At 43.9% G+C, this 71460-nt stretch overlaps 2 protein-coding genes across 2 annotated transcripts; one reads left to right on the forward strand and one right to left on the reverse strand.

Moving 5' to 3' along the window:
• The first annotated feature begins 5055 nt into the window (after positions 1 to 5055).
• Positions 5056 to 38369, forward strand: FBXL3 (F-box and leucine rich repeat protein 3). Its single transcript, XM_090024089.1, has 5 exons — positions 5056 to 7526; positions 12975 to 13341; positions 22138 to 22260; positions 26574 to 26745; positions 31065 to 38369. Exons 2-5 carry the CDS (start codon positions 12976 to 12978, stop codon positions 31706 to 31708), a joined length of 1305 nt encoding a protein of 434 aa, XP_089880215.1. The 5' UTR covers positions 5056 to 7526; position 12975; the 3' UTR covers positions 31709 to 38369.
• Positions 38370 to 43899: 5530 nt separating this feature from the next.
• On the reverse strand, positions 43900 to 56138 carry CLN5 (CLN5 lysosomal BMP synthase). Its single transcript, XM_090024102.1, has 4 exons — positions 55885 to 56138; positions 51470 to 51635; positions 50030 to 50255; positions 43900 to 48351 (listed from the first exon to the last, which is right to left on the reverse strand). The coding sequence occupies exons 1-4, from the start codon at positions 55986 to 55988 to the stop codon at positions 47840 to 47842; spliced, it is 1008 nt and encodes a 335-aa protein (XP_089880228.1). The 5' UTR covers positions 55989 to 56138; the 3' UTR covers positions 43900 to 47839.
• Positions 56139 to 71460: the final 15322 nt, after the last annotated feature.

The following is a 71460-nucleotide window of genomic DNA, read 5'->3' on the forward strand; positions in this document are numbered from 1 at the left end:
TACTTTAGCCTGTGCACAGAGAATGAAGGGTTAAGTGCCAAATCTAGCCTTCCTTCCTTTTTCGTGTCCTTGTGATAAGGTTTCACAGATTCATTGGAATGTGGCAGGGCCATTCTGTGAGTGCTTTTGCAAACCTGAAACTTGCAACCTTGTAGCTGTGTGCCTTAGCATCCACACCATCCCAGTCCCCACCCTGTATGGTTATGTGCAGTTTTGAATGGCTTTGTTGTCATGTCAACAACAGTGAGATGCCTAAGGGAAGATAAACTTGACAATTGGAAAGCTAGCTGGCCACTCCTGGGCAGAAGTGTGTGGGGACTGAGATAAGCAGAAAAGCTTTGGGGAGCTGGAGAGACTGAAATGGAAACAGCTGAGTATCCTTGGGTGTTCAGGATTGTTCAGATGGGATTGGGACAGAGGGACTACTTAATGCCAATGGAGGAGACCAAGAATGTCTGGCGGGCTGGCTTTTGCCCTAGCAAATGCCTTTACTGAAGACAGTCTTCTGTGCTGCTTAGAACTGTGCATTCCACTGGGTCACCCCAACAGCAGGAGAAGTCCACCTCTTGGGCAGAATTGGATGTTTGCTTCTGGAGTCAGGGACATGGAGAGCCAGGGAAGGTGAGAAACCAAAAGGCCAAAACCTCTGAATCTCCATCCTTGGAGGTTTTTAATAACTGGCTAGACAAAGCCTTGGCTGGGATGACCTAATTAGGGATGGTCCTGCTTTGAGCAGGGGGTTCAGCTAGATGACCTCCTGAGGTCCCTTCCAACCCTAATTTTCTATGGGTGCCTATAAATGACCCGGGATTGTAATTATAGCAATCAGAGCAGACTTGATTGATCAAGATTTGATTAATCAAGTCTGCTGGACCATAATAATTACCATGCTCCAGCTAGCCTCTGCATCTCATGTATCTACATCCCCACACTTAAAAATGGCGGTAGGGGTGCTTGAACTAAAAATCGTTGAACAAGCTTTAGTTCAAGTGCCCTCACTACCATTTTGAAGTGCAGGGATGCTGATACAGGAGATGCTGCAGAGCTTTAATTAGAGCAGCTCTCAGAGCTGCTCTAATTAAAGCGCCACCCTCCTCCACCCCCAGAGCACAGGTACAAATACAGGCAGTCCTCGACTTGCAATGTTTCAAGTTACAATGTTTTGCACTTACAACGTTTCTAAATTGACACCCTGTTTCAACTTTAGTATGTCAGTTTCAACTTACAATGCTTGATCTGATGCGATGCCACGCCAGCGAACAAGTTCACTGCACCGCCCATCTCCCTGGAGAACATCTGTCCAAACTTGCTTGGACACTTCCTTTGAGAAAGCAGACAAGAGTCCGAAAAAACCTGCAGCCAAGACTCCTGAGAAGACTCCAGCCGAGAACTCTGCAAAAAGTCCAATCAAGAGCCCTTCAAAAAGTCCAGCAAAGTCACCTCAACAAAGCCCTTCCAAATCCATATGATTGCTATTTACAATATAAATACATTAATGTAGCTATATTACTCATCTATAACTGATTGAGTACAAAATTCTTGGGTATTTTTGGTGAAAATAGGGCATCAGGCCTTGGTTCAGGAACCAATCCCCCATTTATAACATTGTTTCTTATGAGAAAATTGGTTCCGAGTTGCAACGTTTCAACTTACAACGGGGTTTTCAGGAACCAATTGTGTCGTAAGTCCAAGGACTGCCTGTATATGATTATATGATTTGGAGTGAGAAAAAGATCAAGTTACCCCCTTGCTGTAGATGCCAAGCCTGGACTGGCTTCAAGGGGTACTCGGACACCAGACAAGGGGGCCGTAGGCTCAAGCAGGCACCTTCTGGAGGCTACCCTGTGACAGCAAGGCAGAGCTGAAAGGAAGAGAAACATCTATAGAATCCCAGAGTTACAGCACTGTGTGGCTTAAAGCATGCGTTTATCTGAAATAAGATTCCCTTTAGCAACGTCATGTTTGTTCAAATTACCTTGGTTTCTGGGCTATGTTTTTCAGTTTCATTGGGAAACATGTTAAATAAAGCAGGCATTGTGGTAATCTGACATTTTACTATATCCCCCTACGTATATTTCTGATTCAGCTCCTTTGGTAACATGCCATTATTTTAAAATTAATTTTAAAGCACTCAAAATGCATAAAGCAATTAATCTGAAAATGTTACATAATTCATTTATACAAACTGGTGGCTTGTCTAACCATTTGGGGTTGATTTAATGAAAACTGCCATATTACAAATATCTAACATTTGTTCTAGTATTCAGATATCTAAAGTATTTAATATTCCCTAAAATCTGTTTGTAGTTGATTGAATACTAGTAATATTCTAATAATTCCAAATTAAGAAAGGACTGAGCTCTATAAAGATTATAAAATTTTAACAGTGGGTATTTTTTATTGCTTTCCTTCCTTGGAATAGAATATGTCGTGGAAAAAATAACTCAGATTTTACCAAATCTTAAATCCACAGAAAATCCAGTCCCCTGAAAAACACAGCAAAGTTTGCTTAGAAAAAAATATAGAATTAGATATGATTCATCTTATTCACAGAATAGCTCAAAGCATAGGATGCTGCAAAGTGCCCTAAAAAGCCAATTAAGATGCATACAATTTTTTTATCATCCTTCTATGCTTTTTACAAATCCTTTCTATAATTTCTTTTCTCTACTTTTCTAAAGAGCAGCTCTTTAACTTTATATACAGGTGTATTTTAGTTTTTATTTATTCATGTAAATGTGATGCACATTCTTAACACAAATTAAAGCAGCCATTTCTGTACTGTACACGATTGAATACTTCTGGTTTTGGTGGCATAATGTTTATCAATATCATTCATACTTTATTCATTTCCATAATCTGTGCTGGCTGTTGGTGGCTCCTATCTTTTGTCATTTTCTGTAGCACATCCGATAGCTCCCAAGCTTTTACTGCCCTGGTCTGAGAAGAGTAAAAGTTGCATTTCCAAGTCCTATATTTTTAATCAACTTTCAGTACCTCATATTTATGAAAGGGGAACAAATAGATAAGAGTAAGGCAGCCTGGTCACCAAATGTTTAGGGGAACTATTTGACAGATTTGCCAAATACTTTCAACTGGACCCACTGAGATTTCATAGACTTTCATAGATTTCATAGACATTAGGGCTGGAAGGGACCTCGGGAGATCATCGAGTCCAGCCCCCTGCCCAAAGGGCAGGAAGTCAGCTGGGGTCATAGGATCCCAGCAAGATAAGCATCCAATTTACTCTTGAAGGTGTTCAATGTAGGTGCTTGAACCACCTCCGCTGGCAGACTGTTCCAGACCTTGGGGGCTCGGACAGTAAAGAAATTCTTCCTTATGTCCAGCCTGAAACGGTCTTGTAGGAGTTTGTGACTGTTAGACCTCGTCATCCCTTGGGGCGCTCTGGTGAACAGACATTCCCCCAGATCCTGGTGGTCACCCCTGATAAACTTATAGGTGGCCATCAGATCACCCCTCAGCCTGCGCTTTTCCAGGCTAAAGAGTCCCATGTCTCTCAGCCTGTCATCGTAAGATCTGTTTTCCTGACCTCTGATCATGCGCGTGGCTCTCCCCTGGACTCTCTCAAGCTTTTCCACATCCTTTTTGAATTGTGGAGCCCAAAACTGGATGCAGTACTCCAGCTGCGGCCTCACCAAGGCCGAGTACAAGGGGAGAATGACGTCCCGGGATTTGCTCGAGAAGCATCTATGGATGCACGCCAGCATTTTGGTCGCTTTACTAGCCGCAGCATCGCATTGCAGGCTCATGTTCATCTTGTGGTCAATGATGACCCCCAAGTCTTTTTCTTCTGTAGTGCTATCCAATGTAGCACTGCCGAGCCTATAAGAATGCTGCAGGTTTTTCCTCCCAAGGTGGAGAACCTTGCATTTATCGGTGTTAAACACCATGAGGTTCTCGTCTGCCCATTTGCTGAGCTTGTCCAGGTCAGCCTGGATCACCCGCCTATCTTCTGGCGTGGATGCTTTGCCCCAAAGTTTGGTGTCATCAGCAAACTTGGCCAGTCCCCCCAGCTATCCCTTGTTCCACAAATGCAGGCTAACTGACTCATTTTCTGTAAGCAAAGAAGATATTCAATATCCACCAATAACAAGGCTTCTTATTTCACACAGAACAGGACAGACAAGATCAATTTTTTTCCTTTCCAGCTGTATTTTCCATTGCTTGTAACTTTCGCAGGCTTCATTGCTTCTCTCTCCTGCCCTAGTTTCTCTGCTCCTCTCCCTTGACTCCAAATGGGTGCACTGTCTACTACGAAAAAACAGTGAATGTGTACTTGTTCTACCCCTTCACCAAGGATATAGGTTGATCAGCTGTGCCAGGACATATCCCACCATAGTTAATCTGTTTCATTGGGCAAAATGCATGTCATCTGTCGTCCCACCCATTGATCCTGTGGAACAACAGGTAATGTGTTCCCCACTTACACAGACATGCCCCTGGGAATCTCCAGGGCATGTCTCTGCAAGTGGGGAAAGCCAAGCAAACACTTCAGGAGTTTGAGGGGCCCAATCTTGTGCAGGAATACCTGGGACATGCATGACCTGGCCTCTCAAGCCCTGAAAGTTTCTGCCCAGGGCAGCTGGAGAGTGTGGGCAGCTCCAGACTACCCAGGGTCTCCTGCCTCAAAGCCAAGAGACATCTGCTGCAAACAAAAGCATAAACTATTACTTCTTTTTATTGTGGCCAAAAATGCGGGCGTTTGGCATGACAAAGAACATGGATGTCTGTTTGCTTCCATAAAATTGTAGCAGCACAAAGGTGATGTGTGTTTTGCACCTCAAGATTACCAGTGACAGTAATACTATGGAGCTATAAGCCTGTTTTGGTAATATAAGTAAGTCTACGGACATATGTACACTGCCAAACCAGGGAGCATTGCTCTACAACACACCCATTCCCATCCATATTCTCTCACTCCTGATCTATACCCACTAAACTCTGGAAATAAGGCAATGTGTCCTTACATCAGTGCTGCACATGTACATGGGAGTTTTTGAACCACAACCTCAGACCTGTCAAGTATGATGTGTTTAATAGTGATGAAATAGACAATGGGGAAATTATACACAGTTTGTTTCCTCAAAGGGTAGTTTTACAAATCAATAGATCTTGCTACGCCTATTCATGGTCACATAGTATAGGTTTATTCTTTAACTTAGACTTCCCATAATCAGTAAAGAAGTAACCCAAAAAAAGATGGGTTATTTATTAATTTTTTAATGGTCAACACTTGTTATTTATTACATTGTTGGTCAGAAGTGTGATTTTTCTCATTGATCATCCAAGCTTTGGGGCTGTAATTGGAATACAGTTACCTCTGCAAAACTAGGCACACACCTGGTACCAGCACAGTATGTTAGACTGGTAAAAGCACAGCTTTGCTAGTGTGGTTGCATGTACACTGGTCACGTCTACAAGTGCATTAATGGACCATTGCTATGCATTAAGTTTAGTACCTCTGAGGTACTACACAAATCTACAGTAGCCGGAGCTAAAGTGTACTAGCAACAGTGCACGCTCTTTCTGTGACACTTAATGTGCAGCAGACTAATTCCTCTGTGCATTAGCATGGTTTTTGTTATGATGCTCTATTGTGCAGTAGAATTAGCCTACTGCTCATTAAGCATCTTGTGCAGACACACCAACTACAAGCTGTAGTCAGCACAGTGATATCAATCGGGGGGATCAGATCTCTTTGCTTAGCATACCTCAGCTGTGTCTGCATCTCGCTTGTATTGGCATGCCTAGGTGCCAGTAGCAAAAACCTTTGCTGGTGGTGGCAAATGAGCTCCAAAGGATTAGCATCACTTATACATTTCACACGGCATTTGTAGAAAACAGGATGATGAAAAAAGTGCATCATCTTTCCTTGTAAACATTTGTGGTTAGAAGTCACTGAAGGGCAATAAATGTGGGAATTTTGTCTACCCCAGTGCACTGAAAGAAGTTAAGATACATGTGAAGTACTTTAAATTACTGTGTTGCCTGAGCCAGGAACATCCATATCCAAAACATCCTAGACACAGCCATTATCTAATTTCTCTTTCTTGAGTTTCTACGACATTTGACTGTTTTGTTACACATGCTTGTGCTTATTTATTGTACATGTGCCTTTGAGCAGCAGGTGTTGCAAAGTCCCAGGCTCTATGCCGCAGTTGCAGGTGGTTGAACCAGTGATATAGTCCTACTCCCTCATTAGTTCCTTGGAGTGTCCAACTCGGGTGCGTAGGCAGTTGAAACATCGCCACCTTTGCTGTGTTTCGTCAGCTCCTGGTGCTAAGGATTTGGCTGCTGGAATGTACATTATGTCTAATCTCTTAGCCAGACTACACGGGCTACCCTGGCGCAAACACAGGACAGAGCGCTGTAATCTGCCACAGGTAAAGCACGGGGATGTGGTGGCCAGTGTCCTAATGTGGCAGAAGAGGTTACAAAGCCCTTGAAAGATCCCAGGAACCGAGTCCCAGCCCTGCTACGGAGGAAGGCAAGACCAGCCCACAATCCACACCAATCTGAACGTGGGGTAAAATTCCTTCCTGACCTCAAGCGGCCACGGGTCTCACCCAAAGCAGTGGCAAGACACTGCTGCCAGAAATCAGCAGTTTGCTCCTTGTCCTGAAGTCTCAGTAAGGACTGAACCGCAGCAAGGAAAACACCCATACTGTTGTTTCCATCGAATCACTTTCTGGGGCTGATGCAGGCATTCAACCAGTCCTCTGAAGCTGTATTTTTGGCTTTCAGCTCTTTTTTTTCCAGCTTAATTTTAGCAACTCGCTGCCATCAAATGGGAAGGATTGGGGCTGTGCTATTCTCTTCACGCCTGAGCAAGGCTGCAGAAGGGCTCCTTCGTCTTTATGTGGCTTCTTTCACCCACGCACCTCTCATGGTCTGGGGTATGAATAGGGGTGCAATTAGTCCCTCTTTACCGACAAAGCAGAGTAGGTAGGCAATTACGAGTCCCTTTAAAAAAAAGGGTGGGGGGGGGGGGCTTGGCCAGGTTTATTTCGCTCCTGGCTGCTGCTCTGCTGGGAGAACTGGCGCGTCTCGGGCGCCTGCTGCCTTCAGCGAGCGCACTGGGGAGGGGCCACCAACCGCCCTGGGACGTTCACTCTGAAACCTAGCGACGGCCCTCGCGCCTGCTGACCAATAGCCGCGGCCCGAACCAGGTGACGTGACGGGGCGGGGAGGGACAAGGCGGCCGCCGCCCCAGCACTTATGTAAGCACCGGCCCGCCGCACAGGGGTAGAAACCGAGGCACCGCCCTCTCCTGCTCTGGGCGCGGCGTCGGGGGAAAGCCGCTGCCGCCGCCATTTTGGCCGCGGTGTGTAGCTTCCTTTGCCGTGAAGTAAACAGGGGGGCGGCGCGCGGAAAAGGCGCGAGGCCTACGCGGGAAGGCGGGGCTGCGGTCCGTTGTTACTGATGCAGCTGGAGCGGAGGAGCCGCTGCCGTGGCCCGGGCCCAGGTTAAAGGAAAGCGCAGTAGGGAGCCGCTGCCGCCGCCAGGTACCGGGGCTGGGGGTGGTTGTGAGTGGGGTCTTGGGGCCCCTCCCGGCGGCTGCTCCTGGGGAAGGGCGCGGGGGCTTGTCTCCTTCTGGCACCTTCTCTAGCCCCGCCCGCGGGGAGCCTCGCGCTGTGTAAACAGTGTCACGCTGGAGCTTTCTTTGCGCCGCGGCTGCGCGAACTGGGGCTGTGGCGCTGCACCCCTTCCCCCCCCCCCCCAATGCTGGGGGGGCGGGGCGGGAATCAATAGCACCGCCCCGCCCTGGGCCCGGGCCGCGATGCCTGTAAAGTAGCCAGGGCGTGCCTCCTTCCCTGCCACCGTCCGGCCTCCAGTTTTTGGGGCGTTGCACAGTCTGGCCCCAAGCAGTGCTCCCCTCTCTGCCGGCAGACGCCTCTTGGTGGTGTCTTTGAGAACCTTCAGCTGCTGTCATGGCTGGAAGATGGCAGCACAGGTGCAGCCTGTAGCCCAGTGATCACTAACCAGTGGATCCCAAGCCACCAGTAGATCTCTGAGCCTCTTGAGTCGATCCAAGGCTGGGGTGGGGGGCTGAGTACTGGTGTGGTGCTTACCCCACCCCAGCAGTCAGTCTGTAGGGGAGGGAATGGGCGAGGGCTAGATCAAGGCCCTTGCAGTGAGGGGCAGTGTCACAAAGGTAGGAGCAGGGGGTTAAATTAGGTGGAGCACCAGCTGGGCGGTATTTACCTGCTGGGGACGTGTGCCCCCAAATCATTTTTTCTCCCTCTGGCTTGATCTTCCCCTCCCCACAGATCTAGCTGCTGGGTGGGGGGTGACGCATGGTAGATGTTGGGTTGCTTTTACATGCCAAAGGGGATTTCCTACTTAAAGGTTGGAGACCACTGTTATAGACCCATAGAATAAAGTGTAAGGAGAGAGGCCACGCACTGTTGAAAGAAGGCAGCCTAGAGATGCAGCATATAGACTCACTGCATCAAGTACATAGGGATAAGGCAAGTTTTCAGGAGCTCTTGAGTTTGCATGCTCAGAAGCTGTGAAAGGAGGGCACACAAAGGGCATGGAGGGGAGTGAGTAATTGGAATACAAAAGGTGGGCAAAGAGCGGGGAGCGGAGCATTGCAACCTTTCATAACCAAAAATAGCAGGTCTATCCTGACATGTTAATGCATAACCATTAACATCTGCAAAGGTGTTTGTGCCAGAAAGCTTGCAAAGAACATTTTTTCTATTTAGTAGGTCTAATAAAAAGTATCACATCTGCCCAAAGAACCTTGTCTGCAAAGATGTGGTGTTTACATGCAGGTAGGGACATATGCAAGAGAGAGGATGTTGTCACTTCTGAGGAAGTTGACATTTGAGAGCTAAAAGCTTCCAGCCTCTGTTCCTTCTGCAGCCTGGTAGGGTGGCTCTTTCTTTGCTTGGTGACAGGTGCAGCAGAGAGCATAAGTTTTTAGAAATGACTTTTCTCTCTATCTGTTACCTGTCATCTGTACTCTGGAGACTCAAGGTTGCCACAGATTTTGGAAAATGATCCAGAATTCACTATTGGTGCTGCTGCAGTAGTAGCCTTATTGGTACTTCTCTATCTGGGCTGTATGGAGATTTAAGGCAGTCAGCTGGAGTACCTGGTAGGTCATCGGAGGCAGTTAATTTAGCTCCAGTTAGATTTGAATTTCAGTTTAACCTGCCTTGACCACAGCAGAATATGAGATTTTTTTTTCCCCCCCTCCCATTCCTAGTGCTTACATGTTGGATCCTGCTTACTGTTTCCTTGCTATCTTCTGTATGAGTAAATAAAAAACAAAAACCTGTCACTTGCCTATAACACTCAAATGAATAGGCTTTTGTGGCACAGGTATAATAAATTGTAGGTTTATGTTTATGAGTGTGTGGATTGCTGTGGGTAAGTCAGAGAAGACAGCTTTCTGTCATAGGGGTGTGGTCCTCTCTCTGGGATCTCTTGAGCATATATTAACTTTCTTTTACAGGAGCAGAATGTTGGCTGCTGTGGTTCCCTTGCTTTACCTTTGTCTTTATGCTGCTTCAGGTTTGACTTAGTTCAGGGTGGGCAATTATTTGGGCTGGAGGGTCACTTAAGGAGTTTTGGAAAGCTCTTGCAGGGGAGAAAGGGGGAAATTCATATCGTCTGGCACCCACTGCCAGGGTCACCAGACAGAGCAGGGAGGTGGGTGAGGTCTTCATGGAGACTAGTCCTAGACCCACATGGGCAGGTTGCACTTGGCCAGGTGGATGGGATGAGGCTGCAGGCAGGAATTAGTGCCTGGGATCACAAGGTGGAAACAAGGGGTTGGGGCCCCGGGCAAAGCCACAATCTGCTCCCTGCCCCTCCCTGTGACAGGCATCAGCTCCATGGGTGGGGACATGCGGTGGGGGAGCAAATTGCAGGAATTCCCCCTGCCTTGGCCCTGTACGGTCACTGCCCAGCAGTCCCAGCCCTGCCTGCTTGGCTGTGGCTGTGGTGCCTTGGCAGTGAAGCCTGGGTCTGGAGCTGGAGACACTGGCGGCAGCAGCTGGAAAGAGTGAGTCACCACAACAGAGGCTACTGGGAGGCTGAGTCCTCCTGCTGCCCCTGCCATGTGCACGAGGGTGGCAGGACCAGCTGGATGCACCGTGGCCCTGGCTGTCCCCTGTGTCTAGGCTGACTGGGGCCAAGAGACCTGCCCCTGGCTGGATAGAATCCCTTGGTGGGCCAGATCTGGCCTCAGGGCAACATTTTCCTCACCCTAGGTTAGATTATGGGTTTGTAGGATATGGTTTGAATAGGGATGATCTGGCCTCAGGTTGGGGATCAGACTGAACTTTTGGAGGTCCCTTCCAGCCCTGCCTCTCTGACTTTGTGCTTTTTCATGGCATTTCTGAAGAACAGTCTAGTCTTGCAGTCACTGGCAATTGTCTGATAAAATAGGGAGGTTGAAAGGAGGAAGAACCACTGTTTGTCAGTATTTTTCAAATCAGTAGTTGGGTATATTTGCATCATACTGCAAAGAAGACCAATCCATACTTGCAAATTTTAACTCTTTGACTTGTATCGTGTCCAAAAAAATGTGTTAACAGAAGGGTTTGATGGGGGGCACAGAAGGTAGGAGTTGTGGTTAAGCATTGATGGATATTTTGTGACACAACTGATATTAGGTAAACACTGATATCTTGTTCTAGAGATGCGTTGTATTATTTGTTGGCTCTAATGCTGTGAGCTTGTTTATAAAGCATGGGGAACTGCCCAGCTTCAAAATGAAAATATACTGTTCTTTATGATAGTTCTTGAGTATCTTGCTTCCTTCTCTGCCACTATGTGATGGTTGTGTTGTGAGAGAGGGGTTCAGTTAAAATTATGAAGTTCTGAATTCTTCCTACTTCTCCACAAAAAAATTAATATTCTTAAATTATTACATTTTAAAATGTATTTTAATATTTTAATTAAATATTTAAATATTATTAAATCTGTGCACACAGATTTATTTGTTTGTTTAATTCTATATTCTTGGTTTATACATGGCAAGTAAGTGAGGAGCATAATTAAAATGTTGTTCCAGTTTTTAGTTTTTTTCCAAAATGCCTTAAAGGTTACATACCATATTTTTTTTTTCACATTTGCCATTCCCCCATACCTTCTTTATAAGAGGCAGTGTGATGAAAATATAATCTTCCTAAAAGAAACTAGCAGAAAAACAAAAACATTGGGCTCAGGGAGTTGAGCCTGCTGCTAGCCTTGTGGACAGATGGTATGTGGGGTCCAGAGCACTTTGTATCCTGTTCCATGCCAGGGCCATGCATTCCCCTACTCCAGTGTGTAGGACCAGGTCATCTGGCTGAGAGGCTCCTCTCTGGTCCAGAAATGGGGAAGCAATGGCAATATTAATTGTTCTGGCTCCTAGCAACCTTTTAGGATAAGGTTTTCTCACGTAGTGTGCACCGTCATTTTTCACAAAATAGATATTTATAAAAATCCATTAAGAGAAAACATAACTAAAATTTGGGACTTTTTGAAGATTTTTTTAAAATTCTTTTCCTTTTATAATAGGCAATACAAGGTACAGTTTGACTAAGAATGTTTTGGAGAAACTATGTACTGTTGAGAACTAGCTACCTGTTTGCCTTATTGTTAGTCAAATAAAATTTGAATGCTTAATTAGGGTGTGAATCATGTCCATCCCTATGTTTAGCCCTGTGGTTGTACATCTTTTTAGGTACATGGTACTTCTCATTAGGCTTAAGGTATCCCCAGGAAAATGCTAGCTCACTTGGTTGGTTGGTTTGTTTTGGGGTTTTTTTGACAGAGAAAAATAAGAGCGATTCTCTTGTTGCAAAATGCTGAAAGACCACAGCAGGTCAGAATGTTTTTGACACTAAGGATTCCTATTTGAAATCTTTGGGTTTATCATGTGAATCCTTTGTAGGTGTTTGCATACCTAAGAGTGCTGCATCCCAGAGTGCTGCAACACCCTAGTTGGGAGTCACTGATTTGGCCTAACAATTTAACTATATAGTATTTATGAAAAGCAGTTGTTAAGCAGATTTAAAAAGCTGGTGTTTGATTGTTACCCTTCTTAGCAGTCTTAAATAAGGCAGGAATAAATGGGCCTGGAACAGTACTGTTGTTCATTCTGGAAGCTGGCAAAGTCTTATTTGAAGCAAATAGATGAGCTTGATGATGGATGCTCTTGCTATCTATTTCATTGTCTGTTTTTTGGATTTATAGTTGTGGGGCTGTTCTATCAGGAGTAATTCATAAGTACTAAAAGTGATACTATAATATTTTGTTTTAAAGTAACTAAAAGCTGTCCCTTCATAGAGTGCCTGTTAAATACATAGTCTGAGTTTTTAATTTTTTTTTTAATATTAATTCAGTCAAGGTTTTCTGTATCCTTATTGATCCAGACTATCTGGTTGGGGAGATAAGAATGGCCAACAACACAACCACCAAATATGCTTGGGCCATTCTTCCCCTTTTCTTTCCAGGCATACATCTGGTTGCTGCCTCTGGTGATATTCCTGCTTACAAGAGTAAGGCTTTAAGAACAGTGCTCATGTGAGCCAGCTGTAAGGTGGTTCATAAAAATGTTTTCATTCTAATAATGAGAGGAAGTGCAAATGACTATTAAGAAGGCAGTGAAACTGACTGGATACATAGTGCCCTTAAATCGGAAATAAAATCACTTAAAGCAATTTTATTTTCTAATCTTTCTGTTGTATTTATTGTAATTTGTGAAGGGTACAAAGCATTTGGAGGGTAATGTGACTCCCACCATTTCCTTTACAGCTCTAAAAACAAAAAAATGTATTTGCAGGTTCAGAAAAAATTCTTTTTCACTTCAGTATTTTCCATGTTTATCAATGTTGCTGCTCCATCATGTAAAGAAAATACTTACCTTGTGGACACTTCATTCTGTTGAAATACTTAATATTTTTATATATTGGAGATGTATGTGGACTGATGCTGTCTCACTTTGATAGAATGAAGCGAGGAAGGAAAAACAGTGAGGCCAACCGTAGTTCTTCAGAAGATGAGATTGGAAAAGAATCTAAGAAACAGAAGACTACAAGCGAAGAACCCACTGAAATATCTCGAAGTCCTGATTGGGCTAACTTGCTTCAAGACATTATTTTGCAGGTGTTTCAATACCTTCCTCTTCTTGATCGTGCTCATGCAGCACAGGTTTGCCGAAGCTGGAATCAAGTGTTTCATATGCCTGATCTCTGGAGATGCTTTGAATTTGAACTGAATCAGCCAGCTACATCTTACTTGAGGGCTACACATCCTGAGCTCATCAAGCAAATTATTAAAAGGCATTCCAATCATCTACAGTATGTTAGCTTCAAGGTAACATCTTTTTTTAATATTGTTTGAAAATAAGTAATTTGTTTTGAAAATCATATTTTGAATTGGGTTTAAAATGGAACAGGTTAACTAATATTGTGTCTAATTTAAAGTAGGTATGGTTTAAGACAATATTTCCTTAACATCCTAAGAGAGTTTTCATGAATTAAATGAATACAAAAACTAATCTGCAAGTATGGCATTATGGGATGTAATGTTTTGCTGTCAATTGAGTAATAATTGGAATGAATAAATAATTGAGTTTTTACTCTGTTGGTGAATAGTGAGAATATGCAGGTGTGAACAAAGCATTTGAACGCAATGATATGTTCCTTAATTCAGAAAGAAATTGCTATTTGAAATGAACTGCTAATAAATGTAAATTAAAAAAATCTGACAACTCATTGGACTGGACTAATTATGAAAATTGTCACTGGAAACTAGGGGTGTCAGACATCTGGCTTGTAGGGCTTTGTGCTGCAGTAGGGACAGGACTGGCTGTGGGGGTGGTTTATCCTCTCGGAGAGGCCATCAGGACGGGCTGTCTTGGACTTCTGTATGAGGAGAGCCAGTTTTCAGGTGCAGAGTTCTCCAGAACTTGAATTGGTTGATGGGCCATATTCCCTTTCAGCAGGCAAGGGGTTAATACCTTGCTCTTCCCCCTCCTTTCCCACTGCTGAATTAATTTTTTTGATCTGCTGGGGATGTAAAATTGTAGCAGTCAGCAATGGCAGACTGCTAATAGGGAGTATGGCCTGTCAAAATCAAAAAAAGTTCAAAACAAGCACAAACATTTATTTAAAAAAAATGATACAGGAAACTTTCTTGGCTGGTGCCTAAGCTGGAAGTTGCCAAACTCTGTAGGTGTCTGGGGAAGTTTTTAAGTTTAGATTCAGAAGGTGGGGTGCTTTAAGGCCTGCTTCTGTGAGCATCCAGAAGCATCTTAGTATTTGCAGTGCTGTACAGCTTAACATTTATCTTAGGCCCAAGCACAAACAGGATCCCCAAACTATGCGTTTCCCCAACAAAGTCCATTAGGGTCAGCAGGTGTGCTTTGAGAACACCTGACGCACAATGCAGTGGTAATTTATGCTTTCTTTTCTTTTAATACTGCACAGGAGCAGGTGTTGGTCAAAGTGATCCCCTTATTTATATAATAGGTTCATGGCCAGAATGTTTCTTCAGGGTGTAAAAGACTTGTGAATAGGTACACCTACAAGTTTACTATCTCCTTTAGGGGTGCCCTGACAGTCACACTGAGTTAGTTTTAAGGTGGTTTGAACTAAATCAGCCAGTAATGATCTGCTTGATTAGCACAGCCTTCAAGTAAAGCATTAAGTCATCTACAGTGTACTGGCTACAAGATAATCATGTTTGAATATAAAAAGAGATCTGCCCAACTTAAGGAGGCAGCTGGCCAATTCTAGGAGGAGATCATGGAGGCAACCACCACTTTGCAGGCTGATTGCAGCCGTCCTGGTTCCCTTGTACTGTGGCAGAGCAAGCCTCACTCAGTGTGATACTGGCTCATGCTGCATGAGGTGCATAGGGCTGGGCTGGCCATGCATGCTGCACATGGCACTGGGGCAGCACAGGGTGTACGCTGCATGTAGTGCATTGCTGGACTAGCTCTGCGCCGCCTCTGGCATAGTCAAATGTAGACCAGCCACAGAGCCAGCACGCAGGGTTAGTCTGACACAGACACCACATGGTGTGCATCCCAGACTGATTCCTGTGCTGTGTGCAGAGACTGATGTTGGGTGCAGCCACATATCACGTGGGCTGGATCATAGGGCTCTACAGCCTGAATTTGGCCCGGGGGTCATATGTTTGACTTCCCTTCCAGGTAGAGCTAGGATCCAGAATGACCTGAATAAACTAGGTCTGAAATCAGTCAGATGAAACTCTAGTGAAACCAGAACAAGTGTTAAACAAGTGTTAAAGTCCATAGGCTGCATGTGGCCTGTGAATAGTTAGGTTGTGGTCTCCAGCCCATCTGCTTTTACTCAGTCTTTTGGCTTTGGTTTCTTGCCCCTTGAGGAGCTGAATGTGGGTGTGGGGCTGCACAGGCATGCAGTGCAGGAGTGAGGGCATGGGCACATGGCACAGTAGCGAGAGCAGAGCCTATGAGCTGCAGCAGGGGAGGGGGCATCCTAGGGGCCCATGGCTTGCGGTGATGCGGCCTGTGCAACACGCAGCTCCTTCTAGTATGGCCACAGGGTATGTGGCCTCTGGATGCTTAGAAATTGGATGGGCCTAGTTTATGAGGTTTGGGGGGGGGCGGGGTTTGCAGGCGGAAAATAATTTGTAGTTGAAAGTGATATTAAAAAATTAGCAAAAACATGTCAGTATTCAGAATATGATTTCATTTAATTTAATTTTTCTCCTAAACTCTTTCCAGCAATGAAAAATCATGGCTAAGTTCTTATCTGGGCTGCCTGGAGTGAAAATAGTATGACAGGTAGTGAGTGAGTGGTAGGCAGAGGGGAAGGATGGGGGGGGAGGGAAAAAGGAATCAAGCTAAAATGAAAAAAGTATTGGTGAAATGCAGAAGTGTGTGGCAAAGACTAACAAGAAAAACTCAAAGAAAGGGAAATATGTGGTAAAGAAAGCTGAAGAAGAACAGAGGTATCAGTTGGCAAATTTAAGTCCAGATACTAAGTTTTTTCTGTAGCTATACCAACTGTAGTGTTGGTAGCTAGAAACTCATTTTTGATCCCCAGTTGGAAAAAAAAAAAAATCTCTTCATTCCATTTTTGGAAGTGCACATCTATTACATTTGTGTTCATCTCCCTTCTCTCCTCACAAGTAAAACTAAAATTTTAACTTGTAATAGATACTTATGTAGGTTGCATGTTTTGGCTCCTCTCTTGCTAACTGCATGATTCAGGCCAGCTTGATGCAATTGGCTGTTTCTGTGAATGTGAAAAATGGAATTCCAGGTCAAGATGCAGTCTGTTAGTAGAATTCCAGGCCAAGCTTCTTCCCAGCAGCCTTTCTGTAATCAACACAAGAGCTTCTTCATGTAGGATAGAAAGGAGTGTTTCAAGGTCCTGAGTGCCAAAAAACGCTTCTGCTAAAAATTCTTAAACTTATAGTCTAGAGAAAAAAGAAATAGTAAAATAAATATTAATAGTTTCTTTTATGTGCCCCTTTGCACACTCTTAGGTGCCTCAAGGGACATATGATTAAAGGCAGTCGAAGAAATGATAATTATTAACTTTAGAGGACAAAAAACTAGAGTGTTTTTAAAATCAAGGCTGAAGTATCTGTCCAAAATTACTCTGGAATCCTGTACTAGTTCATTGGAATATATGAAATGGCCTATAATGGAGAAATTCCTGTGGGGGTAGGCAAGTTGTTTGGTTTTTCATGGATGGCTTCTACAAGTTTTTCTGAGTAGACAAGGATTGAAAAAGTCTTAACTTTCTATGTTTTTATAAAGTAAAATAGTTAACTTCTTACTTATAGAGAAGCCATTCAAGAAGTTGTTTTGAGATACGCTCATTACATTCAAAGTTAAAATGAATATCTATTAATACAAATATTAAGTATTTACATATTTATGTAACTTTTACCCAAAATATGGCATTTTTTCTATTCAAGAGTTTATAATCAATTTTGGAATTTTATGAGGTGAAACTAGTACCATCTTATATTACAATAGTCTTTCAGTGTTGCATTAAATCGGATCAGCCCACAGAGCACTGTCATCCAGTCCCTTGTGCTGCACACAGCACAGGGCCAGTTTGGATCAAGCCCACAGACTGGCCCCACATATCAGACAAGTACAGCAAGCAGTCTGTAACATCCCAGCATTGCAAAAATAAAATAATTTTAACAAATCATTTTTGTATTGTTATAAAGCTGTGTACTGTGGACTCACTAAGTATTTGTTCTTTTATGTACCTAAAATAATTTAAGAATTTAAATAATTTGTAGCTTTGGGGGTTTTTTTGTACTTGAGTTTAAGTGGAGGAGAAGGAAGGTGAAAGAGAGGCAACTGCAGAAGGCATTAATATATTCCCATTGCTTTACCTCAAGAGTATAAATTTGTTAATCTGAAGGAGATGTGTTTCCTGTTGGCCAGCATTCCTTTCAATTAAGGGGAATGGTTAAGGACTTGTCTGCCATGGCAGTGGCCAGTCCCAGGAGGATCAAATTAGATTGCTGCACCCTTCCAGATCCACAAATATGCTGCAAATGGCGAAGTTTGCCAACAAAACTAATCTGGGCTCCTTCTGTATGTCTGCCTTTGCATTACCTGCCTCCAGTGGGCCTGAGTGTTCACTGGGGACAGATGCAGAGCAGCTTTGCTGGCAAACTGAGTCTGGAGCATCACCAGATTCTGGGGGGGGCAGAGAGCTTTGTCTCATCATCTCTGGGCATTGCAGCTGTATGAACAAATATATAATAGAACATCTTTGGATGATAAAATGATGATTTAGCCAAAGAAACAGCATACCTTTCTGGGATTTTTTTAAGCTTGCTTATGTTTCTTGGCAAAGACAGCTGGGGTAGACCCTGTTGCAGGGGTGGCCGTGATGCCCCTGGAGCCCCCCTCAGGCCTCGTCACCTCTTTTCTTTAGACAATCTCCCCTTCAACTCACCTGCCACACTTGATGTAATTATGCTTTTAGGAACAGAGAGGCTGTCCCAGAGCTCCCCACGTGAGATCTCATACTGATAAACACGGGTGTCACTGCTTATCAGGGCTGCCTCATCTCCCCTTTTAGTCATAGCCAAGCCTCACAGATATTACTAAGCATTGGGCATTAAGCCCCATTGTCCAGTCCAGTCCAGTTAGTCTCTTGTCCATTGGCCTTCAATCTCGGTATCAACTCCAGGCAGTGCAGGCCTCTAAACCTAGAAGTCTCCATCACTGGGGCCTCCTTTAACAATCCCAGCCCCTCCTAGGTTTGGGCCTCTGTACCTTGCACAGTCTCAGCCCCTCCTGGGCTTAGGTCTGCATTTTCTGTCCCTCCTGGCCTCAGGCCTCTGTCTCTTTCACTACTTCCAACTATTTCCCAGCCTCTCCAGGGCTTAGGCCTCTGTCCTCTGCCTCTCCTAGGCTCAGGTCTCATTACCTCCCAATAGATTTCTCCCTTCATGGGGTACAGCCCCTGGTCTTTGCTTGTTCTTGCCCCTTGCGGGCTGTGGGCCCCCCTTCTCAGGCCCTGGTCCTACTTTTCAGGCCAATTGAGACTTCTGTCCCTAAGCCACTGGTCTTGCCCAGCCCTTGCTGCAGCTCTTCTGCTCAAGAGTTCTTTTCTCCATGGCTTCCAGGTCAGACTGCCTGCCAGTCAGGCCCTGGGCTTATCCTGCAAGCCCAGCCCATTTTGGGTCATTTGGCTCCCTTGATTGGTCTTTGCTCCTCCTGCAGTAAAGCTCCCTGCTACACCACAAATAATCAAACAGTGGCTCCATAAGTTAGATGGGTCATGTAAGAGATATTGCTAGGACAAAAATCTTAATAATGTCTCTTGCTACAATATTCTTAATTAGGAACTTTTAAAAAGCTTCCTATGTTAATAAAGACATTCTGGCGAGCTGAGTAGTTGCCAGAAACGTATAGGCCTGTCTGGCCTCTGTTTATTTGCTACTGTTTTGTCAAGTATCAGTTTCAAATTAACTAGTAAACACGCTTTTACATAGTCTGGGAAAGATCATATATGGGAGCTATGATGGGAGATGTCTTGAAAAGGAAATGTAGCTAACCTTCAGTATGAAAAATAAGCTGAAATAATGAAACATCCCTCCCCCCCCCCCCCTTTTTTACTTAACTTTGGGGGTTTTTAGGCTTTTTAAGTGATCAGTAACTGACTTTGAATTTTGTTTTCAGATTTTGCAGAAACATTTTTTTGCTTTGAGAGTAACTCAAGCAATTTTTAGGCCAAAGGAATATTAAGAGACCTAAAAAAAAAATAATAATATCAATTTAATAATTAAATTGGAAAGAATCTCCTAGATTAGTGGTGCTCAACTTCTTTTTGTATCAGGACCCATTTGTTGACCCATAGTGGCCAGTCCTAACCCAGTAAATAGTTTAAGTAGAAAACAGCCCCCCCGGCCCTGTTGGCGTTCCCCACTCCTGACCCACTGCCCACAGACATATAGTGTGTGGGGCAGGAGGATGGGTATGTGAGGCAGGGGGCCCCCAAAGCAGCCCCTGGCAGGCTGGAATTCTGCCTGCCTGTAACGGAAAACCCAGGGTTTCGGGGGTTTTTTCTCCTTTTTAAAGGAGAATTCAGTTTGTTTGTGAACCTTTCGTTTATTCTTGTAACCCACATTTTGAGAAATGCCGTCCTAGATGAACTGTTTAAAATAAAATTGTGAGCTTGTGAGCTGAGATAACTACTGTCAGGAGGTGCAGTGAAAGAGCACAACATAGGTGACAATTCCTTTAATGGTCTGTTCCTTTTCTTCCTAGTCTTTCTGCACAGAATGCTTCCCTCCACAACCACCGACAAACTGTGTAATATAAATTTTCACCCTAGTAATTGCTAGGTAACTGTGGGCCAAGCAATATGACTTGAAAATGCATGAGCTTGTGAGAGATACCTGTTGCTGCTTTAACCAAGAGCATAGGGTATCTCTGTGTAAACCTAACTTGGTCTATTATCCTCTCTAACTTTTTACCTTCTGAAGCTGTACCTTGCAAATATCTACAAGTGAAGTGTATCCCAGACAGGTCAGGCTTGTAGTGACTAGCATGTTTCCAAGTCTGTCTGCCAGTGAAATTTGTAAATTAACATGTAAGCTGTCTCTAAAGAGACACGAATAAGATTTCATGTTCTTAATCTACAGGTTTGCTTCTCTGTGCGTTTAGCTTTAAACTGGTTAGTTTGGGTACCACTAGTAGTCTGGCTGCAGCATATATAAATATAGTGGTGGTGTTTCATTTTAATCATGGAAAGATGTGGATTTTAGGCTACTTTTTTTTAATCTGAAAATTGGGGATTTTTTTTATTAGGGAAAACCAGGACCCCTGTTGATAAGACACCAGTATTTTTCACGACTGCCAATTGCCAGTTGGCTTTTGAATAGTATTTAAGATGTGGGCTTTCAGTGTACAGTCCTCAATCCTGGCAAGTGTCTAGTTGAAGGGAGTGTACTTGGTAGCAAAAGACACTCTCATGGACCCAGAGGGAGACAGCTTTCCATCTTCAGCTCCCTCTGTGCAAAAATGAAGTTTATTTCCTACCTATGGGGACTCTTTACCATCTTGTACCATCTATACTTTTCCCAGAGCCTGATGAAGGGACTTTGATCCTGCAAGGTTGCAGAAAAAGACAGTTTTCTTGCAATTTACCAGTTGGTCTAATAAAAGGTATCATTTTGGAACCAATAGTTCTATTTCTTTGTATGTCTAGTTGAAGGGAAGCATTTCCCCTCAGTGTGTTGTTTACCAGTTGAGATCAGCAGAGTTGCATAAGTTGACTATTCTCTGGTATTTATGGGTAGGGGTCTACTGAACTCAAGGCGGCTGGCCAGTTTCGCAGGCAGATCTTGGGGTGGGGTGCCATATATACAGGATGAGTGTAGCAAACAGATAACTCATCAAAAAAACACACCCCCTCACCCCCCTGCCTCTGGCTGAGGGGCCACAGCAGTCCCACCCCTCCCCACACATAGCTTGAAAAATGTGTTTTAATTACCCTGATTAAGCCCAGGGAAGCCATTAATTTAGCCATGGTTTCGGGCTATCCCCAAGCAGCTCACTCACTGCAAAATAATGAAAAACAAAGAGCTTACTGGCAAGGAGAAGGGTGTGTGGGAAGCCCTGCAATCCTGAAGCATGGGAAGGGAAGGTGGAGGGGGAGAGGAGGTTGGGAAGAGGGGGCTGGAGTGGAGGTGTCTGTACAAGAGGTGGGATATTGCCTCCCTCCTTCCTCATTCCAGTATTTGCCAAGTGAGTCCCAAAGAGAGAAGGAGGGGGTGGATAGAACGCAGGCAGATTTATACAAGTGATGGAATGAGAGGTGGAAAGGAGTGGGAGAGTAGGATTGGAGGTGGGGATATGCGGATGAAGGATTGGAGCTATGGAAAGGAGGTAGGATTATGCAAAATGACAAAATGAAAAGGAGGTTGGGGGCAAGCTTGCCTCTGTTCACTGTCCCACCTGCCATGCTCCAAAACTGTAAGGCTTCCCACACACTTTTTTTCTTTGTTGGTTTGCTTTTTTTTGCAGCAAGGCCACCAGAAGCATGGAGCTTGCACTTCTTTGCAGAGGCTGCCCAGAATTGTAGTTTCCACAAAAATCACACAATTGCAATTTTGATAGGCCTCTCTTTATGGGAAAGAACTGCCAGAGTATGCCTGATGAAGGATCCTCTTCTTCCTGTTTTGTCCTGTATCTACAGAATTGCATGCCAGGATGTAAGGAACAACTATTTCCCTGGCATTCAGTAAGGAGAGGAATATAGAGGGAAAAATGGGATTGGATCTGAGGCTAAGTAAGATTTGGGTAGTTTGTAACCTGGTGTTGGTTGGGTATCTTAGGAGGTTGAGCTAATCAGGATGCTTTACTGACTAACATTTTTTTCAAATGGTGGCAAAGCATCTTGAGGTCTTTTGTGTTTTGTGTTTTTTTTTATTAATATCTGTTTGCATTGAGTACATTCAGTTTGTTTCATTAGCAAGGTATGCAGATAGAAGCCACAGTGGAAATACAGTTGCTTTTCAAAGAACCACTATTATTAAAATATAGCTATGCTATTTGACCTCTTCTTTGCAAAGCTTGTTGTTTTTAATGTAGGTTTTTTCTGAATTAATAAGTGTTCCTTTTTTTTTTTTAAGGTGGACAGCAGCAAGGAATCAGCAGAAGCAGCTTGTGATATTTTATCACAACTTGTGAATTGCTCTCTCAAAACACTTGGACTAATTTCAACTGCTCGACCAAGCTTTTTGGATTTACCAAAGGTGGATCTGACATGTTTAATTTATATGTATAACTACTGCAGTGATTGGTATGGACTGATATCATTTAAGACAAAATTTGGAGATGAGAAATCAGTGGTTTGCAAGTAGCAAGTTCTTTGTAACCTTTGTCTTTTACTAGGAACTTAAAATTGCAGAATCTAAACTTGCTACTGGGCTATTTTAAGTAGAACTCTCCTGACTCTGTATTTCAAATACTGACCAACTCTTCTGATTATTTGACAAATATATATTGGCTTCAGTGTAAACCTTAGAGAGAGTATATGGGGCCATAGTGCTAGTCAAGAGTCTGGAGGAACTATGCACACTGAATTACACATCTCATTTTAGACTCTGCTTGTTAAATATAAGTAGAGGCTATTATAATCATTAGGGATCCTGTTTTTTTTTTTTCTGATTTAAAAAAAAAAAAAAAATCCCCAATTTTCAGATTAAAAAAAGTAACCCATTTTTACACGATTGAAATGAAATCTCTCTCTCTGTATTAGTGGTGTTTCATTTTAATCATAAAAGAATGCAGATTTTGGGTAACCTTTTTAAATCTGAAAATTCTGGAGTTTTTTGTCAGAGAAAACCAGGGTCCCTGATAATCATTTACTCTGATCATCTGCAGAATGTATGCAGTGAATTAATTCAGTAATGCAGTGATCCATCAAGCGCATAAAATAATGAGGAAACTCTCATATCCAATGGCTAATTACTCTCCCTTTTTAAAATTTTACATCTTTATTTTTAGGGTGAATTTGTGTGGTTTCACCTTGTAGTGGTCGTATTTTGCGGTGTCTTAGTGCAGGGCTGTTTGCAAGATGATCTGAAATCTCATTATATTGGTACTTACAGATAGTGAATAGAGTCACATCATGTGTTCATTTGAAGAATTCTTTAGTCCTTCAGTATAAGAGATTTTTCCCATACCTAAACTATATTTTGTAGTTCTCTTGGACCATTCCAGTCTTCCAGTATGGACACCATTGCAGTAGTGGTGTCACTAAAGCAGTATATACATGTTAGTACTTTGTCCCTGTAGATGTACTCTTTTTCTTCTGTAGCTAGCACATTAAAGGATTGTGGCAGCTCTTGGACCTGGTGTTTTCTCCTGGGAACTTATGTTTACCTAAAAATCCATTATACACCCCAGTCAGTAAATATGCTCAATCTTCTTTTTTCGTAACCTAAGCTGGCTGCATTAAAACACATGTTCAAATGAGCCTGGCTTACCAAATATTTTGGACTGTTCCCTTGATGTGACTTTTTCACCTGCTTAATTTTTGTCATCTGCAAACTACTAGGAATTTTACTCCATATAGTTTTCATACTGTTGGTAAAAACTTTGGAACAGCATTTGGTCACAAATAGATCCTTGTAGGAAACAGAAGTTAGCTCTATTGAATGAAGAAGACGCACTTATTTCTCAATTTAACAGCTGACCATTTTTAATTCAATTATTACACAATTTTCATCAGAATGTGTTAAGTAAAAAAAAAAAAAAAAAAAAAGAGATGCGAGTTAGATGACTTTACAGAACTAAGTTTTTAATGTCAACATAGTTGCTGTTTGGCTAAACTTCTAATATGAAATTATATCAGGTTGTGCAAAAGTAATGTCCAAATGCTTTCTAAAACATTACATATGTACAGTTCCTTAATTTTTCACTAAATACATTTTATTTTCTCCATGACTTCATCTGGGATTAGTTAAGCTGACTAGTCTGTATTTGCCCAAGCAGTTGTATTATTCCTCTATATTTGCATATTAACTCTTACCAATCCTTCTTTTCTAGTATTTTAAAACTTGTTAAATTCCAATATCGGTTTTCTTAATCAGCTAATTATTTTAAAACTTAGGCTTGTATTATTTATTCTTATAGATTAAAATGTTTTACTTGGAGCTACTTTTTAACTGTCTCCTTGATAAGTAGAAAGTATTTTGCTCTTACTGTTGCACTCCTTTCTAGATGTCTAGCAGAAATAATTGTTAAAGACCCCTGCTTCTTTTGCATGTATATATTGTTCAGTAACGTTAAAGCCTATAACTTAAAGCTGCCTGACTTTTATTTTAATCTTCTATTATCATTTACTTATAACTTCCCTTACAGTTTGAGCTGAAAATAGCCATTCTTTTAGAATTTTTTTTTTTTTTTTTTTTAAACTTCAAATTAAAAAAGTGCTCAACAAAAAACTGGTTGGTGGGAAAGCTTATTTGGGTTGGGGGAGAGTTAAGAAAAATGGAAAACCATGTCAAGACACCTCTTTTAAAAAAAAAAAAAAAAATTCTAGTACCTCACAGGCTGGTTGATGGTTGGGGTTTTAGTTAATCATACCAGGTCTCTTGTTGGTTTTTCTCCTCAGTAAATACCTCTAGTTTCTGGCTCTCTTGTTCATGGTGTTGTAACAGCATAGTCCAGTTGCCCTGAATCTTGTTTTTCACAGCTGCTCCTAGGGCTCTGAGTAGTAGAAATGAAACTGAAGACTGATTGGTTTTCATTCTGCTGTAGCCTGAGAAATAGATGCTGAAACTGTCCTTGCTGGGGATAGATTTAAGAGTATACAGCTGCCTGCACAATTGTATGGGTTAGGGTATTTTTGTATTTAAATAAAAGTTTGAATTGTACAGCAGTTAATTAACTATGAAAGCTTTCTACTTGACACAGGAATAATTATGTAATTGTATTCAGGACTCCTCTCTACACTTTGTTTTAGATTGACTTGATTTAAGGTACTGAACTAATTAGAAAACAGGGGGGGAAGAGATTTGTGTGTGTGGCTGATACCACTTTTGATGGGACGAATTTTCCAAACTAGAGAGTTGATGGAAGGAGACTGTTTGTTTGTGAAGTATAATTGTTAACAAAAAGGGGTTGATAAATGAGAGTAGCAGATATTCGTAATCTTTACCAAAACAAAATAAATGGCGCAATAGACTGTGTTTTAGGTCCACTACTTAAGACTGTGTTTTAGGTCCACTACTTACTTAATAATTGTTAAAAGCAGAACAAAGAAAAGTTAATTTCACCTGATGCATGTAGTCCAGTGTTTCTCAGCTGTGTTAGACTTGGGGCACCTCTTGGAAAATGTAGGCTGTTAGGCTGCATACAGACATTACTTTTCTATGAGGAAACAGGCCAGTTTTTAACACTATGGATTTCTGATTGAAATCTCTGGGTTTATCTTGTGAGTCATGTTAGGTTGCACACCTAACAGTGCCAATATTGTGCATCATCTTTAAAAGGAACATGAGGCAGGGTGTTGGCAACACCCTGGTTGAGGATTACTGATCTAGGCTAATACAAGTTTATATTCCAGTGCTGTTGTCAACTATACTTTTAAAATTAGTTTAGTTTAATGAATGAATTTTCTATCTTTATTATAAGTAATACCTGTTTTTCTTGAGGAGTTCTTAGAGTACTAACACTTCATTTATGTTTTTCAAAACTTTTGGGCTTCATTCTACTTCCTGGGGAGTGCTAGCACCTTGTATTATTTATTGGGTATTTTAGAGCCTATTCAAGTACTGAATTATTAAGTAGAATAAAATAAAACTGAAGATTTTATTTGATAGATGTTTTTGATAAATGTTTGCTAATTAATGTTTTACATGTGTACATTTACTTGTTGCTAAATAAGAAAGACAATTTTTTTAATACTTTCGAAGACACTGAAAAAGTATTTTTAAAGAGGATACAGTTTTTCTCAGAAGATGGTCATGAACCAAGTTGTGTTAAGAAAATTTAAATCCTATTTGGAATAAAACTAGATAGACCAGGGTGGTTGTTTTAATGGAAACTAAATTTCCCCATTCCTAAACATCTAAAATCGCATCTACCTGTTTATTGCAGAAGTAAAACTTAACCTTCTTATTAAAATAGATATATTTATTGTATTAGTTTCCTTTCACATATGAAGCTTTAAAGATTGTTGCCTTGAAAGCACACTTTACAAGTAATCCTCAGAGCTTATTAGAGCTTTTAAATTTACCATTTCAGTTTTGCCACTTGTACAAGATGTTTTCCTTTAGTGTGGTGCATGTTCTATGTCCCAGTTATCAATAATACCTACATATATAGCTGATGGCAAAAACAATGTTCATGGTAAAACAACAACAATCCCTACAGTATCCAGTTCTAGTCTTTATCTTTTGAATTAAAATAGGCAAAATTTAAGTTGAATGTTGTAGTAGGAGTTGCATACAACTAAAGGAAGAAGTATTCATTCTGTGAAGGTCTAAAAATCCCAGTCTTTGGAAAATGAATTTAGAATGAATCATGTTTCACTAACTGTTTTTCTCCTTTTTTACAGTCACACTTTATTTCTGCACTGACAGTGGTGTTTGTAAACTCCAAATCTCTCTCCTCACTTAAGATAGATGATACACCTGTAGATGACCCATCCCTTAAAGTATTGGTGGCTAACAACAGCGATACACTAAGATTGTTAAAAATGAGCAGCTGTCCTCATGTTTCTCCTGCAGGTGAGCTGTCATGTGTTAGTGTAAGTCTGACTAATATAGCAAGTTTCTGAATACTTGTGTTGCAGATTTTTTTGGTGGGGTCTTGTTGTAAAAGGAAGAGATAACCAGTAAGTATTTGAAGGCTCTACCACTTCATAAGTTCCTGTTCAGCCTTTGTTCCATAAAAGTATCAAAACCTGTCTATTGCTAAAAAAACGCATGATTAGGGACCTACCAAATTACCAATTTTGTGATTTGCGGTAACCACAAATTTGGTAGATTCCCCCATGAAAGAGCCCAGTCCCCACAAAAAATGCAGGGGAAAGAGGGGTGCAAGCAGAGGAGGGAAGTCTTGCTGTCCTGATGCACTGGGAGTGGGGAGGGGGCATGCTTCTGGCCAAAGGGCCCCAGAAGTCCTGCCCCTCCCCAGAGAGTGTCAGGTGGCCACCTGTCAACCTCTGGGGAGGGGCAGAACTTCTGGGACCCCTTGGCCATTTAGGTCGGGGGAGGAGAGAGCTCCGCACTCCGTTGTGAAAAAGGCATCAGGCACAATGCTGGGACTGCAGGATTCTGAGGCAGCCTTCATGAATTCGGTAGGTCCCCATCACAACAGTTCGTTATGACCATGCCTTGAATTATGGAGTGGAATAGATTATGATGTGGCTGACTTCCTTGCTCCTTAAAAAGAACAACTTTATCTTTTAGCATGAAAACAAGTGTAGATACAGGCCATGGCCACTCAAGTGGTTCTTGTGGAAGAGAACTTCAATAACTAGAAATTTAGTTGTTATGTATATAATAGAAATACATATTTGAAAATTAGGAGGAGAAATTATAATCCAATAAAGGATTATTGGAAGTCACAGTGCAAAAAGTATTAGAAATTATCTAAATTCACATCTTTCACAAAAACCTTGCATTTAGTTTTAATGTCAACAAATTCTCAAATTGCAAATCTGTTACTGAATCCAACAAAAAGATTTAACATTTTATCAGCATGGTAACTGCAGTGTCTTTTAAAACTTTTTTAACCGCAGTTAACTTACCCAAGATGATCTCTTTTAAACAGTAACATCATAGGCACTAAAATAAATGTTTCGTCTTTTTTTGTATTGTTTCTTAAATATAGAAAATTTATAGTGTCATGATTTTTGCTTTTGTGACTTTACAAAACCATCCTAAGTTGATCTTTTTTTAACATCGTGGTCTTGACTAAATATTAAGAAGATAGTAGAAATTTGACATTACCCGATTAAGAAGCAAAGAATACAACTGCCATTTCCCTTTTAAGTGCTGAGGTGGATGGAGTGGAGTCAGATAAAAAAAGTGAAAAAACCTTGGAATGCTAAGCAACTGGAAAGAGAATTTGGCTGGGGTATAATTGAGGTCTGGGTATGCCTGGATAGAGAACATACTGGAAATTAATTAGCATATAGATATTCAGTTATGTAGCATATTTAAGCAGAGCAGGCAGGGTAGCAAAGAAGTAAGACTGTCTAAACAAAAAGAAGGAAACTTTGATATTCAGACTCGGAACATTTTCAGGGAAGAGACCCAATTAGAGGATTACTATAAACTGCTAAACAATTTCAATCCTTTTATTGAACTGAAAGAGCTAACCACTTGTGGCAATATTAAGTCATTTTGTAAAGCAAAGGTCTAGGGATAAGTTCATTGCTAGATCAGCATTCATATTGAGAACTGACCAGGGAGCAGATTGAGTGAAGATAGTACCCTGAGAGGAAAAAACAAAATACAATAAAGACCAGACTATTACAATGGTAAAAGAAAGGACTAAGGTGGAATTCCATCCAAAAGGTGCAGCAAGTACTCCTGTAAACATCTGGCTTTGGATTGGGGTTGAAGGAAACATAGGAATAGGTACTATGTACAAGGCACATAAGAGAACAAAACATCTCTAATTCTACTGACCACCTGATCCTTAACTGCCATCTGAACAATTTGATAGAAACTTTTGCAAAGCAAAATAATTATAACGTGTAAATTAATATTGTTATGCTGTTTTTATATTATCTAAAGTATCAGCAGTTGCAGCAGAGGGGGTGAAAGAATTAACTGTGCCCTTTGTCAGTTTTTGGAAAAGACTCTACTTGACATTTTTCTCTTCTTTCTAAGTAAAAAAACACTATTAAAGTTAGCTTTTGGATTATTTTGGAAGGATGCCAGCTGAAAGCGTATTTGTAGTTTTGATGTAGATGTTACTGAAGAATTGTAGTTGCCTTTTGTGAAACAATCCAAATTGGTTAAAATCTAGAGATAAGAGAACACTGTATTTTCAAATTAAAGACCCAAGACTCAGTTTAAAATCTCTTTGTGTGTTTCAAAAGGATAGAGGCTGTAAACCAGAAGTCATTCTTATGTATTTGAATGGCTATTAACACAGTAGTATCTTGCATGTCTCCCCATCCTGTGCATCTTTAATACCTCAGCAAATTAGAGAAGGACCATCATCCCTGTGGTACAGAGATTGCAGGGAGGGGAGGGAGGATCTTCTCATCAAAACTTAAGCAGAAGTTAAGGTGAATATATCCAAAAATCTCTTTATTGGAATCCACCAAGTCCTGGAGGAGTGTAACCTTACTTCACCAACTGTAACAGTTGCATTTGGCCATAGAGTGAAGCTCTTTTAAAAAAAAACAAGGATAAATAATATTCAAGTAATCTTGTGCAGGATATCAAAGATATGGCCTACAGGACTCCTGGGGGGGCTCAGAATTTGGAGGCAGAGGGATAAGCAACAACTGTGTGTTAACTTCCACCCCAGGAAGTTTCCTGCCATCTGGATATATGGCCCAAGGGCCTCATGTGAGTGACGCCTGTTAACAATGTTCTCTGTGCTCCTTAATTGGCGAGCTGTTATTGACCACGGGTGTTCTGCAGGATTAAAAAAAATCATAATATAACAGGAAAATATTGGAAGGGACCTCATGAAGCAGAAGGGAAGTAATCAACTATAGTTACAGGTACATCTTACCCCAAATGGGACTTGAACCTACAATCGCTGGTTTAGGAAGGCAGTGCATTATCCATGATGAAATAGCCAGTCTGCTTAGAAGTTGCTGCTCCCAGTTCTTACTCGCCTCTTTTCAGCTTGCTGCAGCCCTTCTAGAATAGTGGCACAGACAGGAAGACTCATTAAGAGTTAAGAGCAGCAGCTGCCTAGGTAGGCAGAAAGCAAAATGCATGCCTCACCACTTCTGTTCTAAAAAAAAATAAAAATAAAAATAAACCTAGTTCTTCATTAAAGACTTTGTACCTTCTTACTAAAGATCCTGAAGTAAACCAACTTTGTGCTTTTTGATTTTCTTTTTCAGAGTGGTGATGATCTCCATATTTGTATTATTTTTGTTTCTGGTACCGTCTTTCATTCCAAATCCTCAGTGAATATTCAAACCATCTTTAAACAGTTAACACTTGTGTGGTGTGTGCGTGTGTTTAGTATAGGAAGAATTGTTCTCTTCAGCAGAAGAATCTTTGCATACTAAACAGCAGGCATCAGTTTGGGATGATTCCTTGTCTTTCTCCCAAGTCTACTGAGGATTATAGGAAGGAATGCACTAATTCAGGGAGTTTTGTTCTTCCCACTAGCAGCATCTTTTTAATTTGGCAAGATAAATTCAGCTACTACCTACAAGTATGCTGCTGCAGCATGTCTGTCCATCTGTGTCCATCTGTCCACTTGCAGAACATGGGTTCTGCAGACTTCTAAATAACTGTATCCTAAATTGTTCCTTGCTGGACTGTTTCCCCCAAACTTGAATTATTGACACTGCTATACTGGTGGTAGCAGGGTCTCATTAGGGCATCCTGACAACTGTCTGTATTACAGCTGGGCTGTTAGCCACTTGGGAGAGTCAGTGAAAGGAGAGAGCAGACTGGGGGGTCCTGGAGACCCCTGTAGTGCTACATATAATTCAACAGCCATTACTTATGACACCACAAAAGATAGTACTACAAAAGTTTGCCTTTCAAACAGGTAGTATTCTGTAATGCTTGGGCCATGTTTGTAGGACTACAGACTGCTTGTGTGCAGCTACACTCAGATTTTGTAGCCTTACAAGGGCTTTGTCACACTACAAATGTAATGGCTGTCCATACTGAAAGTCTGATTGAATGTCAGGAGTTTGAGACATTCTCTCTTAGACAATTTATAAACATCCTGTCATCCAAGGTGATCTTATTCTGGTGTCTAAACTTTCTGAATTTTGATGCAGTTCTGACATACAAAAACTAACATTTGTTTGGGTTTAAATTCAAGATAACTCACTGTGCGATACTGTCTTTGATTTATTATGATTTTTCATGTTCTCCTTTACAAGGTATCCTTTGTGTTGCTGACCAGTGTCATGGCTTACGTGAGTTGGCATTGAACTACCATCTGTTAAGTGACGAGCTTCTACTTGCTTTGTCTTCTGAGAAACATGTCAGATTAGAACATTTACGCATTGATGTGGTCAGTGAGAATCCTGGACAGACTCAATTCCACACCATTCAGAAGAGCAGCTGGGACGCTTTCATCAAGCATTCTCCCAAAGTAAATTTAGTAATGTACTTTTTCTTGTATGAAGAAGAGTTTGATCCATTCTTTCGTTATGAAATACCTGTCACTCACCTGTACTTTGGGAGGTCGGTAAGCAAAGATGTACTTGGTCGTGTTGGAATGACATGTCCTCGATTAGTTGAATTGGTTGTGTGCGCCAATGGATTACGGCCACTAGATGAAGAGCTGATTCGTATTGCAGAACGCTGTAAGAATCTGTCAGCAGTTGGCCTAGGGGAGTGTGAAGTCTCTTGTAGTGCCTTTGTTGAGTTTGTGAAGATGTGTGGTGGTCGCCTCTCTCAGCTCTCTATAATGGAGGAAGTCCTGATTCCTGATCAGAAGTACAGCTTGGAGCAAATTCACTGGGAAGTGTCAAAGCATCTTGGTAGAGTCTGGTTTCCAGACATGATGCCCACATGGTAAAGTCCTCAAAGACTTAAGAGCATGTAAATAGCACCTTAAATATGAGCATACCATATTGCAACTTACCGTATAAGCTTATTTAATAATATGGTTTTATTGTAACGTCACTGCATTATTTGATTTTTTTTTTTTAATTATGTCCTATTTAACACTTGTTTTTGAAATCCAGATTTAAGCATAGAAAATGTGGATACTTCAGAAACAGATTTTTGTCCAAATAAAAGCTGTCTCTATTTTAGATTTGCTTTTATGCCATTGATAGTGACCCTGAATTTATGTACAAAATAACACTATTTAAAAATATTGAAATATTTAAAAACTCTAGTTGTGAAATATCAATTATGAATAAGAATATTTTGTCCCTCCTTGGTTTAGATAAATATTGAACATGACTGAAGTTGATTTACAAAGGGAAAAGAGATTGCTTGCTTTATTGCAGATTATAGCAGTTACCTACAATGTTCAAATTGTGACATCCATCTAGACTACAAAATGTTAAAACTATATGGAGCATTTGGTAAACTGTAACTTATACATTACAATGTAATAATTATAAGAGGCAAGAGCAATACATAGTAGTATAGTTTATACATTTAAATATTAAATCTGCTAACTTTATTTGTTCCTCAAAATAAATTAGGTTAGTGTGCAAAGTAGTATTGATGAGGGTTATCAAAAGCTTTTTTTTTTTCTCTATGCAGTTTTTTAATGTAAACTTCACATTTTAGGGTCTTCAGATCCATATGTAAACCTGTTTTAAGGTATTAAATATAGCTCAGGAAGCCAACACATTCTGCAAGAAAACATTGATATACTCTCTTTTGGATAATGGTTGGAATAAATGGGCTTTATTTAAACGTTTGCAGGATTTGATTAGATGGAATTCTGTATGTATCTAGACCAATGGGAAGCTAAAAATGTTAGAAATGTTAAATGTAGTAATGGCCATTAAGAGAATAATGGGGACCCATTTGACAAAATATTAGAAAACCCATTAACTGCTTAAAATTTTAAGAGAAAAATAGCTTTGTAACTAACAGTTGCCTAAACTTTATAAACTGATTGCTATTCTGTAAATCTGTCTTCGGAAATGTTTATGTATGAAGTGAATGTTTGATAGCTATCCATTTTTGTACACCTTTTATTTCACCTAGTTACAGACCATTTCATAATACTTAAATTCTAAAAGAGCAGCAGAATTGTGTGAACTAAGCAACCAGTAATAGAAAGCAATATACAGAAATTGAGAGGAAATTTGGCAAAACTAATTTATAAATCATTTCTGTCGAAGAAAATATTAGTTTATATGAATTTTGCTGGTGGCTAACTTCATTTATGAGTTGTACAGCCAACTGTAATAGTAAATAGATTTTCTTTACTTCTAATTTCATTGATGGTCATCGTGCTCCAAATGTGTAGCTCAAGGGCAAACTGTAATAAATTTATAATATGAACGTATTTAAGTTCATAATTATATGTTTGAGCAAATGTTGCTCAACGGACCATCTTTAAAAGGAAAGCCGTATGTTTCTGTAGAGCTTTGGTTTAAAAATCCCACTTTATTGAATAGGCAGTTTTTGTATTAGAATTTGTTAAATTTAATGTAGTAATATAATTTGCTTTTATCTGTACAAAGTTGTCAATACATTTAGTCTTTGTAAAAGAAAAATACTAAGTTTGTTGATTTTTTTCATATGTTGACGATACTTCAAAGGATCAGTCTGGGATTTCATTACAGTATTTTGGAAGGTATAAATGTTGTTGATGCACTAAATTCATTTTTGAAGTAACTTCTTCTGATAATATGACTAAAACGGCATTTTGAGAGGCAAACTGTGTGAAAGTTGGTCCCTCTATGAGAGAAAGCAGCATTTGATCTATGCAACTCTATAGACAAGAACAGTTGTAGAAGGCAACATTTACACCAACATATCTCAAATTATTTTCCCATAAAGAATTTCTTTCATTTCAAGTCTGTCTTTCTGTTTGAAACAGTTCAACATCAGACCATGAGAGGAGGGAAAAAGATGCATGCATGTGGAAAAAGACTTCTTAGTTATAACTCTCTGAGGTAATTGGAGGTGAGGAAGGGGGAACACAAGTTAATTTGCAATGCCTTTGCAGTTAGAAGTGCAACAGTAATCAATTCACCTGCAACTGAAGAAAATATAAGCTCTTAACTGAAACTAAATAGGAGAGGTTATCTTGAGTGTTGGTAAAATTGTGACAAATGGTATTTTGGGACTGTATTGTCATAACCAGAAAAAAACCCCACATTAGGCAGAAAAGGGAAAATAATTTAAATATTCTAGCCATCCTCTCTTTTGATTGGAGACCACCAGCCTCTGTTCATCAAAGGAGTGACAAATATTCTCAGTTTAGGGAATTTAGCTCTGGAAAATGCTTTGAGTGTATCAAGCAAATCTGAAGTTTGCTGGTGTGAGAGAATTACAAAAGCAATAACGGCATTACCTTTATTCCTCCTCTTGCCATAAAGCCAGGCAACCAAAGTTACCAGGAAATATATTTACGTGTAAAAAGTTAATTTTAAAAGCCACCCTCCTTCAGCCAGAAAAGCCCAGTAGGCCTATCACTATTGACACTTCTTTCTGTCTACCTGGCTGGTGTTTCCATGCTGTGATGAACAGCGGTATAAAACTAAGATTTTCTTTATCAATCAGTTTCAAAGAAGATGTAAATACACTGGAGATCAGCTATCAGCTTTTTCATGGAAGCTTCTTGTATGAGTTAAGTGTTTCATTTATAAAGTTTTACAATACTTCACATTTACACTTTATGTGGAAATACTGATGTATAAAATGAATTTGATTATTGCTATGTTTATGTACATGTACCTACCTTAAGTATATTTCAACACAACTATTGAATTTATTTTCTCAGAATTATAGTACTCATGATCTAGCTAACCATATCAGTTTTTAATGAATTTAAGAATAGATCTGACACGTTCACAGCTGGGTTGGGGGAGGTTCTGCATAAATACTTGTATTGATGGTGTTCCTAAGCTAATAATTGATTTAGTTATACAGATATAAAAACCATTTTTTTTATATCATCTGTACGTCTTAAGAGTCGATAGATAGGAATTATACTGTCATAATATTGTCCTGGAAAGATTAAAAGGGTGCTTACTTAAACAGCTTGGATTTGTTAGCACCTGTGTAACTCCATTTATTTCAATGAAATGAGAGCAGGGTTGAACTTGGCCACTTAAATCATCAACACCTCAGTTGTGATGCTGTGTTGCTTCAGAAAGAGACAACAACCTCTCAATGTTTTAGATCACCTCCCTGCAAAAATAGTGTTAAATGAAGTAGTAACTGGGTGTACCTACACAAGATGTTTACTGTGCAGTTGACTAATTAGCTACTCAGTAAATGTCTCAGTGTCTATGCATGCACCCCTATTAGGCTAGAGTAAATTTAAGTTACTCCACAGCAGGATAATACTTGTATACAAGTACATGCAAATACAAGTACTATCCTGCTGCAGAGTAAAAAAAACTACTTACTAGCTAGCCTTGCACCGAATCTCCCTCAAGCCCCAGCCAGCTCTTCCATAGTGCACTGAGCCAGGGGGAGCAGCCCCAGGCTGGCAAGCTGGACTCCTAGGTCCCGTGACAGCTGGGGCTGTTCTGCCCAGGCTTCGTATGCTGTGCATGAATAACTGCAGAATTTATTGCTCCCAGGTTCACATTCAAATGGTGCACTTGGGAGCAATAAGCCCCACGGTTTATTTAGGCACCACAATTGCACATGTAGATACGCTCACTGTATCTAAAATGGGTACCATGCTGGGGAGGAAGTTTGGAGGAATTTCAAGGTGGCCAAGCACAGTCTGGTATTTCTTTTGTAATGTACATACTACAAATACTACATTCTCATATAGTGAAGTGTAACAAATTCTGAAATAAGAAGAAACTGTTGGGTCCACGATGCCTACCAATAGATTCTTTGTCTCTACCATCTGTCTGGATCTGATTGCTTGATGCTGTATTATCAGCTCATCTTATTTGGATAAAAATTTGTCTTGATTGCTTAGATTCCATCTTCCAGTGCACGTGTTCCAAGGTGCTAGTTGCAATTTTCCTGCTTCCCAGGATTTCCTTTGTTATGTTATTTGACCTTTCATAGGCCCATCCCTTTCACTTGTGGCTTTGAGCAGAAAACAGGGTTTTGAAGATCTCCAGGGTAGATGCCTGAACCACCCCTGCTGGGAGTCTATTCTAGAGTCTGGTCACAAACCATGAAGAAGTTTTTCCTTGTATCCTGTCTGAAACTTTCTGCTAGGAGTTTGACTGTTGATCCTGGTTTTCCCCTGGGGCACTTTGGTGAATAATTGTTTGTCTAGCCCCTGATGTTCTCCTCTGATGTAAGCTGCCACCAAGTCCCCCCCGAAGCCTTCTCTTTTCTAGGCTGAACAGTCCCCTATCTGTCAGTCTTTTCTCATGTGGCTTGTTCTTCAGGCCTCTAATCATACGAGTGGCTCTTCTCTGGACTCTCTCCAGCTTCTCCACATCCATCGTGAAGTGTGGCACCAAGAACCGGATGCAATACTCCAGCTGTGGCCTCACCAAAGCTGAGTAGAGCGGGAGAATGGGAGAATAACTTCCTTAGTTTTGCTTGAGATTAATTGGTTGATGCATGCTTGTGTATTGTTTGCTCTGCTAACTGTCGCATCACACTGGTGGCTCATATTCATTTTATGGTCAGTTATGACCCTCCGGTCCCTTTCGGACACGGAGCCAGCTAGCATAGCACTACCAAGCCTGTACGTTTGTTGTGGATTTTTCCTCCCCAGGTGAAGCACCTTACACCACTGTGTTGAACACTATCTGGTTCTGGTCCACCCATCTAACCTCTAGGTCCACTTGGGTCGTTAGCCTACCCTAAGGTATGGCTGCACTTCCCCAAAGCTTACTGTCATCGGTGAACTTTGCCAGTGTGCTTTTCACCCCTGCATCCAGATCATTGATGTAGATGTTGAAAAGCGCCAGTCCAAGTACCGAACCCTGGGGGACCCCACTGGCTACCAGGTCAACACAGATCTGTCTATTGGTACTCTCTGGGTGCAAACCTGCAGCCAGCTTGCCACCTGTCTGACCATTGAATTGTTGAGCCCATAGCCCTAGTTTTACCTTGAGAACCTCACAGGACACAAAGTCGATGGCTTTCCTAAAGTCCAAGTAAATGACATCAATCTCATCTTTATGCAGGTGGTAAGTAACCTGGTCGTAGAAGTAGATGAGGTTAGTCAGACATGACCTACCCTTGACAAAGCCATGCTGGCTGTCATTCAGAATTTTGCTTTGTAGTAGCTTACTGCATACAGAGTCCTTGAGAAATGTTTCCAGGCTTTTTCCTGGGATTGAGGTCAGGCTGATAGGCCTGTAGTTCCCTGGGTCCTCTCTCCTCCCCTTCTTGAAGATGGGCACAACATCGGTGTTTTTCCAGTCTTCTAGGACCTCCTGAGCACCATGAATTCTCAAAGGGGTTTGCCAGTGGTCCTGAGATGACTTTGGCTAGTTTATTCAGCACTCTTGGATGGAGTTCATCCATTCCTGCTGATTTTATATAGCTATGCAGACTCTCCAGCTGTTCTTTCACCAGCTCTACATTGACGGTTGGTAGGTGATCATCCCTGCTGTGACTATTGTGTGTCATTTTTGCATTCAGCAGGTTATCACTCTTAGAGTGGTGGAATACAGATGCGAAGTACTTGTTCAGGAGTTCAGTTTTCTCCTTGCTGTTGGCGATCAGCTGTCCAGATGGCATTGAGCAGTGGTCCCACATTGCCATCGGTTTTCCTCCCGTTAACTACGTACCTATAGAAGGACTTCTTATTTTCCTTGATTTCGGATGCTAACTGGAATTCAGTCACCACTTTTGCTTTTCTAATCTGCCACCTACAGGTGTGGGCCAGTCTTATGTAGTTCTCCTTGGGGCCTCATTGGTAAGCTTCCCTCTTCTTTTTCAGATCTGCGACTTCCCTGTAGAGCCAAGATGGCCTCCTAGCCCTTGTGCTACATTTTTAGGTACTGGTATGGACAACTTCTGTGCACCAAGGATCGTATAATTGAGGAACAACCACTCTTCACCCACACTCTTTTGCTGCAGTCCATGATCCCCTAGGGCATTACTAACTAAAGCCCTTAGCATGTTGAAGTCAGCTTTTTCAAAGTCAGGAATTTGTACCTTACTTACAGATTTCCCAGCCCTACAATTGACAGTCAAAGTGATAGTGTCATGGTCACTGGCCCCTAGGTTATCCTTTAATTTCAGATTGCTCACCAGGTTGTCACCCTTGGCCAAGACTAAATCTAGGAGGGCATTTCTTCTGGTCGGCCCATGTACTTCCTGAGACTGGTAGAGCTCGTTGATGCAAGTCAGGAATCTGTGCTACAGGTCAGATCTGGCTGAGCTCACTTTCTTCCAGAGATGAATCAGGTGGCCCAGCCCACGTGTGCCTGTTAGTTTTGGGGCGGCTCTGTATAAATAAAGATACAAGACGGATCCTCCTTTTTTGTAATGTAGTCCACAGATCAATGATGTTGTGCCTTTGTGTGCTGCAGCCTGGAGTCTGTCAGTCACTGTCTGGTCACATGTAGGACACTTCTAAGAGCCCACCAGGCTTTTGTGGGGCGGTTCTGCCTCTACAGTGGAGAGAATAAAGAGAAATTAGTGCTTTTGTGTGTGTAGAGTCTCTACTATTATGGATCCTCCTGCTCTGTTCATGATGGAATCATTCCTTTCTGTTAAAATTGTTTTTGATTAGTGAGTACTTCATTGTGCTAGGTGTCTAGTGTGAAACTCCCCTTATGGATCCTCAGTATGTACTTTCTTTTCATACTGAAGTTTAACTTTTAAGTTCCACAGAGATGGGAAACTGTTCTTCTCTCCTCCTATACTATTATATCTGTCCCTGATGAGCAGGGTTTTCTCTGATTTAAAAAAAAAAAAAATCCCCAATTTTTGGATTTAAAAAAATAACCCAAATCCACATTTTTCCATGATCAATAGCATGGAACACCATGAAACAGGTGATTCATTTTGATCACAGAAAATGTGGATGTTGGGTTACTTTTTTACATCTGAGAAAAAACAGGATCCCTGCTAATGAGAAACTGGGGTATGGTTTATCTGTTTGCAGATATGTTGTCATCATGTGTATTCATCAGAACTCCAAAAGGCAAATAGTTTGCTCTTAAGCTGCTGTTGAATCTTGCTTTCCCTTAGAATTTCCATTTCCAGGTGACTAAAATTTAATACCACTGTTTTTTTCCCCAAAATCAGAGTTTATTCCCTCAGAATTGTGGTAAATTTTTTTGACAAAAGACCTCACACAACTTTGTGCAAAAAATTCTTCAGAAACAACTGATCACCTGTATGCAGCTACAAATCATTGTTCAATACTGGTTTTAGTAGATGGATGTTCTACAAAGCTAAGGACACTATTTGCCATCTGTCCTTAATTGTACAGACAGTCCTCGGACTCACGACACAATTAGTTCCTGAAAACTGCGTCCTAAGTTGAAACATTATAACCAATTTTCTCATCAGAAACAATGTTATAAATGGGGGGTTCATTCCTGAACCAAGGCCCAATACCCTATTTTCACCAAAAATACCCCAGAATTTTGTACTCAATCAATTATAGATGAGTAATATAGCTACATTAATGTATTTATATTGTAAATAGCAATTATATTGATTTGGAAGGACTTCTTTGAGGTGACTTCCTGGACTTTTTGAAGGGCTCTTGGCTAGAGTCTTCACAGGGGTCTTGGCTGCAGGTTTTTCTGGAGTGTGGTCTGCTTTCTTAAAGGCAGTGCCCAAGGAAGTTTGGACAGATGTTCTTCAGGGAGATGAGCGACACAGCGAACTTGTTCACTGGTGTGGCATCACATTGGATCAAGTTGAAACTGATGTCACGAAGTTGAAACGGTGTCAATTTATAAACCTTGTAAGTGCAAAACATAACTCGAAACACTGTCTGTATATAGTAGTATATATCAGCATTTACTCTTTAAAATAGAGTAGTGCCCCGTAAATCAAGAAACAAACATTTTCAGGTAAGGGATCCAAGCACAGAAGCAATCCGCTCTGAATAAGCCATGTGGAAAAAAATGGGAGCGTTTACTGGCACTTAAATTTGCCCTACAGAAGGATTTCTGTATTCTTTCATATTTGTAAGAGAGTTAGGAAGTATCACATCTAGGGGCTTCTCCAGGCCCAGGCATGCCTCCAGAAGAAGAGACTTATGTCATGGATCTTTGGACTTAATTACTCCAAGAAAGGAAGGAAACTTTCAGGTAAGACATGGATACACTTACTTTATCACTGTCCCCCTGCTCAAACCATGCTTATGGGCTTAAAGAGAAACTGGTAAAATTGTAAACTATTATTGGTATTTTCCTATGACCGAGAGAGAGAGTTTGTCTTCAGTTTGCCAGGAGTTGCATGTAAAAAGGGACTGTTTGTACCCTGCCAAACAATGGCACTCACAAAGTTAGGGCCTTTGCCTTCTCAAGGAAGTCGTGGGGATAGTCAGGCTCCTAAGAATGGATTTCTCAGCAAGGATTTCCCCAATCCCAAATGCGTGAGCAGAGAGGGACAGTTAGGTAGCAGGCAGGGTAGATTTGCACCCTTATAACAGGTGGCCGACCAGTAGGATGAGTGCTACAAATGGTACAAGCAGGGGAAGGGACAGCAGCAGACAGGACCAGAAGCAGAAAGCAGAGCAGGAGATCAGGCAGAGGATACGAAGCAAGAAGCAGAAAGAGCATGAGATCAGATGAGGGAGGGGAACAGGGAAAGAAGCAGAAAACACCAGACTGGGCAGAGGGGATTGGAGTAGAACTTGGGGAGGGTGCAGGGCTGGCTTGTGGCATGCTGGCCAAAAGGTTAGACCACCAGTCTAAAGGGTGCAATGCTGCCTTCTGCCTCCATAGCAAATGCCGAGGGCAAAGGTGAGCAAAAGGGACTTAAACCAGGCCCTCCCACAGCCCCCTTGCAGCTGAGTGCCCTAACCACTGCGCAAATAATCACCATGATTTAATCTTTTAAATGACTGAAATCCTCCCCACAGAATAACCAGTGACCCATTAATTAAGATATGTTTGGGGGATGTAGGGGACCTGGAAAATTCCTGCTTCAGATTATGCAGGTGGGGTTTTAAAAAATAGATCTCCTATCTACTAACTCCATACCTTAGTCACTGGACTTTAGGACACAAGTGAAGGTGTAGCAGTGACGATGACCCTTTGGTCTTTTTGGAGAACACCTCCTGGTCAGCTCCCAGAGGCAGGAAAAGCAGCAGAATGCCACATCTGACAACCTTGTTTGTTCACGGGTACAAGCTGTGTCTCTGAGCCTTTCAGTGGTGTCAAGGCTAACTTTGCACAAACCAGCCTAGAAAAAATAATTTCTGGGATTAAAGGAAAGATGAACAAGGACTTGGAGAATCTCTGACTCCTAAGTCACTAGATCTAGTAAAGGATTAAATGCCTAAGGCGGTTAGTAGTCACTTGTTTGTAAGAGACATGCATTTGAAACCTATCAATCTGAGGAGTGCATTGGACCCAGGTATCCCACTTTCAAGCAAGTACTCTAACCACTATGCTGATATAGGAAATATGGATACTACTATCCTGTTGTTTCAAAAGTGTGATCCTACTGTTTTTTAAAGGAGGCTTTGGGGTGCTCACCTTCATAAGAGGGTTACAGGTTGTGGATGCCTGCTGGATGGTGGCACCCCTGTGCAGTCTTAGAGGCACCTGAAGCCCTGGGGAGAAATGCCATTTTGGATACATCCATGGGTGTTTTTCTGTAGTGATGGGTCCTTGCTCAGTGTCTTGTTCGTTCTGGATCCCATTTTGAGGTACCTCACTCTCCCCATGCAACATATGCCTAAGCCAGAGTTTAGGATTCTACCATGTGCTTAAAGTTAGTCACTGCAGTGCCCAGTTTTTAGGTACTTAAGACCTTTATTTGACCTTGGTGTAAAGAAAGATTTTTTTAAAATTAAAAGCTCAATAGGGTGATTGACCTTTTTTCAGCAACTGGGGTAGCTGCATTCCCTTCTATACTGGGAGTTTATCCCATGGGGCATCTGACAATCAGCCTACTTGTTTAGGACTCTAATTTTAGGATTCTGGTTTAAAGTCTCGACCCTTCTTGGGTTCGTCCCCATGAGTGCACGTGTGGCTTGCAGTGCCTCAAAGAAGTTTGAGGTACTGGGACATCCCAGTCAATAAAACCAATGGCTGAAAAAAGTAGCATGGTGCACATGGCAGCAGCATATGCTGCCAGAAAGGGAGCCTGGCTAGCCAGAGCCATGCTCCAAGTGGCCAGCTCAGTGCTGCTGCTGCTCCAGGAGTCCCCCCAAAATCCCAGGTAAGGCTGCTGGGGGCAGCACAGGTGCTGGTCCCAGCCTTCCCTACCCCACCTGGGGTCACTTTGTTGTGCACTGAGCACATGTGCAGGGGCATGCCTGGGGACAAATAGTGGCATAAGTGTGCTCTGCTGGTATTTGTCCATCAGGAAACTTGTGCCTCTGTACATGAATGTTCATCTAGACATGCCTTCTATCTCCAAGAGGAGTTTGCATTGGTGAAGCTACATTGATCTGTATGTCCTATTGAGGCTGAAGCAGCAGTGTAGCCAGGTATGCTTAGATAAAACAGTATTTGGATGACAGACTTGCAAAACAGTACAAGTAACACCAAGTGCAAAGCTAACTGGCCTGGGGCTATGGGAAAGGTGTCTGGGAGCTGGTTATCCTGAAGTTGCAGGGCTTGCCAAAGAGTTTGGGTACTAGTTTTTGTAAGTGACAAGGATACTGGAGGAGGTGACCTACTCATCTGCCTCTGTAGTTCCTCTGTCATTGAAATCAATGCATATCACTCAAATCTCTAAGGCCTAAACTGAGAGAAAATCAGCTTAAATGAAAAACTGGAGGGGGAAGCATAGGTAAAGAATCTAGGACTTGTCTGTAACTGCAAGTTCTCAACTTCTCATGGACAAACGGTAAGAAAGGCAGTCCCACTCCAGTCCGGGAGTTCACTTCCCCTCCCGTCGAGCTAGTCTAGCTGAACATCTTCAGGCTCCCAGAACCATGGCAAGCAATTCAGCTGGTAGTGCTGCTGCTCAGGAGTCTGCAGATGGCGAGCAGAAAGTGTCCCGAATCTAGTTTAAAAACACAGCTCAATGGTGACCTGAAAGTGTGCTCCTTTAAGAAAACAACTTTTTAAATATTCACTCACCAGGCAATGGATTGAAGTTGGTTGTAGCCATGTTGGTCGAAGGACATAAGCAGACAAGGTTATTTGAGTAAATATGATACCTTTTATTAGACCAACTAAATAGTTAGAAAAACTGTTCTTTTGCAAGCTTTCAGGCACAAACACCGTTCTTCAGGCACAGGGAGAGTTCTTTCCCTAAACTTGGTTGGGATCCAGAAAAGAGGCATCTCTCCACCTCTGCCCCCTAAGGAACTCCCTGTGCCTGGAGAAGGGTGTTTGTACCCAAAAGGTTGCAAAGTACAATTTTCCCAACTATTTAGTTGATCTAATACAAGATATCACATTTACCCAAAGAACCGTATAACCCTGAGCAAATGCAATGAAGTCTACATACAGCTTCAGATAGTTCCTCCAAAATGAATAGGACAGGATACTACTAAAGCCCACTAACCCCAGGCTTCAGTCATACAATACTTTTCCTTAAGAGAATTATTAAGCTAATCTATTTGATGCAATGGCAGATGGATGAAATGGGAACAAAGTGCTCCCACCTCCACACCTGCTCAAAACAGAAGAAGAGAGTAACTCCCCAAAAAACAAACATCTTGATTATCTTGGCTTTTCAAACCTCTTCCTGCTTGCTAAAGTTCTAGTTGTTCCCAGCAGTTTTTGTAGCATGACTACACCTGATCCCTGTGGTGGGGGGAGCTATCTAAAGAAATATTAGAGAAACATACAAAATTAGGTAAGAGGAAAAGTGCATGGCTTGTAGGGAATGGAGAGTAGGGGAAGTTCCTGTGTAATTCAGCCCAAACACGGGACCTTATTAGCTTCTTCTGGCAGTTCTACAAGTGTTCTTTTCTTAACTGAATGCTTATAACCAAGTGTTTCTTTACAGTGCAGGGAAGAATACTACTTACTGCTCAGACTCTTTAAACCAAATGTTTTTAATTAAAATTTACAAATTTGAAGTAGGTGGTTACAGAAGCAAATAAGCAAACTACAAGCTTAAATTAGCTAAGGACAATTCTTCATTGATAAACATTCACAACCTTAGGAAGCTACTAATTGCTGGAGACATACACAGTATATGAGATGGCAGCCAGGATCATGATTTCCACTCTAACTGCAACTGACAAAATGCCTCTGATAGCTTTTCCAAGTGAGACTTGAACATTCAAGTCATTTTAGGTTAGATCCAATAAGGGACTTAAGGTAACTAAATGTTAAATGGCCTAGCACTAAACTTACAAGCATCTGGCCCCCAAAGAGGAATCTGAAACCTGTGTTAGGTTTCCTTTAAAGTGCAGAGAAAATTATAACCTTAGAAGCACAATCCAAAAACTAGGTACTGAGCCTGGGAGGCACCTTCAGCTATCTAGTAAGTAATGCTGAACTGTTATCTCGTTATCTCATGCGTCTTCCACCTCACCACTCTCTGGACCTGACGCTTGACTTCAGACTACAGGCAGGCAAGTCTGTCCACCTGGGATCCTCTTCTGAAGGAAGAGCTCATGCCCTTTATTGCAAAGTGACCAGAGCTTGTTCTTTTCTCTTAAAACATAGCTGCCAGAAAAGGAGGCCATCCACCTTTTACTTAAGAGTTTAGTAGGTACAGAACTCAGCCAACAAGTGGAAGAACTGTATTAATTCCCATTTCAGTATAAGGGTGTCAAAGCCCCATCTTTCTCCTGGTGCCCCCCCCCCCAAATGAGATTCCTTAACTCACCCAAGAACCCTAATGTTTGTGCTTGAATGGTGCTTTTCTGTCCCCTATAACTGTTGCATTCCTTCTTGCAGTGCAGCACAGCTTCAGGAAAGGAACATACCCCTGCCCAAAACAGCCTGTGGACTGTTCTTAGGGCCTTGTCCTGGGGGGCAGAAGATATAGGTTTAAAGCTCCATTTCCACTTCACAGAAATCTCTAACCACTAGCTTAGGGGGCGGCAATGTTTTTGATCAGAGTGCCAAAAACACCCACAACCTTGACTGCTAAGATGTTGGCATGCCATGGGCAGATGGCAGGGGAGCCACAAGTAGCCTGATCCTTGTTGTGGCAGCACAGGCCCAGCCCCTTCCCCGCCATCTGCCCTGAGGCATGCGTGCCAAGCAAAATGCCCTTGCGTGCCATACACTGGCACCCATGCCAAGGGTTGCCTACCCCTGACTAGCTTATTGCAAATGATGGGTTCCTCTTCTACCAAACAGGTTTCTAAAATAAGTATTTTCTGAGGGGCCAATCCTACTGGGGCCTGATGGACATGTTCTGAGCACACCTATGCAGCTGAGTCCCTCAGGGAGCAACGCTGGAGGGATGTCTCTTTTCTGGATCCCAACCAGGCATGAGCGAGGCGCTAAGCTACTCTGAGCAGCGCAGGTGTGGGCATGCACAGAAACAGAAGTCTAGGTGCTTCCCTATTTAACCCAAGTGAGTTTAGGTGCCTCAAGCTGAGGCTTAGGCAGCAATTGAGAAGGTTTTAGATTGAGGTAGCCCAATTCTGCCTATGACCTATAATGGATCCAGCCCTTGATCAAATCCCATTTAATACCTGATACTCCCAATTGAAATGGCGCCTTTAACAGACATGTCTGTAACTGCTGATTCAGGCAGTGATCCACACAGGAAAAAGGTTATTAAAGAGTCCCAATATCTCTAACATTTATCCTAACAGAACTAACCATTTTAAGATCTATTAATATTTAACCTAAATACAATTTCTGTTTTCTTCTTTTTATATATAAAAAATACATTTGTATATATTTTTTTGGAAAAAAAAAATAGAAAGTCTTACAACCATTATTAGCATGGCACATTAACACTGATGTAATTTATATCTCCATTAGGCATTTTTTTAAGAGGTATGCTAGAACTAAAACAGTAAGGGTGATTGTACACATGACAGGGGTTTAGTCCTCAGGGTTTTATTCTGTGCCCCCTAAATTGAAACAGTGCGTTTTTAATTGAAGCCAGTTTCAATTTTTCCATTGCATTACAGCCTGAGCCTGATCCCTTTTTTTTTTTGGAGTCAGAACCTGCCCACAGCTGGGGGGTGAGCCATGGTTGGGCCAAGCAGCCAGTGAGCTGCGGGGGCCCTGGTCCTTCCCTCCACAGTGGTGGAGCTGCCTGGGCAGGCTGTTAGCATGTCAGGTGCTGCCCCAGCTTGGAGGCAGCATCCGGCCTGATCCAACTCCAAGCTGGGGCAGCCCCAGGGGCCATCACTGCTGTGGAGAGAAGGACTGAGGCCCCCTGCAGCTCACGGGCTGCTTGGCCTGGTATCTCACCCCTCAGCTGCGGGAGAGGCAGGCAGTCTCCGCTGAAGAAAAAAAAAAAATCTAATCTGGCCCCTCACCACTTTTACCTTCAGCAGGCTCCTGTGCCTGGCAGGACACCTGGGGCTGCCCGGGAGCAAGCTGGCTTGCCCCTGGGGCAATGTGGGAAGACGGCAGAATGTCAGCTGGGTTTGCTGGTGGCCAGAGAGGGCAGCAAGGACAGTGTATATGGTGTTTGAAGCCCAGGTAGGTTGCTAGCTGGCTAGGTGCTGCCCCAGCTTGGAAGCCCCCAATCCAATGCTTCCTTAAGCCCGCCAGGGCTTCCAGCACCCCACACACTGTCCCCACTACCTTTTCTGGCCGTCAGCACCCACACCCCGTGCACTGTCTCTGCTGCCTTCTCCAGCTGCCAGCACACCCTGCCATTCTCCAGCTGCCTTTCCATGCTGCCCCCAGGGGCAAGCCAGCACATCTCGGGCAGACCAGCCCGTCCTGTCAGCTGCAGGATCTGCTGAAGGCAGAAACGGCAAGGGGCCTGCCTGATCCTTTTTTTCTATGGAGCCTGCAGCAGGGAGGCAAGTTGACAGCTGTGCAATTTGTAACATCAGGATGTAGTTTAGTTTGCAATCATGCAAATTCATCTAAAATCCCCCAAACTGGTGCACATGTAATGCGTGACGCTATTAAGCCACACAAATGACATTTTTGTCATGTGTACATCATGATGAACATCACATGTACAAGTGTCCTATGTTCACAGACTTCTCTGACAGTCACTAGATTCTGGCCTTTATTAATATGATTATTATTTATTTAATTCTTTTTTCTCACTTTAAGGTAGCATGCCTGGAAAAATCCCTTCACAAACAGCAATCTAAGAAGGATACACATCTCAAGCACAGATCTAAAATGACTGTTTTCTTTGACTTAAGTTGAGGAGGAAAAACTTTCATGCTTATTGCCTGTTGATGGAAGAGGGCCATGAAGTGATTCACGTTAAGATGGTTTGTTCCAATACTAGATCCAAGTGAGAACCACTCTTTCTATATATGCTTTATATATACCAGCTTTAGTAATTCCAGTTAGGCTGGTAGCTGTCCAAACACACCACACTATCTTGCACAAAGAATCAAACATGACAGCTGAAACCTATAAGTAGTTCTCAGCAGTGCTATCTGTTGTCCTCTGCCAGAAGACAGCAAGCTGGTCTGAGTTCTTCAAACATGAAACGGACATTGGTTTCCTCAAAACGTGGCTTCGTCTTCTTGCTGCAAACTGACAAGCCCTGGATCTGCTTATCTGAATCTGATCCCTGTCTATTGGTTTAAGAAGCATCAGATAACTGTCCAGTTCTTCCACGTAACCAACAAAAGGTCCCAACCAGCTGAAATTTCTGGATTCTGTTGTGGACCTAGTGAGAAAATGGAATTTCTCCTTATCCAAACCAAAGCAGAACAGAAAACATCTTTATACAACCAACATCAAAGACAGGTTCCCCAGGGCAGAATTTAACGTAGGTGCTAGCTCCATGGCAATGTTACCAATATTACAAACTTCACTGCATTGGAGAAGTGCCATTTTTGGTTCCTAAAGCATAATTACAAACCGAACCTGGATTTATTTCTGTTGGGTAAAGGAATCTCTTCATAAGTTATTTTGATGTAGGGAGATTTCATTGGTAAAAACCAATATTCTAAGTTGTAAAAAAGGTAAAACCTCTGCTGTAAGATGACTCGATCAATTATTTTTAAGAGATTCCAGAAGAATTCTTTGACAGCCCGAGGAGGTTTGAATGGAGAGTAGAAGTCTCTTAGGGCTTCAGCCATTGTCCTGTTCCCTGGAGGTCCAAAAATAGATGTTTCATTCCCCAAATAAATGGGCTCCCCACTGAATAAAGTTATAGTGGTGTAGTTTGTTTGTATGTTGTTAAAAACAGCTCCTAAATCAGCCAGCTTCTGGTATGTTCTTAATACAAATTTAGAGCATTCATAAGATTCAAACCATACTACAGACTGCTGGTCTGGGCTGGCTCGAACTGTCCAGGTCTCATAGTAAATGCCAGTATCGTTGTCATATTTTACCCATTTTGCCATTTGGTTAAACGTAATTCCTGTAAGAGACAACAGGCAAATTAGAAGCATTATGAAAAACAAACACAGACAGAAACCAGTTAGCTAGAAAACTTAAATTGCATTACAAAATCCTTTGTTCAGAGAAGTCAATATCTTGGCATAATACATGTATCTACAAAGTCTCACCTGGATAATAACAAGGAGTTGCATGAAAATTAGGAGACCTAAAGAACCCTCTGGTGAGCAGGTTCTTCATTTAGGGAAATAATATTTAAATTGCTTATTTCTGTCCCCCCAAGAGCTACTGCTCCAGGCTTAGCACCATTCACCCCATGCTTATGATTAATGATCTTTCCTCTTCTGTTTTACGCATGTAGTTATACAGAGAGCTGACAGTGCTGTCTCTAACTAAGGCTAACCAACATTTTCCATTCTAAGATTCTGTTTCTCGTTATTCTTAAACCTTTATCCAACTTAAAGTATCTGGGCTGAACTTTTTATGCCTCTTGCCCAAAAGATGCCTAACTGAAACTGCAAATAATATACTCTTTAGCTTCAGAATTTTAGATGTGCTGTAAAATTAAAAATTCCCTGGCAGAAAGTGGACAGGGCCATGAGATGAAATTAGGAGGAGCAAGGATGAAGTCAATAAATGCCTCTGTGTATTTTCAGTAAGAGACCTCTTTAATTGGAACAATATTTTTCCCCCCAAATGTTCACATACTACACTCATGAAGCAGTCATTAAGTCAGGCTCATAAGCATCCCCAAATACTTGACATGTCTGCCAGTGCGGGGTTCAGCTTAGAGCTGAAACAGAGTTCCTAGGCCAATTTACTGTGCCTGGGAGTGGTGCCCTTCAAGCACACCACATGGCTCTGCTCTTTTCCTTTGTCAGTCCGAAATGAATGTTTTGCAACATGTTTTGATTTAATCAGCTTGAAGTCTTAAGTCAGAAAGTTTCACAAAGGCATATTCCTCATTGTGTGCCAAGCTCAGTCTGTACCACGATGTGTCAAAGTGGGCATGTACTTTTTTATTTCAAGATTTCAATTTTCAGATGAGAGGCTGTTTTGAACTCAGAGTAATGCACACAATATATATCAAGGAGCTATTTTGGTAAGCAGTACAAAAAGACAAGGTGTAAATGCTCTATTTGTCTTGCAACATCTGACAGGGAGGCCCATTACTGCTGTTTGGTTTATTGCTGTGGCTTTGTGATTCTGAACTTTCAGGAGTATGGAAAGAGATTTGAATGGATGTTGATGTTCTTGACAATGCATGTAGTTATGACTTGTCTGTTCAAGATCACAACACAATTTTCTCAGTTTTTTCCATTAAAACATTCATCTATTGCTTTGCAGCTGGAGATTGTGTTCTAGTGCAAATGTATGAAAAGAGTCCGGAATAATTTTGTATAAGCTGTTTTGCTATTTTTACACTTGAGAGGCTTGAATGTATTGGGCAGGCTGTAATGTGACATAGCAAGCAACTCTCATTTAACAGCATCTTTTCAGTGTGGGCTGCTCAAAACGCAGCATTATCATATTATTTCCTATATTAAGAAAACCGCTAAAGTAACACTTCAATTTCAAATCAGTAGGAGTCACTGCATACTACACGTGACTTACAAAAAGTGAATGGAAAGATACTGTTTGACTTGAATGCATGACTTTACACACTACGGTAAGAGTCACCATAGGATTTCTAATCCTACCTGTTATTGTGGTCACCAAAATCAAGGTTCCATTTTCTTTCCAGTGTGCATCATCAATTCCTTCATAAAAACAGGCAGCTCCCTGATTACACCAAAATGGTGCATCAATATTAGGTCTAAGATGTGGAAAGGTGCAGTTCCCAAGCTGGAAGAGTTCATACCATTCCATCGTGTAGTTTCTGCCAGTTAGAGAACTCCTGAAGCCAACAGCATCATGCATAATTTTCTGAGGAAAGGTTATGCAAAGAAAAAGCTGGTAAAACTAAGCTCAGTTTGCATTGTACAGAAGTTTAGAAAAATAGGAGTCTACTGTGAAATGGAAGTTTCTATACCATATAAAAGCATTATCGATCACATTTCTCTGTATCATCTGCCTACTTCCAGTTGCCTACTGACAGCCCACAGTCAGTCATAATTACAGGGTGGCTTTTCAATTAGAATTAGGAATCAAATTTCCTCTTGCTTTTCCACACCCACACCCCAAACTGTAAAAGGAGAATTGCAAGAATCAACAAATGAAGTTCTTTCAGGGGAACCCAATGCTACTCCAAGTAATAAAAATGATATTTGAAAGTAAAATAGGATTTTCTTTTAAAAAAAGAATTAAACAACAACATAAGCATATCAGTGCAACCTTCAAGTATTCAAAAATCATAATTCAGACTCCTAAAGTCATTGAATTAGTTCTGAAACTCCTCAATTTATCAATAAGTATTTTATTTTCTTTGCTTACTCCATATACATTTAACCTTTAGGGTTCACATTTTAATCTTATTCCTGCTAGTATAAGGGCTAGAAATGTAATTTACAAAACGAGTAAAGTTGAGATTCTTTTGTATTTATGTGACTCCAGGAGTTGAGGCTTTAACAGGAACATCAAATATTGTAAGATTCAAGCTAAAGTCATGAAAATTGATCAAACAGCCACGTGCATCCAACATCTAATTCCAGTCAATTTTTGCATACTATAAATTTTTCTTTTATTAAAAAAAAACGTATGGACCTAATGAGATCTTTCCTAAACACTAACTAGAGACTGCTGTAAGCGATTAATTTAAATTGATCTTTGTCAGCAATGGTAGAGTCAGCGCAAAACAAATAAATATCTGTATACGCACACATAACATACTGCTATTGTTGGCACTGTCAGGCAACACCTTAGACTCCACAGCAAGTTTGAATCTGTCAACAGTGATGAGTCATGCTGTTTTCTCAGTCTAATTCAGATTACTTCAGTATAATTGTTTCCAAGTTTGGCATTTTTGATATCCTTGCAGTAATTCTAGTCTACAACCTCCAGTACTCCTCTTCAAATGTACTAAAATATGGCAGTTCATTTATTCCATAAATCTGGAATAAATGAACTGCCACTTGACACTTGCTATTAAATTTAATTGATTTGCCAAAAGGGATTTTTATTAAATGAAGAGAGAACCTTACCAAATGCCCAAGGAGCCCCCCATATTTGAACTCCCACACCGGAGCCTGTAACCGATAGACTTCAATAACATCCTCGTCTTTCATTATTGGGATTGGAGAACCAGTAGGACAGAAAGTATAACGAGCTTGACAGTAGGGATCCGATTTAGGGCGGTAATCAAAACGTCTACATCAAAAAACAGAAGTATATATATTAGTCTAATTTCAAAGGAAAGTCAGGATTTCACAGAACGTTTGTTTTAAGATGTCAACACCTGCCTCTCATGGACTGACTTGAAGCTGAGCCCAATTTTAGAATACCCAAAAAAATCAATGAAAGCCAGCGGTGCACATGCAGCGCCTTTGAAAGTGAGGTTCAAAAAAATACCATAACCTTGCAAACACAGTATGTGAGAGTTCCCCAAGCTACTCTGATGCATGTTTTGAGTATTGGAGCTAAAAACTGTAGTTGAAGTGTCAGGATACAGGCAACAGAATTTAGCTGTCTAGCAAGCAAGAACCACCGTTAAACCCACTGGAATGGATTTGCTCTTTCAACTGACTTTACCTTATAAAAATATGGGCACAAAACTAGAAGTTGAAATCTATTTTAAAAGTTGGACCTAAGGTTTGTCTGTTTTTCTGTGTCGACATCAAACCTATTCCAGACCAACTTCCATATGGAAACTCTAGGCCAGGAAAAACATCACTTTTATCCTCGAACACCTTGGATGCCGATGTGTTATTCTGGAATAACTATACCAGTAATTTGCTCTATGAAGAAAACCCCTAAGAACCTTTTCTAGGAACTTTCTTCTTTCCCACTAAAACGTGAAAAAAACCCACAAACACAGAAAAAACCCCATAATTCCCTTTAGATATTAACACCACAGCGGAACACATTCCAGGGATGCCCTGGTTTTCTCTGATAAAGAAATATCCCCAATTTTCAGATTTAAAAAAGTAACCCAAAATCCACATTTTCCATGATCAAAATGAAATGCCACTATACGTATATCTATATTTTAGTGGTGTTTCATTTTGATCCCTGCACATTACTGTACATGAAACACAAAGAACAATCAGGAACACTGTGACTTCTCCAATGCAAGAGCTCCCTGCTGTCCCTCAATTTCTATTCTAATTCACTATATTTCACTCAAGGCTTGTTTGCCTTTTTTTCAAAAGGAACATTCAAGTTGCAACCCTTAAACACTCTTTTCTTCACACCCTTACAATAGCAAGCTATTTAATGGTAGTGTTCAAGGCACCCATACACATGCCTGACACCTATTCCAGCGCATTCTAATTTGAACATGTCAGAGCAGACTCAATTGATGTTGCATGTATTCAGCATCCACTTGCTTCAAAATGGTGGTGGGGGGTGCTTTAGTTAAAGCTTGTCGAATAAGCTTTAAAGTGCCACTGCTGCCATTTTGAAGTGCGGGATGCTGAATACACAAAATGCTATTGGCACTTGAATCAGAGCGCTTCCCAAGAGCTGCTCCAGTTAAAGCACCCTTACCCTGAAACATGTGTAAAGATGCCCTGGGTGATGGTGAACCAGGAAATAGGTACAGGAAAATTAAGGCCCTGCCGCTTGCCACAGAGCTCAGGCCCAGGCCCCTTGCAGCGCACAGCAGGAAGGCTGCAAGCAGCTGCACCGAGATCCTCAATCTTGGCCCAGCTCATTACTGGTGGCAGGTCCACACATGCCTTGGTGTGGACAGCAGAAAAAGAGCTGCTCTGCCACAAGAAGCATCAGGCCCCTTGGAGCTCCCCCGCCATCCACCTGAGGCGTGTGCACTAAGCAAAATATCTTCATGTGCCATGCTCCAGAGCATGGCCAATCCCTGATCTAAATTCTGTGCTTGCTTCCTATCCTATCCTGCACAGAATTTTAGAAGCTCCAACTATGGGAAGGAACAATGCAAGACTATATACTCTCCTAAAAAAAATATCCTTCCTGAGTTTCTTTAAGCTGTGTCTGCATGCATGTGTGCCTGTTACAATTTATATGCAATCCAAGGATCAAATTTCATTTTACTACAATGAAACCAGTGGCAGTACATGAGACCCTCGCCATTCGCGGGGAATACATTCTAGAGATCCCCGTGAATGGGGAAATCCTCAAATGCTGTACTTCATTGTCTGCGTTGAACACTTGTTCGGGCTTGTAACCCTTTTCCTTGACAATTTTAAGAAGCTATGAGGAATAATCCTGCGCTGCTTCATGGTCCATCAACTTCACTTTATCCAGGCTGTGCCTCTTTTCAAATTTCTCAAACCACCCCTTACTTGCAGAGCGCAGTAACAAGTGTCATCACGCTGCGCAGGGAAAGAGTGCGGGTTGGTGTGGCACACTGCAAATATTCAAAACCACGAATCACAAATCGGTGAATAGCAAGGGTTTCCTGTATTGACGAGAGCAAAATTAAATAAATGCACAACTGGAGCCTAATATTTCAAATGGCTATTTGCAGGGCAAAATATAGCCATGCTGATTAAAATCAGGCAATGTGTACTAAAACTTCTGCGTATGTATGCACTACTACTATTTCATATTCATTGGAAGAAGTATGTCTGTGGATGCTTAAAAATCAATGTGGGAAAACTTAAATGTGGCTACTTAAAAAAAAAATTTTTTTTCATCCTCAACCAATAAGCTTCCTGAGCTTATCAAGCATCACAGCCTCTCACTTCATACAGTGATTATTAAAATACAGATTTCTTCCTTGGTACTACAGCTCTGGAATTGCAAGCAGGTATTTTTTTCTGCTTCATGCATTATCACCAGAACCGTTAGCTGAGTCTCGGTACTTTAACCCCATTTTCTGTAACGTCAAGTACCCACAGCTTTTATTTACAACCATAGTAATTAAAAGATAATGATGTACCAGCTAGAACAGACACAGCTTGGTTTTCATATTCCAGGTCAAGTCTATGACACCTGCCCTCTTACTCATAAACTGAACATGGTGCCATTGAAAAGCAAGGACTCGTTACTAGTAACAGAGTCACATTATTTTAAACAGAAGAGCCAATTTCTAAAGAAAATAGTTCAAAATGGAAAGCAGAACAGGGCCTTCAGTTTGGTGGTTGGCAACATTTTCTGGCAGTAGGCCAGAGCGTCCCAGCTCTGGTCTGAGATGTGCAGGTGCCAGGACCTGGTTGCTTGTGGCTGCCAGTTCTCTGTTGCCTGTCCACACATGGGTGCAATTGAAGGCCCCAGACTCCATGAGCTAGATCCAGTGGCTCCACAGGCCAGATTCAGCCCACAGGCTGTAGTTGCTGATCTCTGCTTTAGTTATATTATTGCCAGCACTTCCATCTGGACCAGGGGTGTTCAACCTCCTGCCTCTAGGCCAGATCTGGCCCCCACTGCTGTGTCATCTGACCTCTGGGTCTCCCCATAGATCCCAAAATTTGGCAGCAGGAGAGAAATGGCACCACTACCTTGCTGCCAAATTTCTGGCCCTTTGGGAAGCACCACAGGCTGGACAGCATGGCCCTGCTCACTATACCAGGCACACAGGGCACTGCAGGGCCCAATCCCAGCACGTAGATCCAAGCTGCGGCAGCACAGGGCTTGCAGGGGCTGATCCTAGCACACAGGACCAGCCAGTAACAGCGCAGAGACCCATTTGGGTGCATGGGGCCAGGCAAAGGCAGTGCAGTGCCCCATCTGGCCTGAGGACTGGACCAGCCCCACCCATCTGGCCCGTGGGGCCAAAAGGTTGGGCACCAGCTCTACACATTTACAATGCGTGAGGCAGAGTCTATCAAAGGCCCAAAGGTCTCTTTGATTGTTCCTTTTGCATCCTGCCTTTACCCAAAGACCCAGTAAAAGGAACAACTACGGTTGCTGGTCACCTGCCAGCTTAGTTAGGGCTGAACTAACAGGAAACCACATTTCGGGGCCCAATTGGCACTGACTCTGCAGGATTCACTCTGGATCAGCCAGAGATGGCGTGGGGAAGCGGGAGGGTCCCACACTGCCCATGTCACCCCAGGCTCTGAGCCAGGGCACTGTGGATCTCCAGCCCAGCAGGTCTCAACCTCTCCAGGTGCGAGGCCCGGGCCGGACGCTGGTGGATTCAGGCCCTCAAGCCCGGCGCTCGCAGGAGGGCCCATCACCCAGGCAGTGGTCGGGGTCCTCAGGCAACTCCACCTGTAGTAGCAGTGACATGCTCCTTGCAGGGGCTTCTGGGAGGGGACCACAGGAGGCTGGGCTGGGCCTAGCGGGAGCCGCCCCCAGCGCTGCCATCACGTGACACCCAGCAGCCCCCCCGCAAAGGTTCTCGAACCACCCCCTCAGGCGGAGAAGCTCCACTGGCCCCTGCCCAGGAGAGCCTAGAGGGGCCAATCAGTGCCCCACGCGCTGCCTCATCACGCGACTCCCTCTACGCAACTGCTGTGGCGGCGCGGCTACTCACCGGTAGGGCACAGGCCACTCCGGCTGAGAGCGAGGCTCCGCCGCCCGCAGCAGCGCCACCAGCAGCAGCACCAGCTGCCGCCCCCTTCGACAGGGCGCCGCCATGGCTGTTGCGCACGCCTCCAGTCCCCTCCCCCCACTCGGGAAGTTCCCCGAGCGCCGGCTCCCTCGTGCCCCCGTCACGTGACTCCCCCATCTGCCCGGGTGGCGCGTCACGGGGCTGGCGGGCACGTGACCCGCGCGAGGGCCGGCTCCGCCCCTCTCGCCGTGGGTCGCTGAGGGGCGGCAGCCGTGTCGCGGTGGCTGCCGGCCCTCCGCAGGCCGTGGTAGTCGGCCTGCGCCGCGCGCACGAGAACGTGGGGGGGCGTACTGGGTGCAGCAGACGCAGAACCCCACGTCACTGTCAAGGAGCCTTGACTGACTTTGGGGCTTGTTGCCAGCCCTTTCTTATAGTGCTTGCCTTAAACTACATGGTTCAACTTCGATGACCCAGGTTTTGCTCACTGGGGGGTTACAGTGAGCAGTATAAAGTAAATGAGAAAAAGGCTTATTTGCATAATGTTTTGCCTATTTTTTCAATGTAGGAAAAAGCATGAAGGACTGGTGCCTCCTGAGTCGGGGTTCCCCCCTGCAGCCGATCTTGCCCGCGGAGGTGGGGGGCTCCAGGAGAAGTGATCCCCACAGTCCGCCTGTGGCCGATTGTGCCAGCCTGGAAGCGTGAGTGGGGCACCTGGAAGTGCCAGCTGCACTTTTGGCAGCCCTGCTCCCTAGCCGACACTGTTGTCTGCCCCCCCTGCCTGTTGCCTGAGCAGGGAGCGCTCTCTGTTGGGGTGCACCAGCGCTCTCAGGGAGCACACATGCACCCCCTACATGTCACCACTGGGAAATATTATCACCTACTTGCATATTTCCCAGCAACTATGATGATTTTGAGCTTCCAATAGGATAATTTCATATTTAAGACTTGGCAGAGCTGCTTGGAAGTCCTAGGAGAGATGCATAGAGCACAAGTGGGCTGAAGTTCAGGGTGTCAGGGGAGGTCGGGCAGGAAGCAGAACATGAGAAGGAGAAAGAAATCCCAATACAAAAGCCCAGGGGAGTGGGTGAAGAGAGGGGCTGCTGTGTCCAGGACAACCTGGGCATTTTCCTTGTGTGCCCATGGCTTCTTCAAGATGTTGCCCTTGGGGAATGTGTATCAGGCTGCTGAGGCTAAAAACAGACAACTGGTTTGATTTGGCACAACAGCATTTTGGGCTGTGCCCAATCTAGACTCGACATTAGATGTAAGTGCTGTCCTGGGGCAGACAGTCTTGGGAGCATCCCCTTGATCTTGCCTCTGTACATGCCCAGCTCCAGCGCACCAGGCTGCAGCCATCTTTGGTTGCGCATCTCTCACCACCTCTGCATTTATGCACTCCCCTCTGCAGCCCCCACAAAGTCCTGGACTTCTCAGTCAACCTCCTCCTGGCCCTAGCCAAGCTACTGATCTATCTGGCCAGGAAGGAGGCTGTGGCTGGAGCAGGGGGGCGGGGGGAGAGGCAGCGTGATGATAGCAGGGCTGTTTTCCTGTTCCTTGTCCATTCACATCTCACTAGGCAGAGCTTCACTAGCTCCTTAGACTTGGAGGGCCGCATGGCACTGTCTGGTGTGCTTGTTTGGTGTGTTCTGCCCGGTATTTCCCCTGGGTGCATTTGTTTTGAACCTCTGACCTCACTCCCATCTCTGGTTTGTCTTTTAGTTGTTCCAAGTGATCAGTGATGTGCCCTCAGTGGCCCCCTTCATCAAGTGGGGCTCATAGCCCTACTTGCTGGGCTTTGGCCTGTATTCTGGAACAGCACATCAGAACGTCTGTTTCTACACATGCTGACAGTGAGTGCGCCAGTCTGCAGCCCTTTCACCACCTCCTCTAGAAGCTCCTCGTGTGGTTCTGGCTGCCCTTCTCTCACCTTTTCACTTATGCACTACTTTTCCAGAGCCTCACCAAGTCCCAGGACCTTTGATCAGCCTCCTCAATATCACTATTGAGTGATCTATCTTCTATTCAGTATCCTCCAGCATCCATTATCACAGGTGTAGAGATTCCAAAGGAAACATCTCCAACCGTTCTGGTCAATAGCCATTAATAGATCTATTCCATGAATCTGTCCAGTCTCTTTTTGCATCTGGCTATGCTCTCTGCCTTCTGGGGCAATGAATTCCACAAGTTAACTGTGGGTTGCATAAATAAAGTACTTTCTCTTGTTAGTTTTAAACCTGTCACCTACTAATGCCCCCTCGTTTTGGTGTTATGAGACTTGGTGAACAAGAGTTCCCTGTTCATTTCATCCATACCCGTCATGATTCACTTGGTCCACAGCTGTATCCTATCCCCCTTCAGTCTTCTCCCTTCCATATTGAAGAGTCCTGGTGTTTTTAGTAAGAAACATGTTAGACACACAAATATGAAAAGCAGTACTTTTTAAAATAACTTGTTGAAGAATAACCAGGAGAAAGACCACTCACTTGGGTGAGGATTGTTGGTTGTCTGGGATTGCCATGTCATTTTCTTATCTGAAACAGCCTTTCCTTGCATGCCTACAGGTTGTTCAAGTTGTTGCTGCTGGGAAATGTGTATCAGGCACTTCTTAAAGCTGGAGTTCCTCCAACAACTGGTTTGATTTCCACCCAGAGCATTTTGGGTCACACCCAATATAGACTTTACAAACAGCCAAGCTCACTGTCCTGTACTAAGTACCCGTGATTTATTTATATTACCACTGACTTGGAACAATTGCAGCTAATTTGATATAATTGCCTTTTAAGCCTCATGTAAACAGCATGATTTGGTGCAAGTCGAGTCATTGACTGAGCCAACAGGCATTTATGCACGTACTTTTTTGTCCTGCGACGCACTGGAGATCCGCTGCTTCAGAGCAGACTTGATTAATTGAGTTTGCTTTGCACACGGGCTGGTGCGAACTGTGCTGCGCCGCATGCAGTTGTATAAGTGGCAAAATGTGAGTCGGTTATGCAGAAAATGGCAGTGGTACGCTTTTGAATGAAAACACCATCTATGTGTTTTAGTTCAAAAGCACACCGCCGCCATTTTCTCAGTGCTGATGTGCATTTCACCACTTACACAACTGCAAGCATCGCAGCGCCAGGCACTTTGAAAAGCGTGTGGCACTGTGGCTCTTACATGTGTAAAAATGCCCAATATGTCTGGCACCAAGCCAGTTGTCTGCTTTTAGCAGGAGGGAGGATGCATAGTTTAATCCCCACCTAGTGGCAGAACAATATTGGTAAACCTTGTGAGCAGCAAGATTTTGCTGGAATAAGCCTTTTAGCACATATTCCTCCTTCAGTAGCCAAAAAGCTGCTCATATACCATATACCAATGTGAAAGCAGGGTCGCGATGCACCTTATAGACTAACTAAATGAGATACATACAGAGCACAAATTTTGGTGAACCCAAATTCACTTAATCAGATATTGTGAGAGGACAGTATAAGCAGAGCATAAAGTGGAGTGAGTGATTAGAATACAATAGGTGGGGAAGCAGGAGGGAGGGGAAGAGGGGAGGGGGAATTCGATGAGAGCTACACAAGTAAAGAACCCATAAGAATAAAGAAGGTCAAAAAAACTAAGCCAGGTAATGGTAAAGATCTGTCATCCCTGTTTAAACTATGCTTAACACTAATGGCTACTTATACCAATGGCGAGTTTTCAGAAGGGAACTTAGGACCTGTGCAGATTTTCCCTACTAAGGGAGACACACCAGGAATGCAGGGGGTCCAGTTATACCCAGGGTGTTCAGGATTATGCCCGTCAAGCCACCAGAGCACGTGCCAAGGGTGGTTGCAGAGTGCAGGAAGCTCCCACTAGAGATCTATAGACCATTTGCAACAAAGTAGCACAATTTATTGCTACTTTTTATCAGGACCATTGATGTGGTGCAACAAAGGGTAGGGGCGTCTATTTGCTTGCCATTTGTGTCACCATAAAAACTTTTATGGTAGCACAATTGCAACGTTAGGCAACATCTGTTTCTACCTGCAGTGACAGTGCTCCTGCTGGTAGCAAGACCCAGTTATATAACAGCCTGTTTCATCTTCTCTTTCCTCTTTGAGGGAAAACTGGAATGAATTCTTAGAAGAGGACTGCTGGCAAAGGCTCGGTGATGGCTGCCTTGCCAGAAGGGCCCTCATTGTGACCCTAGCTTTTCCCATTCTGCCCTGTGCAGAAATAGCTATCTTCAGGCCTCTTGAGCCCAAGTTCAGTGTTTAGTCCTTGGCCTCTTTGGTGACACTACCCATTGGTGCTATTGCGAAATGGATCTTTGTCCATGAAGAGCTACAGGAAAATTATGTTGCATAAGCCTCAAAAAGCCATCAAATGGTAACATTTTTGAATCGCTACTAAGCTTGGCCAGGCTTAAACTAGCAAGCTAGAGGTAGCTCTCCTGCATCTCTCCAAAATGTTTATAATTCAGAAAGTATTCAAGCATGGTACATTTATTTAAATTCACAGTTGTCTACAGATGTATTTACTTAAATACCAGTGGTGTTGGTAATGCTTTATCTAGTATCTTAACATTTTCTGCAGAGGGGGCAGGGTAAATTTGCACATTATAAACTGAATCAGAGATGCATAAACTTTCATAAGTAGCTGCTGCTTACAAAATATTCTGCATCTCTGATTTAGTTTGTCTACAAGGTGCAAATCTACCCTGCCTTCTGCCTGACTTCCAGTGCTGTAGCAAGGTGGGGGTGAGTGGGGTGACTACACCTGGTGCAAAAGCGAAGGGGCACCAAAAAGCGCTGCACAGCTAGGGTGAGATGAAGCTGCAAGTGGCTTGTTTGGGGGCAGGGCACACGGGTTGGGGGAGGGTGGCTCCCGTTGCTGAATGCACTCCTGGGCAAGCATAGTGGGGGCGTGTGCCCCCTGGATCTGTGCCCAGGGCAAGAGTGGGCTGCAGCTGTGGGTTTTGCCTCAGGCACCAAACTTCCTTGCCACAGTACTGCTGACTTCAAACTAACACAGATAACTACTTCTCTTTAACTTTTTATCTGTACTGTTTATGCTGAAGGTTCAGTAGATCATATTTTATAAAGAAAGTGTACAGTTATTTACATCTGTTTCTTACCTTGCAGGTAGCAGTTTAATACTGATTGTTAATATTTTTTTCTGTCTTCTGAAAAAGGGACTCTGTGTGTTTGAATATATTTAATATTCCTACCATATGTATACCACGTCTGTGTAGATCTTGAAGTGATTTATGAAGTGAGGTAGACAGGCTAGGGGGACTGAGCCAGAGGGAAGTAGGTGGCACACCAAGTTCACACAAGTTGCTTTCCTAGCTAGAAGTATAATATAATATAATATAATATCAATCTCTTGATTCTTAGTCCAGTGCCCTGTTTACCAGACTACTGCATGACAGCAAGTGAATCTCTGACCTGTGTCAAGATCAAAATATGATATTACATGTAAAATTATTGCCAAGGCTGCTGAGAGTGTGCATAAAAAGGACTCTTAAGATGTCAATGTTGTTAGATCTTCCAATGCAGCAAGTGTTTTGTACCTAATTTTATTGCATCCTGTGAAAAACAGCTTGTATGCAGTTCTATGTGCTTGCCTATTCATGTAACAGTCTAGTACAGGGCCTAAATAGTTCATGAAATCTGAAATAAATATACTTGAGCTAAAATGCTCACGTGCTTGCTGTTTATTATTTGTCAGACTGCCGCTGTCTAATTAATTAGCTGGAGACTAGAGATTATGCTTAGAGGCAACCAACACGGGTTCATTAGAGGCAGGTCCTGTCACACCAACCTGGTGGCCTTCTATGACCAGGTCACCAAATCCTTAGATGCAGGGGTAGCAGTGGACGTAGCCTTTCTGGACTTTCGGAAGGCCTTCAACACTGTCTCTCACTCCATTCTCATTAAGAAACCGGGGGACTCTGCTGTCAACACCTACACAGTCACATGGGTCGCCAACTGGCTGGAGGGCCGCACCCAGAGAGTGGTGGTGGATGGGTCATTTTTGACCTGGAGGGATGTGGGCAGTGGGGTTCCCCAGGGGTTGGTCCTGGGGCCCGCACTGTTTAACATCTTCATCAGTGACTTGGACAATGGGATAAAAAGCACCTTGTTCAAATTTGCTGATGACACTAAGATGTGGGGGGATGTGGGCAGGAAGGAATAGGCTGCAATCAGACCTAGACAGGTTACAGGGGTGGGCGGATGAGAATAGGATGGGATTCAACACTGACAGGTGCAAGGTGATGCATCTGGGGAGGAAGAACCAGCAGCATACCTACAGGCTGGGGAACTCCCTTCTTGTCAGTGCAGAGGCAGAAAAGGATCTTGGAGTCATCATTGACTCCAAGATGAATATGGGCCGGCAGTGTGGGGATGCAGTCAGGAAGGCCAACCACAGATGCATCTCGAGCAGGTCCAAGGAGGTGATCCTCCCTCTCTATGCGACACTGGTCAGGCCACAGCTGGAGTACTGCATCCAGTTCTGGGCACCGCACTTCAAAAGGGATGTGGACAACATGGAGAGGGTCCAGAGGAGGGCCATTCACATGGTCAGGGGGCAGCAGGGCAGGCCCTACAAGGAGAGGCTGAGGGACCTGAACCTGTTCAGCCTTCACAAGAGAAGACTGAGGGGGGATCTAGTGGCCTGTTACAAACTAGTCAGAGGGGACCAGCAGGCATTGTGGGAGTCCCTGTTTCCCCAAGCACTGCCAGGAGTAACTAGAAATAACGGTCACAAGCTGGCAGAGGGTAGATTCAGATTAAACATCAGAAGGCACTACTTCACTGGCAGGGCAGCTAGGATCTGGAACCAATTTCCAAGCGAAGTGGTGCTGGCTCCTACCCTGGGGGTCTTTAAGACAAGGTTTGACAATCACCTTGCTGGGGTCATTTGACCCCTGTACTCTTTCCTGCCATGGCAGGGGGTCAGACTTGATGATCTGCTCAGGTCCCTTCCGACCCTACAAACTATGAAACTTATGGAGCTTTGTTGAGCCCTTTGTCAGCAAACAAGCTTCCAAGAAGAGCTGGGAGTGGCTACAGCTTCTGGGAGCTGGTCAGGCTGCTCATTTGATAACTCTCATTCTCTGCAGACTTTTTCTTTGTCTAATAAAATATTACAATTTAGCCGAAACCCTTAAAATAGGAGCTCAGTGATTCTTCAGTACAAGCCAAATGCCTTTCCCATTTCCGTATGAAAAGGGTGTAAGGAAGCAGAAAGAGAAAGGCATTTCTCTAACAGCTGAATCTTGAGGGGAGGTTTTGTAAAGCTGCATCAATGTATAATGATTTAATAGTCTCAGCAAAGGGACCTTTGACAAAGGAGTAACAGCTTCTACATGATTAAAACTCCTCTTGAGAAACACATCTCAGTGCCCTCCTCCTGTGTTCAGACACTCACCTGCCAGCATATAAACAGCCACCATCAAAACAGAAAGTTATGAGCAGAGATGGCTTGCAGGTCACATCCAGTATTTTGACTGATTCCTCCATGGTATGCTCAGACGGTGGCAGCAATGGAGATCGTTCAACAAGAGTTAAGAGTCTGTAGGATTCATTTTGAAAAATACACAGCAGCTTCCGCAGCCTTACAAAGGCAGATCCAAGAATTCCTGAACGATGCATATTACCATTCATTTACAGTTTTTACACAACTGTAGCATAGGTGAGGAAACACATTTTGCCTGTTTGAGCTTGCAGCTACTGGTCCCAAGCTTGTGACAGCTTTTCAAAGGAGAAAAATAGTCCACAAGTAGAGGAAGGGAAGGATGTATGAAATGATTTTTAATGCATCAATTATGTACTCAGCAAGAAGATCTGTATTTTCTCACATATACCGTGTCTATGAATATAATACGCACCATTTTTACAGATATGCACTGGCCTGATCTGGTGTGTTGGATCTGGGGCCATATGCTGGGTCTGACTCCACACTCTGTCAGGGCAATGTGTCAGGTTGCAGCTATGTACAAGGGCTTGGATCAGATACAGTTTCTGTCTGCAGCCTGATTCGGTGCACTGGTCCACTCCAGCATGCCTGACCCCAACATTGAATCAGACCCTGTGTGTCTGGTCCAGCCATAGCCAGACCCTGCATACTAATGCGATCTGGCATGCCAGGTTTCAGACACATGTTAGGTCTGGCCATGGCCTGTCCCCACACACTCTATCTGTCAAAGAGCGGAGTGGGGCATCACTCAAACAGGGCGGAGTTAAGTGGAATTGTGTGTTTTTTAATATTATGTTTCCTAGCATGCAGAAGTTTGTTTTACTTTGGTGTTATATCCCCAAAACAACCTCACAGTTGGACCACTAACCCTACCTTAGACCTCATTCTGGACAGTCGTTTCCAAGACAAGCATGAGAATTTTAGAGCACTTAGAATACATGACTAACATTGTTAAACAAGTAAGGTAACAGTCCTGTACCCGCCGGGCTTTGCTCCCTCCTGAGGGCAAAATGGATGTTCTTTCACCTCGTCACCACCCCGCTCTCGCCTGCCACGTCTTGATGGATCGTCAATGGGGGGAAGTTGTCTGACGGGTTCTCTTTGCCCGGGTTCACCCGACGGTCCTACACAGGGCTCCAACCACCCCTGCACCCCGGCCTTACGCCACCTTCTGGAGCTGGCCCTGCGGAAGTGGCACGTGGCTCCTCTTGCCCCGCTGCTGCCTTCCTTTGCCCCTTTTCCCTATCCTCAGAGGGTCGAGCCTCTATAGTTATGGATCTGGCTCCAGACCCTCAGTCCCTAGGATCTATGTTTCTCAATGGGCTTGGGCATCCGCAGTCCCCGCGACAGCCCTGCCCCGATCTGGCTTCTCCTTATGGGCTCTTGCTGCCCTACCATGCCCCGAGTGCACCTGGCTCTGGCGGGTCCTCTGCAGTGACTTTCTTTCACTGCACTCCAGTCCCGCTGCCTCCTGTCTGCCGCTGACCTTCTGGCACTGCCGCCAGCTCCTTCCCTCTGGCTCCTCCAGCTCTGGCTCCTTGTTCCTCCTCGGACACCGCGGGGTCTCCCCTTCCTCTTCCTCCATTGGCGGACTTCCCTCTTCAGGGCCATCTGCCTCGATCTTCGCAGTTGCCGCCACTTTTATCTTCGCCGGCCGGCGTTCTCTGCTGACGTCACCGGTGGCCACAGCTGTATAAAGAGCCAGCTCACAAGCCGTGCAGCTTTCCCCGGCGCGTCGATTCCTGCTGCTGGTAAGTTTTCGGGGTCACCCTGGCCTGTGGGACAAGTCCTAATGACTGTGGCTTCTGCCCCACTTCAGTGAGAAGGTAGAAAGGGAATGCATATTAAAAAATGTTTTAAAAATGGAAAAAGTTCTCATATAGAAGTAAAGGAACAGGTGTTCTGCAGCTGTTCAGTCGTAGTTTCCATTAATACTTACATTCATTGAGAATGAATGAAATGAAATATGTCAATATTTTTGGTGGTGAAGCCATGTAACTCTGAAATGCAGTGGCTTGATCTAGTGCACAGGTCCATGTTATTTGGGCAGCAGGGCTTCCTATAGGTCAAGGAATTTGGCAGTCTGGGAACAGCAGTACATGCGTCCATCACTCCCCTGTTGCCGTATTTCCAGAGCCTTGGGGAGCCCTGTGGGCCAGATGCCAAGGCCTGGCAGCTGGCTTTCATTCAGGGGCCAGGGACTGAATACCCCCCGACTAATCCAGTCTGGGAGGTGGGCAGGATTAGAATGGCTGGTAGGACTGTGCTGCCTTGCCACCAGGGGCCTGTCTTCCAGGGAAGGGACATCCTGGGTCCCTGCTAGGTGAAGGAATCATCCCTTGAGCTCATGCTCCACTCTTGCCGCATTCAAGCCCCTCACTTGTGCCTGCACACAGGATTGAACCAGTCACAGTGCCTGTAGCAGCCTCTGTGTCCTTTTGGGGGTGCCCAGCAGCTGGCAGTTGCGCCTGGGGTGGGGTGGGGTGGGGGGGGTCGGTCTGGAACGTGCCCCCAAGGGTGCTCTGCAGGGCACATATGCCATGGTGTACCAGAAGCTGCTCCATGAGGTGCTGGGGGCAGGGAAAGGGGGAGGCAGCCATTTCCTATGGGCCCAGGGGGCACAGAGTGGAGCTGGCCACAGGGCAGACAGCCATAGGCAAGTGAGTGGCAGTGGTGCTGGCCATCTGTGGTGTCTCCAATGGTAGTGAAGTGCAGGAGACCTTGACTGCCTTGGTGCATCCCAGCTAGGGTGGTACTCAGGTTGGAGCCGGGGCAATTCCCAGCGCCCAGCCTGCCGCACCCTGCCCCCCCCATCCCAGTCACACCACTTACATGCACCTCTCTGCTCTGCTGTGCCCTGTGCTGGGGACACTCAGCCCCAGGGCTCAGCACAGACCTGGCTGCAGGTGTCTGTGGGGGCGGAGATCTCTGCAGAGGCACCCAGCAGGGCTTGAGGGCAGCAATCAGCCCCCTCTCTTTCCTGGGCAGCCTGCTTTAGCTCTGGGCCCCCGCAAGTCAGGGAAGCTCTGGTGCAGCTAGTCTGCCAGGCCAGAAACAGCCCCAGTGGCCCTGACTTCCCACGGGCTCCCTCACCTTCCAGGCCGGCTTTGAAAGGCTTGTGTTTGAACACCCACCAGCTGCTTTCCCAGTCCCCTTCACTTCAGCCCAAAGCACGGGGAAATGGGACTGGAAGGGACCTCCATAGGTCACCTAAACCAGTGGTTCTCAACCTTTTTTGTACCAGGACCCATTTGTAAATGTCCGTGCCTAGTTCCAACCCAGTGGCCCTCACTTCCGACCTGTTGCCTCCCGCTCCCCTGCCCCCAGCTGCCCAGTGTGTGGGGCAGGCTGGAACTCTGCCATCCTGCAAGGAAAAAGCCATTGCTTCCCATGGTTTTCTTCTTTAAAGGAGAATCCATTTTTAAAGTTTGTTCATGCCCCTTTCATCTGTTCTTGCAACCTACTTTTGGGTCACAACCCCTGGGTAGAGAAACACTGACCTAGACTGCTCTCCAAACTACCCCTGCCAACACCTTGTCTAAATTACTTTTGGTCACCAGGGCAGGTGCAGCTTGTCAAATCTGCCAGGAGATAAGGACGGTGAACAGGGACCTGTGGTAACAGGAAATCTGGGACAGATACAGAAGGTCCTGTGGGAATGCCTGTATAGAACCAAGCTTGGAAAGACCACCTGAAATGAGGTGTCCGTTCTCTGTTGTTATTCAGGAAACCAAACCTGAGAAAGGAGGTCCATGCTCCCTTGTGTGGCACACACAGATTGTATTTGGAACAAAATGGAGACTCCAACCATTCACAGGTCATAATGTCTGTGGCACAGATCCAGTGTCACCCCTTACATGTTTTTTTAGCTCAAGAAGTATGTATCTTGTCTTATGGGGTTCAATCCTGCTTTACCCACAGAGTTGCATATCTCTCCCATTCTCTTAATGTGCCCTCAGCACACCCTAGAGGCTGATCGTATTCTCACAGAAGGCAGCTATTTTGTCTGTTCATACAGAAGTGGGGCTCAAAGGGACCTCCAGAAATCACTAGTCCAACTCCCTGCCTGAGGCAGGATCATCCCAATTCAAACCATTCTATGTAAATCCCTTGTCTAAGTGGTTCCCAGCCATTTTAGACTCAAAGAGTGATTGAGAAAATGCCAGCAGGAAACTTGGAAAGACCTCTGCAGGTCAGAGCATTGTTAACACCCTGGATCCCTAATTGAAATCTCTGGGTTTGTCTTGTGAGCGGTGCTTGCACACCCAACTGTGCTAACATGGTATGGCACCATTGAAAGGATCTCAAAGCACCTTGGTTGAGAACTGCTGGTCTAACTACACAGTCAGCCATGCCAAAACTGCAGGGCATAATGCTCTAAACTCATGTGGGTAAAGCAGGGGGACCGCAGCAGCCAATGTTTCATAGATTTCATAGACATTAGGGCTGGAAGTGACCTCGGGAGATCATCGAGTCCAGCCCCCTGCCCAAAGGGCAGGAAGTCAGCTGGGGTCATAGGATCCCAGCAAGATAAGCATCCAATTTACTCTTGAAGGTGTTCAATGTAGGTGCTTGAACCACCTCCGATGGCAGGCTGTTCCAGCCCTTGGGGGCTCGGACAGTAAAGAAATTCTTCCTTATGTCCAGCCTGAAACGGTCTTGCAGGAGTTTGTGACCGTTAGACCTCGTCATCCCTTGGGGCGCTCTGGTGAACAGACGTTCCCCCAGATCCTGGTGGTCACCCCTGATAAACTTATAGGTGGCCATCAGATCACCCCGAGCCTACGCTTTTCCAGGCTAAAGAGTCCCATGGCTCAGCCTGTCATCGTAAGATCTGTTTTCCTCACCTCTGATCATGCGCGTGGCTCTCCTCCGGACTCTCTCAAGCTTCTCCACATCCTTTTTGAATTGTGGAGCCCAAAACTGGACGCAGTACTCCAGCTGCGGCCTCACCAAGGCCGAGTACAAGGGGAGAATGACGTCCCGGGATTTGCTCGAGAAGCATCTATGGATGCACACCAGCATTTTGGTCGCTTTACTAGCCGCAGCATCGCATTGCAGGCTCATGTTCATCTTGTGGTCAATGATGACCCCCAAGTCTTTTTCTTCTGTAGTGCTATCCAACGTAGCACTGCCAAGCCTATAAGGATGCTGCAGGTTTTTCCTCCCAAGGTGGAGAACCTTGCATTTTTCGATGTTAAACACCATGAGGTTCTCGTCCGCCCATTTGCTGAGCTTGTCCAGGTCAGCCTGGATCACCCGCCTCTCTTCTGGCGTGGATGCTTTGCCCCAGAGTTTGGTGTCATCGGTGAACTTGGCCAGTCCACTCCTGACACCAATGTCCACATCATTAATGAAGATGTTGAACAGGATGGCTCCCAGGACAGAGCCTTGAGGGACCCCACTGGTCACAGGGCACCACGATGAGTGACTGCCAGCCATCGATTACAACCCTCTGGGTCCGACCACAGAGCCAGTTTCCCAGCCAGCGGATCGTGGTGGAGCCAAGGCCACAACTGGCCAGTTTGGCCAAGAGGTGATCGTGGGATACCAGATCAAAGGCTTTTTTGAAGTCAAGATATATGACATCAATCTCTTCTCCCTTGTCCAGGTGATAAGTCACCTGGTCATAGAAGGAAATGAGATTGGTCAAACAAGACCTACCCGCAACAAACCCGTGCTGGCTATCCCTTAGAATGTTAGCCTGGGCCAGTCCATCAAGGATGGCCTCCTTAAACTTTTCTAAGATCTTCCCCAGGATAGAAGTCAGGCTAATGGGCCTGTAGTTAGCTGGATCCACTCTCCTCCCTTTCTTGAAGATTGGCACCACATTGGCCTTCTTCCAGTCTTCGGGCACTACACCAGAGCACCAGGAGTTTTCAAAGATCCGTGCCAGGGGCTGGGCTATGACGCTCGCCAGCTCCTTGAGTACCCTGGGGTGCAGATTGTCAGGGCCGGCTGACTTGAAGGTATCCAGCTTCTCAAGGTGTTCCTTCACGAGGTCAGCATTTATGGAGGGTAGGGGATCCCCATCACCTGGATCTCCCTGTCCCATAGCAGGCATGGGCATCCCATGGGACTGATGAAAGACTGATGCAAAGTACCTATTTAATAGGTTGGCTTTTTCCTGGGCATCAGTTGTCAGTTGCCCCATCTGGTTTAGCAGGGGTCCAACATTGCCCTTGCTTTTCCTCCAGCTCCCCACATATCTGAAAAAGGACTTTTTGTTGCCCTTGATGCTTGAAGCTAGTTGGAGTTCAGCTGCAGCCTTAGCTTTCCTGGTTTGCTCTCTGCAGAACCGGACCAGCCCAGAATAATTCTCCTTGGAGGTGAATCCCGTCCTCCATCCTTTGTAGGCTTTCCATTTTAGCCGCAGGAGGTCCGCTAGGTCCCTAGAGAGCCAGGAGGGCTGCTCTGCCTTCTTGCTGCCTTTCCTCCGTGTAGGAATAGATTTAGCTTGTGCCTTGAGGATCGCTTCCTTGAGAAGCAACCACTCTTCTTGAACTGCCATCTCCCTGGGGTCCCGGTCCCTGAGGGCCTGACCGACAAGCCTCCTGAGCTTGTCAAAGTCGGCTTTTCTGAAGTCAAGGACTTCTGTGTTGCTGACTGACTTGCCAGCTTTACGGCAGATGGTGAAGGTGATCAGCTCGTGGTCACTGTCACCCAGCTTCCCATCGATCACTAGGTCGCCGATTAGGTCATCCCCCGTAGCCAGTACCAGGTCGAGCAGCGCTTTGCCTGTCATTGGCCCATAGACTTCTTGAGTCGGGTAGAGGTCATCCACGCACGAGAGAAAGCTTTGCGACCGCTCGGATTTTGCTGAGTGATCTTCCCAGGAGATGTCCGGGTAATTGAAGTCACCCATGACAACCAAGGTCCTGGAGCAAGCGGCCTCAGTCAGTTCCCAGGCGAACTCCTGGTCAAGCTCAGCACTTTGAGTGGGAGGTCTGTAGTAGACTCCCACCATTGTGTCCCCTGTGCCGTATTTCCCACGAATTTTAACCCAGAGGGTCTCTAGCTGTCCATGCCGGTCGCCAACATCAGCTTGCAGGGACATGTAACTTTCCTTCACATAGAGAGCTACACCCCCGCCCCTTCTGTCAACATGATCCCTCCTGTACAGGGTATAGCCCTCTATACCTGTGGTCCAGTCATGGGTGGAGTCCCACCAGGTCTCCGTTATTCCAATGACGTCGTAATTCTTTGCACTGAGCAGGAGGACGAGCTTCTCCTGCTTCTTACCCAGGCTCCTGGCATTAGTGTACAGACAGGCAAGTGTGCCCTTAGGGGCTCTTGCCTTGCCCACAGATTGTGCCAGGGCTGGGGCAGGGGTGGGCTCCCTTAAGTGCCTTGGTCTGCTGGCTTTGCAAGAGTTGCTCAGCGGGCCAGCAGGGGCAGTAGTCCCCCCATCCCCCAGCGGGCTTAGTTTAAAGCCCGGTGGAGCAGGTCAGCCAGCCTGGCTGAGAAGAGCCTCCTCCCCAGGGGAGAGAGGTGGAGGCTATCTCTTCCCAGCAGCTCGCTGCCTCTCTCGCCAAAGAGTGGACTGTGGTCATGGAAGCCAAAGCCTTCCTGATGACACCAGCTCCGCAGTCTTTGGTTCACTGCGTGGATCCTCCTCTCCCTCTTCAGCCCGTAGCCCAAGACTGGGAGGATCGACGAAAACACCACCTGAGCTCCCAGACCCCTAAGCCCCGCTCCCAACTCCCTTTAGTGCCTCATGACCTGGCTGGCGGTGCTCCGAGCCGTGTCATTGGTGCCCACGTGAATAAGGAGCATGGGGTAGTGGTCTGTGGGCCGGAGGAGCTGCGGGATCCTCTCCGCAATGTCTTGGATGTGGGCCCCCAGGAAGCAGCAGACTTCCCGGGCTAAGGGGTCGGGGCGGCAGATTGCCCCCTCAGTGCCCCACAGGATGGAGTCTCTCACAACAAACACCTTTCGCTTTGACTTGGGGAGAGTCGGGGCAGTAGCTGTGGTAGAGCCTGGGTTGCCTGCGGGAGCTGGCAACTGGGCAGGCTCTGCTGGGGCTGCAAGAGGTGCGAACCTGTTGCTAAGCTCCGGCGAGGGAGGGGCCTTGGTGCGGCGGGCCTTCGGGCCCTTGACCAC

The sequence above is a fragment of the Crocodylus siamensis genome, chromosome 1, assembly GCF_052110815.1.
Source record: "Crocodylus siamensis isolate JL-2025a chromosome 1, ASM5211081v1, whole genome shotgun sequence".
Lineage (NCBI taxonomy): Eukaryota > Metazoa > Chordata > Crocodylia > Crocodylidae > Crocodylus > Crocodylus siamensis.

Bases quoted from the DNA above. Each gene is read 5' to 3' on its own strand.
- FBXL3 (XM_090024089.1), top strand. From the start codon at position 12,976: ATGAAGCGAGGAAGGAAAAACAGTGAGGCCAACCGTAGTTCTTCAGAA. The intron at 13,342-22,137 runs GTAACATCTTTT...TTTTTTTTTAAG, and splicing joins TACAGTATGTTAGCTTCAAG to GTGGACAGCAGCAAGGAATC. The intron at 22,261-26,573 runs GTGGATCTGACA...CCTTTTTTACAG, and splicing joins GCTTTTTGGATTTACCAAAG to TCACACTTTATTTCTGCACT.
- CLN5 (XM_090024102.1), bottom strand. From the start codon at position 55,988: ATGGCGGCGCCCTGTCGAAGGGGGCGGCAGCTGGTGCTGCTGCTGGTG. The intron at 51,636-55,884 runs GTGAGTAGCCGC...TTTTTGATGTAG, and splicing joins GAGTGGCCTGTGCCCTACCG to ACGTTTTGATTACCGCCCTA. The intron at 48,352-50,029 runs GTAGGATTAGAA...TGTCTCTTACAG, and splicing joins TTTGGTGACCACAATAACAG to GAATTACGTTTAACCAAATG.